We start from the raw sequence: 72,089 nt of genomic DNA, 5'->3' as shown, positions 1-72,089 counted from the left end.
TTATTTTGCATCTATATGAGCCCCAAAAGCTCTAATTTTATTGCCTCAGTTAAAACAGAGTAAATCCTTTCAAAACTGTTTAAGATGAGGAAGCATTATGGAATTTTTGCATACCAATGAGCACACCAACAACAGTTTAGGAGCAGAAAAAACCCACCATTTTTATTTCAAATATTATACAACATGAAACAATTGCCTGTGCATCTAATATCTTCACTATTTAGTATTTAGATTGATCTCTTCAGTCCACATCCTCTGTTGCATGCATCCGAGGAGTGCTCAGCACAGCTTGGGATGTGACGTTGTCCTGGAGCGCCCTGATCATGGGTGCAGAGATCAGAGCAGACTGCCACATGCTTTAACCTGTACCAGCAGCTAAGGCCCAGCCACAACTCCCAAGGAAGCATGACCTAGCCATGCCTCTTGCTCCCTGGCCACACTCACTGTGATGAGGTATATCTCCACCCTAGGATAGAAGGGATTAGGGAACAGTTCTAGTCCCAGATGGCTCCATCTCACTGCACCTGCAGAGCCTGCTCCAGCAGGAGGAGCTTAAAAGAGCCACTCAAAGGTGGGCAGGCAGGATCAGAAAGACTTAACTTGGGAGTGCCTGAGTAAGGGTGGTCCTGGAGTCCTAGCTGCAGGAGAGAGGTCTGCAAGTGGCAGTTACCACAGGCCTTAGAGGAGGGAGCAGTCTTTCCCTAGCCCTAAGGAGCCCTTCACCTCATTTTCTGGTGGATCATTTGTGAGGCTTTTGACCATGCCCTGGGCTGGGAGGGTGAGTGGTAGGAAGCGGCCCAGGGAGGCAGCCCCAAGGCACTCCTTGGGTATGTGATATTGCTGCCTCATGTAGGAGCCTGGGATGGATCCCAGTGAAAAAGGAGGGCCTGGGCTTCCCTACCACACCTGCTCTCATGAAAGGGCACAAACGCCCACTGGAGCTAAGCGGGGGAATGGAGATATTGTAAGCCTTAAGGCAAGGGTGTGCAGCCCACAGAGGCCTGGATGTGGGCTGAAGCTTCTCTTTTGTGGAGAACATTGGACTCAACCCTTCAGCAGGAGATGGATTCAACTAGTGACATCGCCAGGGGGCCAAGTCACCCTCTACCAGAAAGGAGACAGACACTGTGCTGGAATGACCACCTGCAAAGGTCAGAGATGGGAGAGAGTTGTGACTCAAGTACCTAACAGCTGTGTGTTACCACTGGTAAGTCCTGCCTGTCACAACTTCCTACTAAGGGAAAACTGCCTGAGGCTGGATCTGCTGGCTTTGTCTGCTTTGCACTCATCTCCCAGGATAAAGAGTAAAGTGCAGACCCAGAGCAGGGCCACCTTCACAAAAAGACTTCACAAGTCTTAATATGTTAATTCCATAACACCCCTGTGAGACAGATTATGAATTTTATAGATGAGGAAATAGAAGGACTGATTTTGATCACACTTACAATGGCTACTATATAGGGCTGTTGATTAATCACAGTTAACTCACATGATTAACTCAAAAATTAATCACGATTAAAAAATTTAATTGTGATTCATCGCAGTTTTAAGCACACTGTTAAACAATAGGATACCAATTGAAATGTATTAAATATTTTTGGATGTTTTTCTACATTTCCAAATATATTGATTTCAATTACAACACAGAATACACACTGTACAGTGCTCATTTTATTTTTTTATTACAAATATTTGCATGGTAAAAATGATAAACAAAAGAAAAAGTATTTTTCAATTTACCTCATACAAGTACTGGAGTGCAATCTCTATCGTGAAAGTGCAATTTACAAATTTAGATTTTTGTTACATAACTGCATGCAAAACCAAAACAATGTAAAACTTCAGAGCCTACAAGTCAAACCAGTCCTACTTCTTGTTTAGCCAGTCACTCAGACAAACAAATTTTGTTTATATTTACAGGAGACAATGCTGCCAGCTTCTTATTTACAAGGTCACCTGAACTTGGGAACAGGCGTTCACATGGCACTTTTGCAACCAGCATTGCAAGGTATTTCTGTGCCAGATATGCTAAAGATTCGTATGCCCCTTCATGCTTTGGCCACTATTCCAGAGGACATGCTTCCAAGCTTATGATGCTCTTTAAAAAAATAATGCATTGATTAAATTTTGACTGAACTCCTTGGGGGAGAATAGTATGTCTCCTGATCTGTTTTACCCACATTCTGCCATATATTTCATGTTATAGCATTTGTGGAGGATGACCCAGCACATGTTGTTTGGAAAAATACTTTCACTGCAGATTTGACAAAACGCAAAGAAGGTACCAATGTGAGATTTCTAAAGATAGGTACAGCACTGAACCCAAAGTTTAAGAATCTGAAGTGTCTTCCAAAATCTGAGAGGGGCGAGGTGTGGAGCATGCTTTCAGACGTTTTAAAAGACCAACACTCTGATGCCAAAACTACCGAACCACCAAAAAAGAAAATCAACCTTTTGCAGGTGGCATCTGACTCATGATGATGAAAGTGAATATGCGTTGGTCTGCACTGCTTTGGATCGTTATCGAACAGAATCCGTCATCAGCATGGATGCATGTCCTCTGGAAGGGTGGTTGAAGCATGAAGGGACATATGAATTTTAAGCGCATCTGGCATGTACACACCGTGCAATGCTGGCTGTAAAAGTGCCATGCAAATGCCTGTTCTTACTTTCAGGTGACCTTGTAAATAGGAAGCTGGCAGCATTATCTCCCATAAATTTAAATAAACTTGTTTGAGTGACTGGCTAAACAAGAAGTAGGACTGAGTGGACTTGTGGGCTCTGACGTTTTACATTGCATTCAAAAATAAAAGTTTTTTTGTACATAATTCTACATTTGTACGTTCAACTTTCATGATAAAGAGATTGCACTACAGTCCTTGTATGAGGTGAATTGAAAAATACTATTTCTTTTGTTTTTTACAGCACAAATATTTGTAATCAAAAATACAAAGTGAGCACTGTACACTTTACATTCTGTGTTGTAATTGAAATTAATATATTTGAAAACGTAGAAAACATCCAAAATATTTAAATAAATGGTATTCTGTTATTAACAGTGCGATTAATCACGTGATTAATTTTTTTAAATCACTTGACAGCCTTACTACTATCATCATGTAATTCCATTACCCACCATAGATTTTTCCTGATAGAACTACCTAGATATGTACTTGCGTGCTAAGATTTAGTCACTCACTTTGAAAATTTTAGCCATGCATCATTACATAAGGTATTCAGGTCACTTTTGATAACATGTAGAAAGTCTGCAGGAGGGGGAACCCATCAAATGCCCATTTAAACGTAATAAGCACAAGTTTTCATGGTCACAGCTGATTTAATATTGGCACCCCAGAAATAAGAACAAATATAACACCATTGATTGGCATTCAGGATGGTTTTAATACTATTTTTGATGTCTTGTCCTGAAAATTCTGTTCAATGAGAAATTCATAATCAGCAATAAAATTGACTTATTTGAAAATGAGTTGTTATATACACACACACACACACATAGCAATTACCAATTCATTTATTCATAAACACTGCTTTTTTTATGCATTAAATACTCATTTCTATTGAAATCTGTAAAGACTAATACAAGAATTTTAAGAAAGTTCTTTGCTGTTTGAGTTATTTATCTGTTACTAATTGTTTAAGAGAGCCAATTTAAAATTTTTACACGGTAAACACTATTCTTAAATTACAGTTACTGTACCTGACCATGCAGCACAGCTACATGGGGGATTTTATTTTCCTTTTCATAGGAGATTTTTTATTGATATCTTCTATATTAGTTTATTTGTATACTTATTTCTTGAGAATATTGCGGAGACTTTAAATTACTAAAAACTCAGACTCTTTTTGAAGTCAGAAATTTTAGGGAGCGACAAATGCTGCATCAGGCCTTCATATAGTATACAAATTTATACATTGCAATACATTTACAGCAATTATAAGCTACGTGCTAGAATAGACTAAATAAAGAAATAAAATAGGTAAATTGTAGCACTTACAGTATCCATTAGGGTAAGTTATGAAATTTGTTCTTTATAATTAATCAGTTAAAATTATTCAATTTAGAAAAAGACAAATTATACTTTTGATGAAAAGCCTTTCTTAGGTCAAGTCAGTGATTAAAAAATATTTGGTATGATTTTAATAGTCAGTTACTATCTTAAGTTACTTACTATCTTGATAACACTCCTGTGGAAGTCAATGGGAGATTTTCCATTTCCTAAAGGGAGCTGACTGGAGCCCTTATACAGTGACATGCTAAAAGTCTTTTTTAAAATAATCCTTCAAGAAATGCTGTGAAAATCTGCACAATGTCACTCTATATAATACTGCAAGGTGCGTTGGATCATGTGCATTTAGGACTCCACATAAAATTACGTGTTATATTGTTGTGGTAGCACCTGAATACAAGTGTTCAAAATAAAATCATGAGCATCTCTTTTATCAGCCTATTTTCACGAACAGTAAGGCTCAAAAGATGTCAGTTTAATGAAAAGCATTCATTTTATATATTGAAAATTAATTTTAAATACATAAGGAAATAATAGTATCCCTTTAGTCTTCAAAGCAATTGTAATGTTGAAAGGGTTTAGCAGTAAATATGTGAATGTGTTTTACAACAAGGTCATGGCTGAATTATTTTGACTAAGGAGTGAAGAGGCAGTAAGACTCAGTTTCCTATTTATATTATAATATTCCTATTTATATTAACTAACTTTATACATCAAAACACTGGTATTCAAAAATATTAAGCCCAATTCTGCTCCCATTGGAGGGAGTAACAAAACTCCCATTATCATTAATGGGACAACGGAAGTAGGATTGGGTCCATACTGCGTGGTACAGAATATGCATATGCATCATTATTTAGCATACATTATTAAGTAATTGTTGAAATATTTCTGGAGTCACTTTTCAGCTCATGTTTAAACAGACCATAGCTAATTCCTCATCAGCCTCAGTTTAACATTGTTTGAAACCCCAAATTTGGATGTAAATAGGCATTTCTTTGAAGAACACTGTTTGGAAACAACCCTGTTACTCTTCAAATAAGAATACCTTAGGCAAAAAGATGCTGGTGGCTAGGAAGGAAGGAATATGGTAATGCAGTACACATCATATTTCATATTCCAGATTTACAGAATATAAAATAGAAGTGCAATGGGGGTGAGGGGGACCAGAAGATTGCACTGTGGACCTGACCCTGCAGTTCTTGTTGAGGAAAGCCTCACATTGGTTCCAAAACCCACACTCGGTCCCTGTACAAAATTGAAATAGACTCATGTCTATAATAAAACACTGAAATTGAAACCACTAGTATTATCCTTTAAGAAACAGAAAGGTGACAGTTTAATATAGTGTTGGTGCTGTTTACTTCACCCAAGATTTATTTGGTCTTTCCCCTCCCTACCCAGTGCATGGATGGATTCTTTTTAAAAAAGAGTTCATTAAAAAGTGGGTGTTTAAAAAATAAGACTTGCAAAAATTTGCCACATTATTTAGCATGGAAAATATTTTAGCTGTATAAAGAAAGTTTCATTTAGTATCTCCTATCACTTCTTCTCACATACCGGAAGAGTCCTAAACTTGGGGGGGGGGGGGGGAAGGAGGGAAGAGAGGGATGAGCGGAACACCAATTTAAAATATACCATTAGCTATTTTCAGCATGTATGATATTCAATCTCTTCTTTCTGTGAATTTTAATTGAGTATGAAATTGTTACTTTTCTTCCTGCTTATATTCCTTCTGCAACCTATTTCTATCATGGACCGCATCCTGCAAAAATACGTGCATGTTTATGTTTAAGCATATGAACTGACCTATTAACGTCAATGGTTAACAGTGCTTGCCTGGGTAAGTGTTTGCACTACCAGGTTCTAAGTATTTTTTTAATTAGCATCTAATGTTCAATCAAACCTCTTTTATTTCACCCTCCATGGCCTACAATCTCCTATTCCTGAAATCCCTGGTAACTTTGATCTAGGAGATCAATTTATTAGATATATCTTCCTGTGAAACCAAAATATATTCTCAAATGGAACTCCTAACATTAATACAAAGGGTGGGGACTGCGCTAGAATTATTAGAATCTTCACTATTTGGGGACTTCTCTTAACTAGTTGTGTGAGTACTGTAAAAAAAAAATAATTGAATGTCTGTTCTAAATAGATAATACTGAAGACTTTAGTAATGGAGACCATCCAAACATAATCCAAAAAAAGAAAAGTGTAACAGCCCTGACACTGCACAACAGTCTTCATTACCACCAGAGCAAATGTGTTTGTGGTCCCATGACAGAGAAAGTCTTAGCTGAAGAGTTAACAAGTGGCAGGAACATATCAAAGTTTTAGTTCATATGAAATGGTTACAGTTTTCTCCTCTCACCCCAGGCGTAAAGTTCCAAGTCTTGCACAACAAATAGTTTGGATGGAGTGTCATAGTTGGGCCGGTTGCTGTGTTCGAGTGACTCCAAGTGGATTTGTGGCATTACTACAATGCCTAAATCTACCTTGAGCTTCCGAGACAGTTTCACTAATATTGAAAAAGACCCCATTCCTGTGTTTAAGCATGTAGCCAAGATTTTTTAGCTTTAATCACATGCTTAGATTGACTTTAAGACTATGCATATGTCTAAAGTTATTCATGTGCATGATTCCAGATCAAGGCCTAAATCCACAAGTACAGATTATATATATTAACATGAAGGTTTAGGATCCAATCCTGCAAACACCTAAGCACATACATAGTTTTGATCACAAAGTAGCCCCATTGGCTTCAGTGGCTACATGACTAAAGTTACACACGTGCATAAGTGGTTGCAGGATTGCAAGCTAAGGGCCTTAAACTCTACGCCCAAAATGCTCAGTGACTTCTCTACAGACAGAATTACCAGTGAATCTGCCTCTAAGTGTGATTATTTTCATTGCCTGGATTTTCCAAAAGGAATTTCTAGTCTACACTACCCCCAAAGTAAAAAGTTGTTGCAATATCTCATTTACTCTCCACAATTCTTTTTTTATTCCAGCATCTCCTATAGTCTGATACTGTACACATTACAGAACATACTCACAGGCCTCTTATACTGTGGCATGCAAGGGAATACCAGTCACGACTAACTCTAAAAACCCAACTCATTTATTCCTCCTTGTTGCGCTGTCTGGAGTGGCTCACGACTGAGTACCTGCCTCAGGACAGACTGTCAAAAATAGTGCACATCTCAAACTGGTGGTATGTTCCTTAATTCGATTTTACCAAAGCCAGTAACAAATACGAACTCCTGAATCTCTTGCAGTGTTATCATGGAGTCACAGACAGTCCCCTTAGACTCTCCAGTCTAGCTTGCCACCCAGACAAAAATTGGACTTAGTGATAAATAAGGCCAAGATTTTGTTATGGTTATTTTTTAGTAAAAGTCACAGACAGGTCACAGGCAATAATTCATGGAAGCCGTGACCTGTCTGAGTTTTGCTGCTGCGTCTCCATGGTTTCCCCTGCCACCGTGGTGGCTGGGAGCTGTGGGGTTCCCCCTCCGCCCACGAGCAGCTGGAAGCTGCAGGGTGACCATATATCCCAAAGAGAAAACAGGACATCCCCAGCCGCTCACCCAAGGCGTGTCTCTCCCCCTCCTCCCACCCAAGGCTGTCACACATCACTGGAACCCTGCGGAGGGCCCCCTCAGGAGTCTGTCACCTGTTGCTGAAACCTTGCAGGGGGGCCCCCGTCACCTGTTGCTGGAACCCTGCCAGGGCCCTGCTGGCTGCCAGCTCCAGAGTCCCACAGTCCCTGGGGCTGAAGAGAAGAATGTTACTGAGGTCTCTGGAAGTTTCTCTGACTTCCATGACCTCCATGGCAAATGTAGCCTTAGTAATAAATGATCACTTACTCCAAAACTCACACAATATTCAGGTTGCTTCCAGTCCCAGGTGACCAGTCACTTACCCCAGATCAATTGGTACCTTAGTTTCTTACACCAATCTAAAGGTTTATTAATTTGGGGGGGGGGGGGGAGGAAATGAGAGAGTTATTTACAGGTTAGAGCAAGCAAAACATACACACAAATGAATAGGCACCGACTCAGTGGGTGCTCAGCAGCCACCTGCCAATCAGTTGCTTGGCGGTAGGTGCTGTGGGGGAAGAGGGCTGAGCAGGGAAAGGAAGAGGTAGAGCAAGCTGGGGTGCACTCAGGGGAGGGAGCGGAACACCCAGCTGGAAAGAAGAAAGTTGGTGCCTGTGCAGAAATGAGTTACCACCTAATCCTAAAATTAACAGAGTTGTAGAGATCTTTCAGGGCAGACCCAGAAGATAACCCCTGAGGATCCCTGGCTTCAGTTTGGTTTCTCTGAAGTTTGAGACAAAAGAAATTTAAAAAGTCTTCATGTCAACTATTTTTATTTCTCTCTTCCAGCATTCAAAGCTATGGGATGAGGCCTTCTCCGTGGGTGGATGGGGCAATTAACAATATGCTCTAAAATATGGCGTCATCTGCACAGCATGACCTTGCACACCCCATACGTACGAGGCCATGCTGTGTGGAGAAAACCGCATCCTCTCCCCTTGTGGGGTCCCAGAGCTCAGGCTTCATTCTACAGGCCAAACATCTATGCTGCAATATTATAGCCCCACAGCCTGAGCCTTACAAGCCCAAATCAGCTGACATTGGCCAGAGACCGGAATTTTTATTACAGAGGAGACATACCTTCAGTGGCCAACTTGGTTGCAACTGGCCGGAAGTTGGTCAGCCATCTCAAATATCCTTCTGCTGTCTCCAAGCTACACAGAATATAAAGCAAATAAAGCCTGGTTGTTACCCAGATGATTCAAGATGTTGTACCAGACAAACTCTACTTACATGTGTAGATGACTGCTGGACAATAAACACGCTCTCACTGTCTCTTGCTCTGTGGATTTTAAGAGGGCACTAACAGGTTAAAAATATGTTATAGAGCCAGTTTCTTTGCCTGTGCTATTATTAACAAGATAGATGATTAGAACTGAAATAAGTTTAAACATCTTCTTTTCCCCTTCAATACTGACTGCTTACTTTTTGCATTTCACTCAGTTTGGACAAAGGAAACAGACTCAGCCACTTTTACGGTCTAGTTTTTATGCCCTAGCACAATGAATGGTTGCAAATGTAGGACTGTAGAAGACAGGACATATTTTTGGTATTGGTTTTTAGGTACCGTAGAGTAACATATGGGGGCATCCCTCCTGAGGGCGTGGAGTGATAAAGGACAAGCCAGAAGCAGAAGGGTGAGGACAGACCTCTTACTAGTTCTCTAGAGTCCCAGCTTTCCTTCTGGGATTCCCCAGTTTTGAATAATAAAGTCCTTCATCTTCAAAGTTTGAATCCAGTGTGACTCATTGCAGAAGCATCTGCCTGAGCCTGCAGAGAGGGAGAAGCTATAGCCTGGAAGAGTCAGCTTCATTCAAGGGATGTTAACACAGATTCTAATGATGATACATTTAAATGTAAATACTGTTAACCATTTCACTGCTCATAGCACAGGGTAAGACCCAAGGCAAGAAGATTTAACCCATGCCAGTCCCTGCTCAGCCAGAGCCACCTCCTACCTGTAGACAGGCTTCTTGAGACAATCCAGTGAGCAATGGAGGTGTGGGGGAAGAGGAGCAAGCAATGGGGATGGGGCCTTGGGGGAAGAGGAGCTGCCTCCGGGGTCTGGTTATCAGCAATGAGAAAGGTGGCAATCCCCCTGCCCTCCCAAAAAGGAAGGGTGAAAGATGCAGGGGGAAGGAAGGGATTTTAGATGAACTGTCCCTTCACCATGGCTGACAGCTATTTCCCTTTATTGGGCGAAATATTTGCAGTCTCAGAGAAATCCAATTCAAGTCAAAAGAACATTAAGGTAAATCAAATTTCAGTAGAGCTCCGTACAGAAAAGGAGAGCCCCACCCCAGGAAGACACCAGAAGACATTACTGTAAGTGACTGTCACAGTCTTATTTTCATAAAGGTCTGTTCAGTCCCTCAAGTAACCGTTTTAAGCCCATCCTCCTTTTCCATTCAGAGGGACAAAAGACTGGAATCACCACATTTGACTCTTCCTCCTATGGGAGATTTGGAAAGTACACAAACACAAGGCCAATAGCAGAGAAATCAAACACCTTTTTCTTGAATTTTGAGAGCTACCTTGATCAGCTTAAAATGGAAGGTTTACATGAAACAGCCAAGCAACTGGAATTAGTGTCAGGAAGAAAAAAAGTGTCATTTTGCTCTGATCAGATTGGTAGTTGGTCACTTTGGACTTACTCCAAAGTTCACTGTAGAAAATGGGAATCTTTCTATTGATTTCACTGGGCTTTGGATCAGGACCACTGGGCTGGAAGACATTTTGGAGCTCAAATGAGCAGCTATTATGTTCAACTGGAAGTGAGGCTTGTGGCTCCAGGAGAGGACTGTCAAGGTAGGACAAGGTCCCAGGTGTTACTCAATCCTAGTGGCATCTCATAGGTCTTCCTTCACATCAGCTGTGTTCCCTCAAGGCTAGTTGCTTGTTTCTGGAGGTCATGGATGGTGCCTGTTGACTCTTGCTCAGGGACTGCTTCTATGAATGTTTTCATTTGGCAGCTGCTTGTCTGGTTTATTTACACAGGGAAAATCCTCATATAGGTGAGTAAACTGGCTTAAGGAGCATTAAGAAGCTGATTTAACAGACCAGTGAACCTGACTCAAAATCCTTTGAATATTAAACAGGCTTAAACTATGATATTCTCACATTATTGCATTAAGTTACATATACTGTATTAAATGCCACTAGTTACTAACTGAAACTGTTGTAATAGTTTAGCACATCTAAATTAATACTGAGAAGAACTAAGATTGCAACAAAAATAGCATCAGCAAAACACAGGATTAGATTTCATTTTTCTAGATATTTGAACTGTCATCTGAAGATTACATACTATAGCCATATGAAATACAATATGAGAAAGCGATGCCTGATCTTGCATTTGAATAGCATAATAGTTTGTATTTTTAGGATTAGGAATAGTATGTTAAGAGAACTGGCATACGTATAGTAAAAGTACTGTTTAACTCTTCAGTGGTAGTTACAAATTAAATAATTTCAAAACATGAAGCCTACTACATTAAACACAAGTTAAACTTCCCATTTCTAGATGCAAGAAATAAAGCTACTACACTTTATGAAAACAGTGCACAGAAGGCAAGCAGGAAAGAGGTTTTTTTAAAATCCTTAGTTGGAGTTTTTGCTTGGTGGCTTTCAAGAGAGAAGTCTAGTATTAGCTTGTTTAGAACCTAAGGTTCTTTCGTTTTCTTAGTTCTGTGGTTAAGTTTATTTACAGAAATGATTTCAAAACTCTTTCGGGGAAGTGATAGTTACTGCCTTCCCGTATTACTTAACATTCTTGCACAAAGTGTGCAGTCTGAGCAATATGCAGTATCAGTCTGGGTATTCTTCATGATTATTTTGGAGACTCCATTTGTAGATTCATAGATTTTAAGGCTGGAAAGGACCATTGTGGTCATCTAGTCTATCTTTGGGCAAAACCACAGGCCATAAGAATCTCACCCAGTAATTTCTGCATCAACCCTATAATTTCTTTTGAGGTATAGCATCTCTTTTAGAAATATAGCCAGTTTTCATTTTAATAACGTGATAGAAAATCCAGCATGTTCCTAGGTTGGTTGTTCTGATGGTTAACTACCATAATTAAACTGTATGCCTTATTTCTAATCTGAATTTGCTAGTTTCATCTTCTAGCTATTGGATCTTGTTATGCCTTTTCCTGCTAGATCAAAGAACCATTTACTATCATAAATCTTTCTTGTGTAGGTACTCTTAGACCATGATGAGGTATCTCTTAGCCTTCTCTTGGTAAACTAAATAAACTGAACTTCTTAATTCTCATTATAAGGCAGGTTTTCCCAATCTCAAATCATTCTTGTAGTTCATTTCTGAACCTATTCCTAATTTTTCAACAGCCTATTTGAAATGTGGACACCAGAATTGGACATAGTATTCCAGTAATGTGTTCCGCTCTCACTAATGCATAGGGAAACTTCCTACCAATCCCTCCTGCCCACCCCCCCACCAAAAAACCCACAACATGTTCCAGACATCTCCCACCCATACCCAACAATCCTCCAAGTTTACACTCAGGCTCCTTCCTAGCAATTTACTTCCCCCTCCCTCAGCTCCTCCATTACCCCTAATTCCCCCAAGCCTTTGCACTGTTTCTTAAGGCTGTGGAAAATACAGAGCTCTGAGTAATAATTCATTTAAACTACACTACAGAACTGTATTAATATGCCTAATAAGGAATCTATTTTTCAAAAAACATTTCCTGAATCATTTTTGTGGTCTGTATTGTTACAAACATACTTGCTGGCAGGTATTTTGAAATAAATTACCAAAATAATTGAAACTGGTGTGATTATATAGTGTTATTCTGACAAATAAAATATGCAGAATTTTAAAATATTGGGCAGAATTTTTAATTTTTTGGTGCAGAATTCCCCCAGCTGTACATCTTGTAAGTGTAACCTGCATTCTTTGATCCTAAACGTATCTCCTTGCATTTGGCTGTATTCTAACATATGTTGTGCAAGTGAACGCATCTTAGCGAGTCACCCAGATCAGTCTGAATAATTAACCCAACCTCATCATTATTGACCACTCCACCAATTTTTCCCCCAGATTATAAATGCTTCATAAGACCACAGTAGCACATACATTAAGGTATTATTGGGAAGACAACTTCATTGTAAGCCTCGATTTTCAGGCACATATAGTTTACAGAAGAAGTTACCCTGTGGAATAGAATTTTTTGGGTTTATTCTGGGACTGAACTATTAATACAGTTCTGTATTTGATAAATAATATTAGTATTAATAATTCATTTAAACTACGCGTTCTGTATTTTCCACAGCCTTAAGAAACAGTGCAAAGGTTGGGGGGAGTCAGGGGTAATGGAGGAGCTGAAGGAGTGGGAAGTAAATTGCTGAGAAGGAGCATGGGTGCGAACTTGGAGGGTTGTTGGGTATGGGTGGGAGATGTATGGAACATGTTGTGGGTTTTTTTGGTGGGGGGGTGGGCAGGAGGGATTGGTAGGAAGTTTCCCCTATGCAGACCCTGGCCTCTCTCATTCAGTCAGATAGATCGGAACCGGAGCTGGGTTTCACAATGTTCAGAGGTGTCTAGATCTGGGATTCCAGTTAGGACCTCTCTCTACATCACTGGAAAGTTCGGTAAAAATCTATTTTGAGAAGAGATTAATATATTGCGAAAGATGGTAATAGATGTCCAAAGGATGGACAGGATTCTCCTTCATTAATGTAGTCATTTTATCCCAGTGCAAGGTGAGTGTAAAATGCTTCCAAATCAGAATGGTAGTATTTATCACCTGCTTTACATACATATAAGCGCAGTAGATGCAAAGCAACAAAGAATCAAAAGCATAGAATTCAACAAAAGAGGATGGTGGCCATGGGTGTTGTATATCTGTCCGAGTTTCTGTTTCAGAGTTATTTTCTCTTTCTTCTCCCCCCCCTCCCATGTGATTGTATTGGAACAGCAGGGCATGAAAAAAAAACCACCCCTAAATATCTGCAAAATATATTTTTCCTTTCTGACCTCCCATCAATTTCTTTATGATGTTCAGTTATGACTACTTAATTAGCATTTTCCCTTTAACAATATTTTTCAATTCATCTTGATTAAAAACTGATCAAATATTGGGTTTCATAAAACCAACCAAGCATTTTACTCTTTGGTTGCCATACTGTTTGATCTATTTAAAAATGCCAGGTTCTAAGGGATTTCTTTCTTGGTAAATAAAGAACTCAAGTTTTATGTTTTATTTTACCAAGTAATTCCTTCAAAGTGACATAGTGAGTGGGTGTATGCAATGGCTTTGTTATTATCTTGCTTAGTATTAATTATGGTGTTGGTGACTTGTTTCCTGTTCACAGCTTGGAGCTTTTGTATAAAACAGATTATTATCTTGAGCAGAATATGTTGTTTTTGACTGAGGAAATGGCTTTAGTGGTGAAACATAGCTATATCGTTTTGGTTAGCATGAATAGAATGAATACTTCTCTAGTACAATTCAATTATGTATTTTAAAATATCTGAAGTATTTTTCCCTTTTGTGCATTGGCTTCTGTCTTGTAACTTGTTGATGTGTAGCTCAACACAGAAGTATTTCATAGATATTAAAGGCCCAAAGGGACCATTAGATCATGCAACCTGACCTCTTGTATATCAGAGCATACAATTTCACCAGGTACCCCTACACTGAACAAAATTAACTTTTGTTTGTCTAATGGATATCTTCCAAAAAAGCAACCAGTCTTGATTTGAAGATATCAAGTGATAGAGAATCCACTACTTGGCTGTATATCTGGCAGCCATGTTGATGAAATCTTTTTCTATCAACATTTGATTATGCCTTGTATTTTATTTGGATTTCTATATGTAACAGTTACATTTGCAGTTGCTATGAATAATCAGATATGTACAGCCAGCAAGGCATAAGTCATTTTAATATTATACCTTGTTCTTCCACAACTTTTGTCTGTGAAGTGCTTTGAGGTAGTCAACAAATTTAACCCAAGAACAAGGAAGTAAGCATTGTTATACTCATTAGTAGATCGGGAAACTGAGAACCGAGAACATAAATTACTTGCTTGAGGTGACAAAGCCATAGGTCTCATGACTCCTGACACTTAGTCCTATGCTTTAGTGACTAGTCCATGTTCCCAATAGAAAGTAACAAAATAAATACTTAGTTCAATACTTATCTATTGCAAAACACCCCACATTAAGTACAAACAGATCTAATAAAATCCTCCCTATTAATAAGTGCTACACATCATTGTCTATGTGAGATACAACCATTGACTTCTCTATAATAGCAAACCTATTTTAAACTGAGGTCATCATTTTCTCTCTCATTATGAAATCTGTATGCCTAGCCTTTTAATTGGAGAACAGCAATTTCAACTGGAATGGATATCTAGAACAATTGCTTACGAGAGACATGAACCCTGCCCACTCCAAAACTGGGAGTAGGATTTAAATAAAGGTAAAAACCAGCATTTGCAGAAGTTTTCACTCATTGTGTATGCCTCCTGTGACAGAGGCCAATTGGTGCAAACTGGCAAACGGTTCATAACTGTGTGTTAGCAAATCCTATCAGGCCTGACAAACTTAACAACACAGCTTTCATACTCTTCATCCATAAATAGTGTCTTGTTAGGTATCAGATGAAAGCTGGCTTCACCTTGGTCATTAACATCATTGTGACATGTATGTACTGACAATATTTTCAAAGTTGTCTATATAGCAAAAATACATCCCGAGAGTCTGTATCAAGGTATGAGTCACCAGCTAAGACACGTTCTCTCAGATCAGGAGCATTTGTCCATCCATCTAGGTAACGATCAAGTAAATGAAGCGTTGTATTGTTTCACAATGGGCCTCCCATCTCCAGTTTGAACTGCATGCTAATAAAGAACAGACATGTGAAGTCAAAAGGCACCAGAAATTAAACATTAGGGAGTCATCCTGACTCTGGGCACAAAGAATGAACTTTGGAAAATATAAAGGAGAATAACAAAATGTCCATTTATTTCATTTCACTGAAGAAAACCTTGGTGAACCTTTTGGATCCTGGTTTCACTGAAAGCCAGCAAGCCTTGCAGAAAAGGCTTAGGCGACAGACTCTTTGAAACAAGGGATTGTAGCCTGTTCAAGTTAAGTTTTAGGTGAATAAAAGCAGGTTATATTTTTGTATTTGTAATCTATTGTTCTTATTACCCTTCCTCACCATCTCTTAAGATCTTAGCCTTCGTTAATAAACTTGTACTTGTTCTCACTATAAATAGATTACAGTGCTATTATTATTATACTGGAGCGGATAGTTAACTCAAACAAACTGGTGTGTGCATACTAATCCCTTGGGAGCATTGAATCTGGTAATTACTGCAAGGGTCCAAAACAGGGACTGGACATTGGAGGGGAATGCTTTCAGAGAGACTCCGAGGCTGGGGTGCACCTATTGGTAATCTGCAAGGCAAAGTAGGGGCTAGCAGAGGAAAATGCTCGAGTGGCTGAAGGCTGGCAGAGTCAGCGAGCTGACACCCAGCTATTACAAGAAAGAGTCCCTCATGCTGGAAGCAGGGCCATAACGGGATGACTCAGTCCTGGGCACCCTGAGAAAGCGGTCACACTTCCATTTTGGGGTTCAATGGGCACAGAAGGTCCTCAGAGCCTATGAAAATAAGGCACAAAGCATCTCAGGTTAAGATAATCCAAAACTTGAGGCACACAAGAGAGTGAGTACTTCTGAAAAATATGGGTGCATTATAAATATTGCTATAAAACAGGTGCAGTCTCCTCTCTGAACATCTATTCTTTAGCTATTCCCCATAGGGGAAAGGAGATAAACTTCCCCTGACCCCAGCAGGGTCTTTGTTGCCACAACTATAAAAAGAAAAGAGTGATTCTTCATTTGATACTATATCTAATTTATCTAACGCCACATCAGAATTTTTAATATATCACAAGTACATTCAATGAACTGTCCACATGCAATGTAATAACCACAGGCACTGTATTCCAATACTCTCCAGACAGTCCTCTGATACCTCTCACCTTAGGAACTCTGTAAATTAGTATGTCTGTACTGCCAAAAAAGAGGTGTGTACTTAATTTGGATTAGCTAACCTGCAGGTAAAAAAAAAAAAAAAAGCAGAGAAGACACAACAACTCACTTTTTAAACCTAGGGTTAAAGCTGAGCAGAGATCCTGGGTTGAATATGAATTGCTAACCTGAGTTAAAAGCCCAATTGCCATGTCTTCACTGCTAACCTCAGGTTAACTAAAGCAAGTTAAGAACTTCCTCCCCAGAAGCCTCCACATTGACCTATGAGCTCCACTAAGGGCCTTTCTTACATATTCCCTTGTTTACACAAAAAAACTACATACAACTTTGTATCAAAATCAATCAGCTGTCCTGGACTTGCAGCAAAAAGAAAATATGTGGGGATATTGTTTAAATGATACACTGTGCACCTTCCTTGCAAATGTGCTGTCCTTTGAGTTATGGTGTTGCAGGAGAGCAAGTCCATTTTTTAAGCTTGTTTTATAGCTTTGGAAAATGTTTTTGCCTATAATGTTAGCCACATAAGGGCACTCAGTTTCTATTCTGCTGGAAGGGTTATAAATGCCTAGATTAGATAATAAGACTAGTGAATGCCTGGAATATGAGACTAATCAGTACTTTTAGGTTTCTCAAATATCCGCCATGCAGATATTTATAAGCCGATTGATCTCATCTGCTCCTGTACTAAAGTTTGCTTTTGACTTTCAATAAGGCATATGCAAGTAAATTTGAAGGGAAATTGACAAATCTAGAAGTCAAACTACAAGGTTTATTTTGGTCTGTGGATGTTAATGTTCAGATAGGAAGAATCACCAAGTTACCCTGCCAATATAATTCTTATCTATTTCAAGACCATCCTAACATATACAAACAAGGACAAGACAATGAAAGATACTATATGCATGCCACAATCTCAGACAAATCTAGATTTGCGGTCAGAACATGACTAAGAAGTTGGGATTTTTGTGAGGGTTTAAGTCCTTGTTTTGAGGAACTGATACATTGTTCTCATTCGTGAGAACACTTATCCAGCCATTTACGCTGGTGAGACTTTGAGTCCGTCACCCTTTAAACTGTTGTACAACTGTATTGAGGTGTAACTGCACATATCACTGATCACATACAAGATATGGGTTATAAATGCAAATGACCACCACATCAGCAAAAATTCCTGCTTTGGTAAATGGTGTTTTACACTGCTGCGCCATCCTATTAGCATGCTACTTCAAAAGGTATTTCACATCACATTCAAATAGTTTGCAGGAAAGTCTTTACATTATGCAAACATTGCTTTATTTGTATAATTACTGTTCATCTGTATTACAATAGAGCCTAGAGACCTTATCGGAGGTCATAGGTCCATTCTGATGTACATGTAAATAGTAAAAAAGTAAGTAAGTACCGGTCTCAAAGAACTTAGCATATAAAGGTTAGCATAGTAGCCATTAAAGAGAGAAAAATTAAAACAGATACTGGTATCCAAAAATATGCACAATATTGTCTCCAAGGTTAGTTCTTCCCGCCTCCCCTGTATAACAAGTATTTGTTTCACCCAGATTGCGTACTTATATAGATAGGGCATGATTTGGTTTGCAAATCATGCCTTTAGTCATACATGTCATAACAGAAAAAGGAGATCCCTGTAGAATATATCTGTTTCTTCTCCTCCGTAAATTCTCAGACACTCTCCATACCATGTATGTGCTGAACATTTAATGACCATCTTGGAATATTACAACTGACCTCTCAGACTCGCAGTACCAGCCCCGTTCTTGCAATCTTTCATTTAACCCCAGGAGCTTTTTAAGATTATATCTAAAACACAGGGCAAGAGTGTTTTACACCAGGATGGCAATGAGCAAGTTCAATATCCAGAAGTGCCTTTTACAACAAGAAAAAGGAGTACTTGTGGCACCTTAGAGACTAAGGAATTTATTGGAGCATAAGCTTTCATGAGCGACAGCTCACTTCATTGGACGCAAGCAGTGGAAAATACAGTGGGGAGATTTTATATACACAGAGAACATGAAACAATGGGTGTTACCATACACACTGTAACAAGAGTGATCAGGTAAGCTGAGCTATTACCAGCAGGAGAGCTGGAGGGTGGGGCGGGGGGACCACCTTTTGTAGTGATAATCAAGGTGGGTCATTTCCAGCAGTCGACAAGAACCTGTGAGGAACAGTGAGAGGGTGGGGGAATAAACATGGGGAAATAGACTTGAATAAAGACTGGGAGTGGATGTGTCATTACACAAAGTAAAACTAAGTTAATTGTATTCAGTTTGCAAATTAATTCCAATTCAGCAGTCTCTGGTTGGAGTCTGTTTTTGAGGGGGTTTTTTGTTTGTTTGTTTTTTGAAGAATTGCCACTTTTAGGTCTGTAATCGAGTGACCAAAGAGATTGAAGTGTTCTCCGACTGGTTTTTGAATGTTATAATTCTTGACGTCTGATTTGTGTCCATTTATTCTTTTACGTAGAGACCGTCCAGTTTGATCAATGTACGTGGCAGAGGGGCATTGCTGGCACATGATGGCATATATCACATTGGTGGATGTGCAGGTGAACGAGCCTCTGATAATGTGGCCGATGTGATTAGGCCCTATGATGGTGTCCCCTGAATAGATATGTGGACACAGTTAGCAACGGGCTTTGTTGCAAGGATAGGTTCCTGGGTTAGTGGTTCTGTTGTGTGGTTGCTGGTGAGTATTTGCTTCAGGTTGGGGGGCTGTCTGTAAGCAAGGAGTGGCCTGTCTCCCAAGATCTGTGAGAATGATGGGTCGTCCTTCAGGATAGGTTGCAGATCCTTGATGATGCGTTGGAGAGGTTTTAGTTGGGGGCTGAAGGTGATGGCTAGTGGCGTTCTGTTATTTTCTTTGTTGGGCCTGTCCTGTAGTAGGTAACTTCTGGCTCTGTCAATCTGTTTCTTCATGTCAGCAGGTAGGTATTGTAGTTGTAAGAATGCTTGATAGAGATCTTGCAGGTGTTTGTCTCTGTCTGAGGGGTTGGAGCAAATGTAGTTGTATCGTAGAGCTTAGCTGTAGACAATGGATCATGTGGTGTGGTCTGGATGAAGGCTGGAGGCATGTAGGTAAGTATAGTGGTCAGTAGGTTTCTGGTATAGGATGGCGTTTATGTGACCATCGCTTATCAGCACTGTAGTGTCCAGGAAGTGGATCTCTTGTGTGGACTGGTCCAGGCTGAGGTTGATGGTAGGATGGAAATTGTTGAAATCATGGTGGAATTCCTCGAGGGCTTCTTTTCCATGGGTCCAGATGATGAAGATGTCATCAATATAGCATGAGTAGGGGCATTAGGGGACGAGAGCTGAGGAAGCGTTGTTCAAAGTCAGCCATAAAAATGTTGGCATACTGTGGGGCCACGCAGGTACCCATAGTAGTGCCGCTGATTTGAAGGTATACATTGTCCCCAAATGTGAAATAGTTGTGGGTGAGGACAAGGTTCAGCCACCAGGTTTGCCATGACATTAATCAGGGATACTGTTCTTGACGGCTTGTAGTCCATCTGTGTGTGGAATGTTGGTGTAGAGGGCTTCTACATCCATTAGTGGCTAGGATGGTGTTTTCAGGAAGATCACCGATGGATTGTACTTTCCTCAGGAAGTCAGTGGTGTCTCAAAAGATAGCTGGGAGTGCTGGTAGCGTAGGGTCTAAGGAGGGAGTCTACATAGCCAGACAATCCTGCTGTCAGGGTGCCAATGCCTGAGATGATGGGGCATCCAGGATTTCCAGGTTTATGGATCTTGGATAGCAAATAGAATACCCCTGGTTGGGGCTCTAGGGGCGTGTCTGTGCGAATTTGTTCTTGTGCTTTTTCAGGGAGTTTGAGCAGATGGTGTAGTTTCTTTTGGTAACCCTCAGTGGGATCAGAGGGTAATGGCTTGTAGAAAGTGGTGTTGGAGAGCTGCCTAGCAGCCTCTTGTTCATATTCTGACCTATTTATGATGACGACAGCACCTCCTTTGTCAGCCTTTTTGATTATGATGTCAGAGTTGTTTCTGAGGCTATGGATGGCATTGTGTTCTGCACGGCTGAGGTTATGGGGCAAGTGATGCTGCTTTTCCACAATTTCAGCCCGTGCATGTCGGTGGAAGCACTCTATGTAGAAGTCCTGTCTGTTTCGACCTTCAGGAGGAGTCCACCCAGAATCCTTCTTTTTGTAGTGTTGGTAGGAAGGTCTCTGTGGGTTAGTATGTTGGAAATATGCCTTGGGTCGGAGATGTCAAAAATAGGACTCTAGGTCACCACAGAACTATATCATGTTTGTGGGTGTGGAGGAGCAGAAGGAGAGGCCCCAAGATAGGACAGATTCTTCTGCTGGGCTAAGAGTATAGTTGGATAGATTAACAATATTGCTGGGTGGGTTAAGGAAACCACTATTGAGGCCCCTTGTGACACGTAGTAGTTTAGATAGTTTAGAGTCCTTTTTCTGTTGTAGAGAAGCAAAGTGTGTGTTGTAAATGGCTTGTCTAGTTTTTGTAAAGTCCAGCCACGAGGAAGTTTGTGTGGAAGGTTGTTTTTTATGGGAGTATCCAGTTTTGAGAGCTCATACTTAATCTTTCCCTGTTTGCTGTATAGGATGTTGATCAGGTGGTTCCGCAGTTTCTTTGAGAGTGTGTGGCACAAGCTGTCAGCCTAGTCTGTGTGATATGTAGATTGTAATGGATTTTTTACCTTCAGTCCTTTTGGTATGATGTCCATCTGTTTGCATTTAGAAAGGAAGATGATGTCTGTCTGTATCTGTACAAGTTTTTTCATGAAGTTGATAGATTGCCACTCCATACGGCTAAATTCAGTGCCTTGCATAATGACAAGTTTCAGAGTAGCAGCCGTGTTAGTCTGTATCCGCAAAAAGAAAAGGAGTACTTGTGGCACCTTAGAGACTAACCAATTTATTTGAGCATAAGCTTTCGTGAGCTACAGCTCACTTCATTGGATGCATTCAGTGGAAAATACAGTGGGGAGATTTATATACATAGAGAACATGAAACAATGGGTGTTACCATACACAGTGTAAGGAGAGTGATCAGGTAAGGTGAGCCATTACCAGCAGGAGGGGGGTGGAACCTTCAACAAAATTCAACAAAAAAAACTTTATAGAACAGACTCCAACAAGATACTGCTGAATTGGAATTAATTTGCAAATTGGATACAATTAACTTAGGCTTGAAGAAAGACTGGGAGTGGATGGGTCATTACACAAAGTAAAACTCCCCTCCCCCCCGTTCCTCAGACGTTCTTGTCAACTGCTGGAAATGGCCCACCTTGATCATCACTACAAAAGGTTCCCCTCCAGCCCCCTCCTCCCCCCGCTCTCCTGCTGGTAATAGCTCAGCTTACTTGATCACCCTTGTTACAGTGTGTATGGTAACACCCATTGTTTCATGTTCTCTGTGTATATAAATCTCCCCACTGTATTTTCCACTGCTTGCATCCGATGAATGAGCTGTAACTCACGAAAGCTCATGCTCAAATAAATTCCTTAGTCTCTAAAGTGCCACAAGTAATCCTTTTCTTTTTGCAGATACAGACTAACACAGCTGCTACTCTGAAACCTAATTTTACAACAAGCCCATTCTTCAAATAATAAAAGCCTGGACTCAACTCTCAAAGTCACTGGCCCTATTTTGGCAGACTCTCTCACTTAGCTTTCAGAACAACAGCAAACTTGTTGTCATAGCTTAAGCAAGAAATTTCCCTGTCCATCATTTCTGTTTCTATAATTTTCTTCTTGGGGGAAAAAAAGTTTCTACTTTGTCAACTCTGCTCAGACTTTTGCAACAAGTTCCATCTTTTGGGAATCAAGTCCATGCTTTTAAACATAATGAGAGAGATTCTGTCCCCCGTTCAGACCCCTATGCACTGCTGTGTATGGCTTATAAGGACTGGTAATGTACCATAACTGACCCCCTAGTGAAAGCACAACATAAGGACACTATAAGAGGCCCTGTGCTACCCCTTCACAGCCCTAGGATAGATGGCATGCTGACAGCAGGCTGGGGCAGGGAAGCATGGAAGTTGTGTGATTGAGGGGGCAAAGAACATTACTGAGTTCAGCAGGGGTTGGGGGACATGGCTCCAGGCAGGGAAGAGATATCCCAGCAGTTATCCCATGGTGCCCCATGCCCTGTGCTGCCCTTCCTGCAGTCTGGGTGTCTTCACCAGGACCCACAGTGGCTGGAAGGTGGTATTGAGCTGGGCTGGCTGGGGGGCATACACTGTCACCCTACATGGTGCCTACACACTAGCCCTGGCCAGCATGACCCCTATGACTGGCTAAGTAAAAAAAGACAGGGAAAGGAGAGGAGTTCCTTCCTGCTCCCTGGTGGCCAGTCCAATCCCATGCATCACTGAAACATGCGGGGTCCCTCTCCCACCTCCATGAGATATTGGAGGGCTGGAAAACATCGGGGGGGAGAGAGGGGAAAGAGGGCAAAAACATACATCAGCACCTGCAACATTTCCACTGTGATGGCACTAACCCTCACCACCTCCCTGGATAGAGGGCAGGCTACATCACATGGTTCTGCATGAGTTTTGGACTGCAACTCAGCTCAGCAGAAGCCATAAGGCAGAAAAGCCAGAGGCTGTTTTGGGCTCTCAAGTAGCCCAGAATCTGGAGGGCACAAGGTTGGCATAAAGCTACCTGGGCTGCACCTGTTGTACTATGCTTCCTGAAGATGAAGCACAGACCTCTAAACATTAGGTCCAGTTCTAGGAGTCCTGCTTCCTCACCTATGACCACTGATAAATTTGCAGCTTGGAGCTCCTGCCGCGGCCAGATGTGTTTTCACTGGCAAAGAGGGATCCCTTTATGAGAGGAAGTTTATTTCTGGTCATTTTTAGGTCAGGAGGTTTCCCCTGACATTCAGCTCAACTTTTTATTCAGCCTTGCTGCATTAAAAGAGGAAAAATGGAGCATTTAGTCTTCCTTCCTATCCTTCCTACTATACCACTGAACTTTGAAAAGAGAGAAAATAGGATCTATACTTGGCAATCTCATAAGTTATCAATTTGTGTCTGTTGAAGTTTGGTATGTTTGTGAAAGGTGCTTGATTGATACTCTTCTCTAAACCCACAAAAACAAGATAGCAGTAGTACAAGATTTCAGGTTCCAGATTCCATGTCCCAGAAGAGACATGAATCTAGGGTTGAGCATCTCAATTGTTTCCATGCCTATTCCACCTTTGGGTTCTCTTTTGGGAATGCCATTGAGGATACCAATTCTGAAAGACTTGGTGCTCATTAGGAACTGGAAAGAAGACCACTAACTATTTATGTAGAAAGACTTATCCAATAGGAACAAGTTTTGGTTACTAAGGGAGGCTGGATTTAAAACAAATTTTACTGTAACAGACAGTGAACTTGTAGGCAAGACACCCATGCCAAAGATGAAGTGTGTCCGCTGGTTTGAGTGCCTATTTTTTTTAGGCATTGCAAGGGTTCAGCATCTCTGAAATTCAGTTTCAGACTGGGACCCAAAACCTGAGGCAACCAAAATTAGTAAATACTTGAAAGTTTTCCCTTTATTGACTTAAGTAATGTGAATCCTGTCTTTCATTGGACTAGTCACACTGAAAAAGACTTGTTAAAAAAAAAATAAAAAAATCTTCAACTACCAAAAAGCCCTGAAACCCTGGCTTGTTTATAGAAGTGTAGTGAACTGGAATGTGGCAAATGCATTAAGGCCAACATTGTACATGCCACTGCTATTCTGCAATACAAGACCACTATTGAAAGAAAAAACAGAACATCTAATTAGACGTTCCCCCCATCCCCCAAACTGGACTTGATGCTTTTTAGGCCTTTGAGACTTAGCAGTTCTTCAGTCTAGACAAATAATTTTGGCAGTTTAATGCTTAGTTTGGAAACAGGAAACTTACTTACTTGCTGCCTACTGGAAAAATTGACAAAGTGCACTTAAAACTCCTGTCTCACTTTCCTTTATAAACACCACTGAACAGCAGAAGAACTGAAGGATTTGTGCATCAGGCTTGATACTTAGCTACCTGCTCTGGCTCTGTTCAACCATGGAATCTCATACTACATAAAGCAAATTAGAAACATGTGGTACGTACTCCAAAATGCAATATGGGAGGAAGCAATATGACAATGGTAAAGGAGCACTGACCTGATTTCTTCTAGCACTGAAGAAAAAAAAAAAATTGTTAGAGTAAGTTCCCATTATCCCTGAAGCTCTTTCCCCTCTCTGGACACCACCACTCCCTATTTCCCAAATGTGTCTTGTTTATTTAGATAAGCTTTTCAGGGAATGGAATGTCACTATGTATGAAGTCCTGATTTTGGCTGAGGCCTCCAGTGCTACTGTAATAAAACTATACCTTTTGCTAGATGAGGGAAGGATAGCAGCTTGTGGGTAGGATTTTTCAAAAGGGTCATAACTGACCTAATCTTGTTGCTACTGAAGTGAACAATAAAACTAATTTGTTTCAGTGGTGACAGAATTAGGCAACCACTAAGGGTGCTGAGAAATCTCACCCTACATACTTTATTTCTTCTACTTGTATAGCATTGCAGCTTCCTCCCCTCACTTCCCCCCAGGGTGTTTTTCTTTCTAAAATTGGCGCTACCTGGCGCCTGTCTAGGATCCACAATGCCAGGCCTTGGCTACACTAGTGCCATCTCAGTGAAAACAAAAGACATAAGCCACATCCCTTATCAATAGGGCTATGGTGGTAAAACATCTAAGTTTAGACCAGGCCTAGAAGAAAAACCTCTCATGAAACTGTAGAAATATAGCAAAGGAAGGGTTATTAAATTAAGGGAACAGTTTTCCCCATGACATTTCTATCAGTTCCTCATTTCTGCAACTGAACAACCACCACCACTTTTATTTCTGCTGAAACAAAGGAGTCCAGTGTAACAGAGTGACCTCTCTCTTTAAGGGCCTGGGGGATAAAGCCAGTCAACACAGTTTGATTATCAGAAGGGCTCAGATGTTTCTATGAAGGGCTGAGAGAGCTCAGCTAGAGAGCCATTGCCAAAGGGTGAAAGGCCTCTGCAGCGGTTGTTGGTCAGTGTTTGGTGTTGCTTTGCAAGTTGGAGTTAATAAACCATGTCCCGGGGAAGGGCCTGAAAGAAACATGGATGTGGTGCTAGTTTTTCCTGGGCTGGTGAGGGAGTCGACCAGCCTGCATCTGGTAGAGACTGCAGGCAGGTGGTCAGCCCCTCAGAGGAAACTGAGGAAGCAAAAGAGACAACAAAAACAGCTACAGAAGAGATGGAAAGGATAGTGGGCATGGTTTGTCAGATGCCTCCCCTGGTATGGGTGTTTGTTTTAGGGGAAGAGATGGTGGACATTCTATGCTTGGTGGCAGTGGCCCAGCAGCAATAAGAGGAACAGCAGATGCAGATCCTGGCTGTCCTCTTGCAACTACTGGAGAGCCAAAGCCAGCAACAGGAGAAGGGGTTTGCTGTGCAACAGCAGTGACAGGAGGCCCAACATCAGCAACAGGAGCTGTTCCTGAAGTAACTTGCTATAGGGAGTCTTGCTGGTCCTGGGGAGGATAGTTCAGGAAGGTCTGGCCGGGGTTGGTGAAGTTAGAGCTTTCCTCCACACTTCCGAGGGATTGTCTACACTGCGACGTTGTCAACAAAACTTGTGTCTTTCATGGGTACTTAAAGCCCCCCCACGAAAGACAAAAGTTTTGCCAACGCAAGTGGCAGTGTGAATGCGGCTTTAGCGGCAGGAGCACTCTCCTGCTCAAAAAGCTACTGCCGCTCACAGGGCTGGAAGTATAAATACCGATCAAGAGCATTCACACACACTGACTTTTAGCAATAAGGCTGTGTCAACATAGCCTTGTCGCTAAAAGCTGCATAGTGTAGATAAGCCCTGAGTGCCCAGTGCTGCCAGCTGATCCTGGTGTGGCACCATGTCTGATGGAAGAGGCCCAGGAGCACACCAAGCCTTGAGCAATGAGCAGCCTGGCTCATATCCTGAAGTAAAAGCTGCCACTTAGCCAAATAGGATGGACTCTAGAGGCATATTGTCACTGATTCTGGGTCGAGCCATTTCCACTCAGAGCATTCCGGTGTGTATAAGCTGGGCCAGTTGTTGCAGGGTAACTGAGTCATGGGCCTGGTGGCTCTGAAACAATTACTGTAGATCCTGCCTCTGGGAGCCCAAAGCTGGGGAAGGCATTTTCAGCCATCTTCCGTGTACGAGGTGCAAGAGAGAATGGAGGTCTACTTGGAGGTCAAGGGAATTGAACAGTATGCCAGACCAAGAGTGTCCTACTTGGAAAGGCAAGAGGAGAAGATGCCCTGACCTGGGGAAATTGGGGGAAAGACTCAAGGGGACAGAATCCTGGGAAGCCCTAGATGGAGTGTTTCAGAAGAACTACCAGTCCCGAAACCTAGGGAATTTCCCCTAGGGAATAGCGAGAAAGTCCTGGTAGTAGGTTACCAATGCAAAAAACCTGGTCACATCAAGATAATGCCCATTAACTGAGTGCAGCTACATGGGGAACTATTTTAGCCAAGGGGGAAAGACTGGGATCCCCTCCTACGAGTTAATCCCACAAACAGTATGAGTGGTGTATCAGCTAACCATGGACAAAGGACTACTCTGAGGTTTGCTTTGGATGTGGGATGGTGGGACACATAGTAAAGGGGTGCCCTTTGAAGTTAGAGAGGAGGGAAGTGTTTCATTCTGGCCCAGGGAGAGGGACTGGACTCAAAGACCAGTACACCCAGGTAGGTTGAGTGCAGGGCTGACAAGACCAGAGTAGAGGTTGTAATCCAACCTTGCAACCTATAGACTGGTATTGCAAAATACTTGCAGGAGCAGAATTGGCTCTTCCGCCCGCAGATATGAGTGCTAAGGAACAGAAGTTCAGATCTGAGACTGATCAGTGTATGGTGGGAACCCAGATGTTGTCTCAAGGGAAATGGAATATTTTGGGGACACATCAGTATACCTGGGAACAAGTGGTAGAAGAGCATCAGCAAACACTGAAGGAGAGGTGCTGCCTACTCTTGATGGTCTGTGAGCTTGAAGGGGAGCTGGAGCACATATATGCACAGATCCTGCAGCTGTGGACGGTTCTGGGAGGAGGAGTGTAACAGCACGGGTAACCAAGAAGTCCAGTGTAAGAGTATGCAGTCTACCCCTTTAAGGGCCTGGGGCCAGCCAACTCTGTTCGCTTATCAGACATAGAAGGGGTCAGGTGTTCCCTAAAGGGCTGAACTTTCAGCCAAGGGAGAGCCGCAGGAGGGAAGTTGGCTCCTCTGACTGGCCACAGACTGAGGTGGAAAGTAAAAGGCCTCTAGGCCCTTACAGCCTGGGTTGGCATGGGGAAGAGTTTTGTTGTGTATTTACTCTGAGAGGGCCCAGCCAGCCCACAGATATGTCAAGTCACATTCATTGGGAGTGAGAGTCATGCACTAGCATGCTAAGCTTATCTCATGCTTATGTCTACATTGCAGCTGGGAGCAGGGAGCCTCCCAGCCCAGATAGACAGATTCACACTTGCTGGGCTCAAGCTAGCATGCTAAAAATAGCTGTGTGGATGTTGAAGTTTGGACTGCAGCTGGGGCTCTGAAGCCCACCCCCAATCCCTTAGGCGTGAGAGCCTGAGCTGCAATATCAATACTGCTACTTTTAGCACCTAGCCAAAGAGACTTGGGCATAGGACTAAGTTTTTCCTAGGTTGGAGTTGTTCAATCATATTGTGTCAGGTCCTTGAGCCAGTTAGTCCACATAGTATACGTGGGCACTTTCTTAACTTCGTGCATGTATAAGGGCCTCAACCGAAGCCCAGTGTTAATGACACCCTTTGTCAATGAAACTTGGATTAGGCCCTCTGTGCATGTCTGTACATTTAGGAAGTTTTCTGTTGTGTGTGCTCACTATAAAATTGGTCTCATTTGTTAATTCTTGTTTTTACCCAATCAAGTAAATACACAACTATATTCGTACCAAGTGTCAAATGTCAGACACTGATCAATAGCCTAACTTAAAAATAGCGTAGGCAGAATTTTTCACTTAGGGGAAAAATGTATTTTTCTTCACCTTACCATAACTCAAAAACAGATGAAGGGTTATTGATGATGATTTGCTCTGCAAAGAAAAATACTTCCAAAGAAAATATTCTTAGCAGGAAGTTATTTTAAAAAAAAAAAAAGCCTTTTATCTTATTAGTAATCAAGTTATGTTTTACCAGACTTGCAGAACAGATACCTTTAAGCAATAGCCTCAGGGCCGGCTCTAGGTTTTTTTTGCCACCCCAAGCAAAAAATTTGCCGCCCCAAGCTCAGGTGGGGCTGGGGCTCGCAGGTGGCGCTGGAAGCGGAGGGAGTGACATCACCTTCTCCCAGCGCCTGCAGGGGCTTTCCCCCCGCCCGGCCACGCAGAGAAGCCCCGATATAAGGAGTGGCACAAGGCAGCGCAGCAGCCAGTGCGCAGATGAGGTGGTGCAGCCCCGGCTCGACTCGCCCTCTCCTCCCCAGGTAGCAGCTGGGCCCTAGCAGCTCAGCATCCCAGGGCTGGGGCTTCCCCTTCCCGCAGTGGCCGGGGGCACGGCACCCTCACCCCATCTAAGTGGTGCAGCTCTGAGAGCGCAACTACACCCCCCCAAAAAAGGGGTAGCCAGAATGCCACCCCTGGAAATGTGCCACCCCAAGCACGTGCTTGCTTCGCTGGTGCCTAGAGCTGATTCTGAATAGCCTTAAACATTTTTCATTCTCTTCTATACCCTTCCTCTTTTGTGATTTAGCACACAGTTGGGTGAAATATTTTCCCAGCTCAGTGGAATGACTCTATTGGAACCAGGGTATTATTCTGGTTTTAATGAGTCTACCAACAGAGCTACCAACTTCATCTCACAGACCCTTGCCACCTCTACATAATTTAGGATCTAAAGTCCCTGAGCTATGCAGCTTATTTTCCTTTCTCATTCAAATGTGTATGCTATAGCACACAATGCATCATATGACATTGTTTGGAATTCTCCAAATGGTACTCTGAAGCACACACAACTGAATCAAGTAGGAAACAGGCAGTGCAATTCAATCTCTAGGTTATGTTAAGATAGGAAAACATGTGCCACTGATCCAGGCTGAAGACCTCCATATTCAAGAGTACACACCAGCAGTGTTGCTAGACTCAAACATCCAAAAATCATGAGTTAGCTTATACAGAAATCATAAACTTTGAAAAAAAAATAATGAATGTTAGGTTCTTGCTATTTGTTTTCTGGGTTTTAGCTTTTCAGGTTGTCCTTTTTAAAGCTTTTCTGTGCAGCCACAAGGGCTAGAAAGTTTTTTGGTTGTTTGTTTTAATTAAAACCTGAAATTCTTGCAATCACTTGAATCCAGGAAGTGAATCTTGGGTTTAAGCAAATCACCAAATATTGTGAAACTCATGGTAAAATCCCAAGTTGTCAACACTGCATTTTGAGTGAGCTCTCTGTGGAACACTAGGACCATGTCACTAGACATAATACTAAATAAATAATAATGCAGTTACACCTTAACTACAGTCAACTAACATGGTTTTAAACGCCACTCTTGCTAGTGCTATTATTGCCCAATATAGCTCAGGGAATCCAACCAAGCCACTTTCAGGTATGGCATTTTCCTTTTAGTTGAGCCTTCTTAACAAGAGAAGACCTTACAAACTCTTACCTCAAAGTCTGAAGAAGCACAGTAATTGTATCCCCAAGTCAATCTCTCTCTTCAAAAATAACCTCAAGATTTCCTGGCTCTTACCTAACAACCTCAACAAGAAAGAGCTCTCACACAGTCTCTCCTCTTATCTATTTGGCTTTCTAGAACAGTTCCTCTCAGCATGGATGATCTCAACCACTAACAATAACCACTAACAATCTATTAAGAGAACCACCTCAGGTCCCCTTAACTGCCTGCTACCCTTTTTTATAATTAATTAAGATCCACCCCTTTCTCAGGTGCAGAGGGTGGGGCTACTTAGACAGCCAGGCCAGCATTGGCAGCAGGTATAAGAGGCCAGGGAAGGCTAAGTGTTCCTAAACAGGATATGGTACCCCCTCTATTTGGAGGTGTGTTGCTCTGCTGCCTTTAGAGTGCTACTACATTAGAGCTATGGCCCTACCTGAGCTTCAGCCAGAGGCCTTGATCCCACTCATCCTCTCCGACCATGGCCCTGCCCGTGCTGCTCCTCTTCTTGCCCCTGCTCTGCCTTTTCTCTAGAGGCCCTGCCCTCACTCCACCTGTTCCTGTCCCCACTCTGTATCTTCTCTAGAGGCACTCCTGTTCAGGCCTCTCTAGCCCCTCCCCTGAGGGCCTCTTGCCCACTGGGGGTGGAGAGACACAAGCAGTGGGTGGGGGAGTCTCAGGGGAGGGGGCAGACAGGTATGAGCAGTGGGTGGGACCCTTGGGGGGAGGGAACAGAGAGGCAGGAGTATGGTTGGGGGGCCTCAGGTAAGTGGGAACGGGCCTTGAGGCAGAGCAGGGAGGCATAGCCATGGTCCAGGCTCTGGTGGTCCCCGCACTTCCAGGGAGCTTCATAAAATAGTGCAAACTTTATGGAACACAATAGTTCAGATATGATATACACTCAGAACTTTTAGGCAGGTGTATGTTTGTGCTGTACTGGTCACAAACATTGCTGCATGTTGTCCTTAGCATGGTATGTAGAATGGAGAGGAAAGAAACCATCAACTGTGGCTGCAGGAGTCAAGCTGTGGTTCCAGTATTCACTCTTCTTATTGTCTTGGGTTCTGGAAAGGTGAAGGAAGTGCCTGTGGCTGGCACTTGGAGAAGGTTACTGCTACTCCCACTGTGCATTGTTCTCCATGGGCTGAAGGATGGCTGGGTTAGGGCTGTGGTGCTATGTGGGAACTTTGCCTCAAAATGTTCTCCAGCAAGACTGTCTGCTTCTGTATCAACTCCATAAGCTGTTTCTGCATATCTCTGTCTTTCTCAATGCTATCATTCATCAATTCTCTGTCCTTGATCCTCTCTGCAAGGAGATCTTGCCTCCAATCCTCTGCCTTCTTATCCCTATTTTTGGCTGCATTCACAAGTTCCTGAGATATTTCATCTCTTGTCTTCCTTTTCTTGACCTGGAGATTTAGCAGGTATGCTAAGACTGATAACATTCAGGTCTGTGGGGATTGCAGCACATCATGTGTAGGAGCTGGGGGAACTGAGAAAAAGAACAAGTAGTTTTTGTACTAATTCCAGTCTCCATGACAACAATGATAAATGTTTTTTCCCCTCAATTTTGGAGACGGGAGTGGATAGGTCATTACACAAAGTAAAACTATTTCCCTATGTTTATCCCTCCCTCCCCCCCCCCCCCCCCACTGCTCCTCAGATGTTCTTGTCAACTGCTGGAAATGGCCCACCTTGATTATCACTACAAAAGTTCCCCCCACACTCCCGCCGCTCTCCTGCTGGTAAGAGCTCACCTTAAGTGATCACTCTGGTTACAGTGTGTATGGTAACACCCATTGTTTCATGTTCTCTATTTATATAAATCTCCCCACTGTATTTTCCACTGAATGCATCCGATGAAGTGAGCTGTAGCTCACGAAAGCTTATGCTCAGATAAATTCGTTAGTCTCTAAGGTGCCACAAGTACTCCTTTTCTTTTTGCAAATACAGACTAACACGGCTGCTACTCTGAAACCTGTCATTTAGTGACAGGATCTAGGATTTCATGGGGTTGAATAAGTTAGAGGAGTATTTTTTACCTTACCTTGAAGAAGTTTCTGATGTTGACACAACTCTTACGTGGCGTGTGGTATATGACTGAGTGAATGTGATATGAATGGAATATCAGAGATTCTTGTCTTTTTTTCCTTTGCTTTATTTGTTTATGCTGCAGCAGTTTTCTGTTCTATTTCCTGTTTCTCTTTCTTTAGGAATTAAATGAGTTCTGGACTCTCAGAGTGCTGATATCTGGTAATTAGTGGGGTGAGCTTGAAAATGGCAATATGCTTTCCACCTTACTTTTCCTTTGCATAGAAAGCCTGTTCGAGTCCCAGAATGGTGGTGTACTGGATGGATGGGTGGGCAGCAGTGGTCAGGTTAGTAATTATGTGTGCTGGTAATGTGGGGGATCTGCATAGGCAGGTGGGCTAGCGGTTTGCATGGGCTGGAAGGTGGGAGCTGCAAGGTATAGGTTAGTTATTGTGCACTTCTGTATGCAGTCCTTATGTTGGAGAACGTTACCCTGATACTTGTCACCCACCAAAAGGCAGAGAAGGGCCTTGTTCAAAAAGGCAACGGGCAGAACAGCAAGATATGCTATTCACCAGAATGTTCCCTGCCCCCCAGCTGCTGCAGGACTGGAAGGGTAATGCTACTTATATAAGCAGCCCTGAGAGGACACTGCATATTCTATGCCAAAATAGAGTATTATTTTTGCTTTAAATTCTGTTTTATATCACCTGCAGCTATGCACAAAATATACTGCAAAATAATAACTTTTTGCAGTAATTCTTCTGAAAAAAAAAACAGTGCTGACAGTCTATTAAAACTAGCGGAGTGCCTTAAAATAACTATACTTTTTTAAATATACCTCATGAATTAGTGAGGTAGCTGAAAGCTCAGGCCATTGCTCAAACTGTGAAGCAAAGTACTTTTTATATTGCCTTTTCTTCTGTATCAAATATTTCGATAAACATCCCTGTATTACAATGTGTTGTGTCTTTTAAACCCCTGCAGTGCCATGAGCTTGACTGGGGGGGCATGTCAACTGGAAGGGAGAGGGAATATGAAGTGGGATGTGAAAGGATGGCTGGGAAGGAAAAAGGAGTGAGGAAAGAGGAGAAATAAGATGGGAAAGGAACACACAAGGGGGGGGAGGGAAGTCTGACACACTCTCATCTCAGGTGGTATTTGGGATTCAGCCAGAACAGGTAAAAGTGCTGATGTTATCTGTGTTTCTCTCTGGCCCCAATATGATCGGAACATTTCTCAGGACCAGGATGATAAAGGCCTGGAGTTCTAGGAGACAGTGGGGGTGACAGCCATAGCAGTGAAGCTTGCTTCAGTAGCCAATTTTTCTCCCCAAAGTCTTTCTTAAGGACCCCAAAATGGAGTGATGGATCCATTAGTTTGTTCACCAGTTAGGCCTAATATTTGATATATTGAACATTTGGTTCATTGTTTTCCGGGCTCACTCTGGTAGACTACAAGAGCTGTTGAATACAAGGGCTTGGAGAAAGAAGTGTGATAAGACTCAGGATTCTAGTTATAGAAATAAGTGTGTTGGATTATACTGATTGTCTTACTTCTCCTGTATATTTATTTTTAAAGTGTTGTTCCTTTGTCATATGCCAGTAATTCTTTTTGAAAGCCTGATTCATTTTTACTTCTTTAAATGTCAACATTTAGCCCATACATTTGTTAGACTTGTAAGTAAAATTATATATATTTATTCTCCCCAAACTGTATGACTGCTATTTTTAATTTCCACTTTCCCAATTACGAGTAAGGAGAGAATATAAATGCAATATGACAACCTCTGAAACATTTTACTGAACACTTCAGGTGAAATTCTGGCCCTGTTGAAGTCCATTGACTTCAATAGGGCCAGGATTTTACCCCTTAGATTATAGTTCTCAAACTGTGGGTCGGGACTCCAAAGTGGGTCGGGACCCCGTTTTAATGGGGTCACCAGCACTGGTGTTACACTTGCTGGGGCCCAGGGTCAAAGCCAAAGCCCGAGCCCCAATGCCTGGGGCCAAAGTTTGAGGGCTTCAGCCCTGAGTGGCAGGGCTCAGGTTGAAGGACCCCTGCCTGGGGCTGAAGCCCTTGGCCTTTGGATTTAGCTCCCCCCCTCCCCCCACCCAAGGCAGCAGGGCTCAGGCGGGCTCAGGCTTCAGTCCCCCCTCCTGGGGTCACGTACTAATTTTTGTTATCAGAATGGGGTCGCAGTGCAATGAAGTTTGAGTGTTATCTCAATTTCCCTAGAAACCAACCCAGGGTTACACTTACATTGGTTTTATTAAATGCTGCTATTGGATCAAACAGAAAAGGGATGGAGCTTATTCATGCAGTCACACATTCATACCCTCATGCACCCACAAATTCACGCAGGCAGAGAGTTACTGGAGACAGCAGAGGAAGCCGAGAAGCCAAAGCATAGTAGATCTGGTGTGTCCGCCTGCGGTCATGGATCTGGGCTGGCGAGCAGGTCAAGAAGCAGGAGGCTTGTGTGTGTGCCTTCTTTTTTTTACTGGAATTGAGAGGCTCCTGTCACGTACACTGAGTTCTCCTTCTGTGTCTGTTACTGAGAAGCATTCCCAGACCTCGTTCTTTTCATGCATACCAGGTTCTTCTTTTCTTTACAGCTCCCTGTGATTGCCTTCTCAGGGCAGATTACATCAGACACAACTGGCTCCTCCCTTTGGGTTCTTTTCGCCTTGAAGTTCCTCTCTGCCCAGTCCCGCAAACACTCCCTTGTTCTCACTGCCTTATCTCCCACACACACTCCCTTGTTCACAGGCTCCCTGATCATGTGATGGAATGTTACAAAGCTCTGAGGTTATACACATGGTAACTGAAAAGGTTACAAAGCCCTGGCTGGGATGATTTAGTTGGAGTTGAGCAGGGGGGTTGGACTAGATTGGGCTGGGCAATAATTTTCGCAGGGGTGGCCACTCCACGAACTTTGGTAAGTCGTCACAGGCCACACATTTCTACTATATTAATGGAAAGGGTGCAGGGCCTGGGAGGGAGTTTGGTGCCGGAGGGAGCTCCAGGCTGAGTCCGAGGATTGGGGTGCAGGAGCGGGGTGTGGGGTCTGGGAGGGAGTTTGGGTGCAGGAGTGGGGTCTGAGCTGGGGCAGGGTGTTGGGAAGGGGGTGCGAGGTGCAGGCTCTGGCTGGGAGGTGCTTATCACAGGTGGCTCCCAGCGGGCGGCGCAGCGCAGCAGCGCTCAGGCAGGCTGCCTGCATGCCATGGCCCCATGCCACTCCCGGAAGCAGCTGTGGCTGGCAAGTCTCTTGTGTGTCCCGGGGGGCGCATCGGGTCTCCGTGCGCTGCCTATGCCTGCAAGCACCGCCCCAGAAACTGGCCAGTGGGAGCTGTGAAGACGGTGCTGAGGGTGAGGGCAGCACCTGAAGCTGCACCCTCTCCCCCGGCACGCAGAGACGTGTTAGCAGCAGCCGGGGTCTCTGCCAACCCTCCCCTGCTCTGGTTCTGTGGCTGGGTGGGTGAGACAGACGCACGCATGTTGCACGTCCGGGGCTGCCGGGCTGTTTGCGTCGAAGGAGAGCACCCGTGACACGCGCTGGGCTGCGGGCAGCTGAGGGTTAACCGGGCGGGAGGGCGGGGTGTTGTTTTCCAGCGTGTACTGGGGGGCCGGGCCGGGCCGGCGCAGAGCCCTCCCCGCACTGCGGCAACGCGGCGCGCGGAGACGGGCCCGGCAGCGCAGAGTCAGTCCGGCCGCCCAGCCCCGTCCAGTCACGTGACTAGAACCGGGCGCGGCGGTCGCCCCCTTCCTCGCGACTCGGAGGCTGGCGCCTGAGCTGCGCTCGAGCCCGTCTCCCGCTCGCGCCTTCGGCCGGTGCGGCCCGCGCGCCCCGAACCAGGATGCGGCCGGCGGCCCCGCTTCTCTTCCTGCTCCTCATGCTGCTGCCCCGGAGCGGGGCCAGCTCCGGGGAGCTCCCGGAAACAGGTACCGACGGGGCGAGGAGGGGCGGCGGCGGCGGCAAAGGGGAGGGGCGGCAGTAACTCGCCGGCCCTGAGAGTTCAAATATCACATCAGACTCTTTTCTTCTCCCCTTCCCCCAATAAGATGGGTAGGAAACCATGGTATTTAAAAAATTCTGCCTCTGCTCCCCGGATTCGGAGCCTGAAGAGGGCACTGGGCTCTGATTTCAATCTTTTTCCCTAGCCACAAGCAGCTAGAAATGCACCCTTTGCTCTGTAAAGGGGTAATGGGATTCTCATGTAATCCCTGGACTCCGGCGTCTGGGGCTTTAAACAACCGCAGTGCCCTGGTGTGAGGGAGGGTTGTTGACATGAGGAGGGGAAAGGGGAAATAGTAGCAAGGAAATAGTGGAAGGCTGCTATGCTGGGGGAGGTGGTTGGGCCGGAGAGGGATATTTTTTGGCAATAGGGTTGTGGAGTGATGGGATGGGGGCTGAGGTTGAGGTGGAATCTGGGGTAAGAGAGGGGTCTCTGAGTGGTCATGGTGGGTTTTAGGACAGGATGAGAGGCTCTGTATTGCAGATGTAATGAAGACAAGGTTTTGGCCCTGTTGGGTTTGTTAGGTCGCAGAAGGTGTGTTGGGGTGTGTGTGTGTGTCTGAGTTTGAGGATGTGGAGGGTATAGCATGTTTATTTCCTGCTTTTGTTCCAACCTCTTTATCCCTATTCCTCATCTCCCACGTGATTGTTTTGGTTTTGTTTACATTTCCTGCCTACAAAGAATGCCTTGGATAGCATCATAGCACTAAGCTTTAGGATTTTTTTTAAAATAACTTGTCTCCAGATGGCTTCCTTTTTAGGAACAATATCTGGCTGCAGTATGATCGGGAACAGCAGCAACTGTGGGCAGAGCCGTCCCGTCCATAGGCCAGACGAGGGCAAGCGCCCCAGGCCCCGCGCTTCAGGATGCGGGGTCCAGGGTGGCCTGGGAGGTTAGCGGGGGTCTGGTGCCGGCAGCAGCGAGCAACCTGGACCCGCTCTGCCGCGCTGGCTCCTGGCATCGCTCGGGGAGGGGGCGGAAGCCAGAAAGAGGCAGGGCAGAGGCTTGGGGGGGAAGGGGGGCCAGGGCCGGGGGGGGGGTTGTCCCAGGTCTCACATTCCCCTGCAGACGGCCCTAACTGTGAGTGTTGCCAGAAGCCAAAAAAAAAATGTCCTGGTTGAGACTTGTCTACTTGAGAACATTGTATAATTTACATTTTAACAGGTTTTAAGAATAATTATTATGTGCTAGTAGAGATCAGAAAACACTTTTCTTTAAAAATGATTCATGTAAGTGTGGTTCAGATCTGGCAGAAAATCTTGAAGTGGTTTTGAAACCTGTCTAGTTTTAACTGCTTAAATTATGTTTAAATCATTGCAGTTGCACCTAGTATTAAAGAATAGTTAGATCAGGCCTTGTATATTATCCTTCCCATGAAAGGGTCTAAACATTGTGGCATATATGCAGGGATGAGATTTGGAGGGGGGAAAGGTAGTGATACTCTTCCAGACTCTGCCCACCTACCTGACACACTATTAATAGTCGATTGTGTAGATGTTGATCACACATGCTCTCTGGGTTCCGCTTCCCCAAAGCGTGGTCTGAAAACATACACTGACTCTGCTGATCTCAATATATTTTTGCAATAACATATCAGCTGTGCATAGGTATGACATCAAAGGCCTAAGTTATCAGTGCCAACAACCAAACTAATTTCCAGTTAGCACAGAATGAGTTGTAATGGGCTTCAGTTGCAAGAAGTTTAGGGACATATAAATCAAACTTGCCATGATGCTGGACTGGAGTAGGTGACCCACTAGAATTGCCTTCCAAAACAAATGATTCCAAAATGTAATCTAGTTACTATTTTTGTGTGCCCTCAATGCCAAATTCGTGTTTCTCAGTTGTCAATCAATTTAGAATCCCCTTAATGTGACTTATGCCGTACATACAATAAAAATGCTGAATTGAGAAGGTGAAATTCTAGAAAATATTGAGCATACATTTCATGCATCCAATGAAGTGAGCTGTAGTTCATGAAAGCTTACGCTCAAATAAATTTGTTAATCTCTAAGGTGCCACAAGTACTCCTTTTCTTTTTGAGCATACACTATAATCCTATAAAAGGACATGCACTACATTATCTTAATTTCCTTTTATTTCTGATGTTTAATATGAAAGTTAAACCATATTTTAAAAATAAAGAAGTTAATCATCCTTTTTAAGGTTCCTGCACTAATTTTCTTAAATGTCTCATTTTGGATCAGTGCATCAACACTTATTTTGCTGAGCTCTTGATCACTCAGATCTAGAGAGCATTAATTAAATACTCTCAGCTGCACTTGGTTAAATATTTGCATTGGATTTAGAAAGGGTAGTGAGTAGAAAAAGTGTACTTTTTCATGGTTCTCCTGAAAGAGGGAAAGGTGACATTTAAAATTCCATTGGATTTTCAGCATCATTTGGAAAGTTTGATTTAGACTCATTGCTATTGGTTACAGCATGTGTTGGGGAAGCACTATATTTGGAATATATATGGAATATTAAGGTATACTAGGTTACTTCTGAGTACTCCAAGAACACACTTCATTGACAAATTATCCTTTCCACTCAAAAATTGGTCAAAAGCAGAGCAAAGTAACCTTACCTGTACAGTATTCTGTGTATATAAAGTACACTGTAAACAATAAAACCCAGCTCCATTTGGAATAGGAATATCTTTCTGTACACTTTTAAGTTTGAAGGATAAAGTTTTGTAGTATTTGAGAACATGTCACATAGTCAAATCTAATTTGCATTTGTCCTTAACATACATGGAAAAGAATTCTTTGAAACAGAGATGCACTGCTTACACAGCCACAGAATCAGTGCGGGGAGTTGTCTGTCTTCCTCCCCCCAGTCTTTCATAATGGTTGCAGTTCAGACACAAACTTCATTGGAGCAACCTATACATCCCTGGAGGGCAGGGATAGGATACAGAGGGACCTAGACAAATTGGAGGATTGGGCCAAAAGAAATCTGATGAGGTTCAATAAGGATAAATGCAGGGTCCTGCACTTAGGACAGAAGAACCCAATGCACAGCTACAGACTAGGGACCGAATGGCTAGGCAGCAGTTCTGCGGAAAAGGACCTAGGGGTGACAGTGGACGAGAAGCTGGATATGAGTCAGCAGTGTGCCCTTGTTGCCAAGAAGGCCAATGGCATTTTGGGATGTATAAGTAGGGGCATAGCGAGCAGATCGAGGGACATGATTGTTCCCCTCTATTCGACATTGGTGAGGCCTCATCTGGAGTACTGTGTCCAGTTTTGGGCCCCACACTACAAGAAGGATGTGGATAAATTGGAGAGAGTCCAGCGAAGGGCAATAAAAATGATTAGGGGTCTGGAACACATGACTTATGAGGAGAGGCTGAGGGAACTGGGATTGTTTAGTCTGCAGAAGAGAAGAATGAGGGGGGATTTGATAGCTGCTTTCAACTACCTGAGAGGTGGTTCCAGAGAGGATGGTTCTAGACTATTCTCAGTGGTAGAAGAGGACAGGACAAGGAGCAATGGTCTCAAGTTGCAGTGGGGGAGGTTTAGGTTGGATATTAGGAAAAACTTTTTCACTAGGAGGGTGGTGAAACACTGGAATGTGTTACCTAGGGAGGTGGTAGAATCTCCTTCCTTAGAAGTTTTTAAGGTCAGGCTTGACAAAGCCCTGGCTGGGATGATTTAATTGGGGATTGGTCCTGCTTTGAGCAGGGGGTTGGACTAGATGACCTCCTGAGGTCCCTTCCAACCCTGATATTCTATGATTCTATGATCTGCTACTATGTAAATAAAGCCAAAGAACAAATGACAGTAATGAAACAATAGTTTCAGAGTGGCATCCAGGTTTTACCCCTGAAATATTCCTGCTTATTTTCATTTTGTTCCTTTCTGCTTGTAAATGTTTGTGTGTGTAAAAACAGGTTCTTCCAGTCTTCTCAATATTAATACTTCAATTAAACGTATTATTTAAGATGATTTAATAACATCTTAATGGGTACGTATGTATGCTAAATGGCAGCTTTTTCAAGGCTGGTTCAGAAAGGCAAGATGGGATTTATATAATTCCAAGTGATAGAAGCATTTAATCAATTGCATTTAACTGTCACATACTTCACCTGCCCTCAGCCTGCTAATCTGTTTCCTAAACTGCTTCTAACGTTCCAAACTTCTGAGCTTCTTAAAAGGCATGTTTAATGTGACATACAGACGAATGCAGATAAAATTTTTATACTATATCTTTTATTCTGTTTGTATCTTACATGTATATTTATGGGGATTGAAAATGTACCTGACTACTAGCCCCAGGACTATCACTAGCCAGTATGACAAATACAGTACTTGTACAACAGTGGTCACCTACCTGTAGATCACAATCAACTGGTCGATCGCGGAGCCTCTGCCAGTCGATCGCAATCTCCATCCGCTAAAAGTCCGGCGGCTCAGCCTGCCCTGGCCCTGCATCGCTCCCAGAAGCAGCTGGCACGTCCCGGTGTGGGGTGGGGAAGAGAGTCTCTGCATGCCACTCCTGCCTGCAGGCACTGCCCCTGTAGTTCCCATTGGCCGGGAATGGGGAACTGTGGCCAGTGGGAGCTGTGGGGGCGGTGCCTGCAGGGAGGGACAGCGCGAGGAGCCATATGAGGCACTCACCCTCAGGGGCCACAGGAAGTCCTTGCTGGCAGCTTCTGGGAGCAGCGCTGGGCCATGAGCGGGGCGGGGAGCTTGGCTGCCGGTGGGTGCAGAGCACCCACTAATTTTTCCCTGTGGATGCTCCAGCCCCGGAGCACCCACAGAGTCGGTGCCTATGCGCAGGGCTGAGGCAGGCAGGGAGCCTGCCTTAACCCCACTGCGCCACTGCCTGGGAGCCACCCAAGGTAAACACTGCCCAGTGGGAGCCTGCACCCCTCCTGCACCCCAGCCCTGAGCCCCCTCCTGGAGACAGCTCCCTGAACCCCCACCCAGAGCCAGTGCCACTGACCCCCTTCTGCACCCCAACCCCATTTGTAAATGTTTATGGCCTGTCGTGACCCAGTAAAGGGTATGGGGGTGGACACCTTGGGGTGGGTTTGGTTGAATCCTGTCCTCTGGGGGGGGTTGGGTCCTGCCCAGCACTGACCCCACAGTTGCAGCTCCTGTGCTGTGGGACAGGCTGGGCTTGGCTCTCCTGGCCAGTGGTATAGCCAGCTGGAGAAAACAGTGGGAGCAGAGATAAAAAAAGGCGCCACCCACTAGTACTCACCCGGCGGCGCTCCGGGTCTTCGGCGGTGAGTCAGGTGGTGCTCCGGGACTTCAGCAGCACTTCGGCGTTGGGTCCTTCACTCGCTACGGTCTTTGGCAGCATTGCAGTGGTGTGGGGGTGTCCTTCAGTGCCGTTGAAGACCGGAGTGAGTGAAGGACCCGATGCCGAAGTGCTACTGAAGACCCGGAGCGCTGCCTGATCCACCACCGAAGACCCGGAGCGCCGCCGGGTGAGTAAAAATTAAAAAGGTGCCAAAGAATTTAAAAGGCGCCACTTCTGCTCGGTGGGGGAGCGGCTGCTGCCCCGCTCCACGCCTAGCTACGCTACTGCTCCTGGCGTTGGAACCTCCGGGGTTGCAGCACTGCTCAGCTTTGGCCCCGTCCCTTTGCCTGAATTAAATTTGTGAGTGGAGTTCTGACCTGGCTCATAGGGTTGCCGTGCCATTCACTCAAATTTGGCCTACCCAGACTCCTGTCATGATGATGGCTGGGCCAAACTGGAGTGGCATTGGGACTCCATAAGTTGCAGTGCCTAGAGCAGAGAGGTGAGCCCTATTGGACAGTAGCCACAGGAGCTGCCACATAACCCTTTGAAGCATTCTGGCGACCCAATTTTGGGCCCCGACCCACAGGTTGAAAAACACTGCTCTACCTGTTTCGATAGGATAAGAAGCAGGAGAGAGAACAAATCTCTTCCATTCACCCATCAGATGTACAGGCTGAAGAAACAAGACACCTAGTAGCACGGGGACTACGCTAACTTAGTGTTTTTTAAACACAATTGAGTATTCATTATGTAGATTTGAACACTTAACTGAACTGTGTTTAAACTAAGTTAGTTTCATCCTCTTGCTACTGGTGTCTTATTCCACTTTGTCTTCAAACAAAATTCTTAAAATTATGGTGGCATCCAAAAAGATCATAGTGGCTTGTTACAGGCAGACAATTTTAGCTGTTGCTTTGCCTCTAAGGATGTCTGGGACAGAAAACTTGAATTCCTAGCTTTGGATGTTTTTGACGTATCCTTCAAAACATTTTCTCTCTTAACAGTGTTAGAGATAAGGGACAGATCCCCTAGCTTCTCCTTTCCTTCATTCATCAAAGACCGCCCTCACCCATATTTCAGTCTGGTTTTGAATGTCTCATAGACTAATAGATATTAAGGTCAGAAGGGACCATTATGATCATCTAGTCTGACCTCCTGCACAATGCAGGCCACAGAATCTCACCCATCCGCTCCTGCAATAAACCTCTCACCTATGTCTGAGCTATTGAAGTCCTCAAATCATGGTTTAAAGACTTCAAGGTGCAGAGAATCCTCCAGCAAGTGACCTGTGCCCCATGCTACAGAGGAAGGCGAAAAACTCCCAGGGCTTCTTCCAATCTGCCCTGGAGGAAAATTCCTTCCCGACCCCAAATATGGCGATCAGCTGAACCCTGAGCATGTGGGCAAGATTCACCAGCTAGATACCCAGGAAAGAATTCTCTGTAGTAACTCAGATCCCACCCCATCTAACATCCCATCACAGGCCATTGGGCCTATTTACCATGAATAGTTAGAGATCAATTAATTGCCAAAATCATGTTATCCCATCATACCATCTCCTCCATAAACTTATCAAGTTTAATCTTGAAGCCAGATAGGTCTTTTGCCCCCACTGCTTCCCTTGGAAGGCTATTCCAGAACTTCACACCTCTGCTGGTTAGAAACCTTCGTCTAATTTCAAGTCTAAACTTCCCGATGGCCAGTTTATATCCGTTTGTTCTTGTGTCCACATTGGTACTGAGCTTAAATAATTCCTCTCCCTCTCTGGTATTTGTCCTTCTAATATATTTATAGAGAGCAATCATATCTCCCCTCAGCCTTCTTTTGCTTAGACTAAACAAGCCAAGCTCCTTGAGTTGCCTTTCATAAGACAGGATTCCATTCCTCGGATCATCCTAGTAGCCCTTCTCTGTACCTGTTCCAGTTTGAATTCATCCTTCTTAAACATGGGAGACCAGAACTGCACACAGTATTTGAGGTGAGGTCTCACCAGTGCCTTGTATAACGGTACTAAGACCTCCTTATCTCTACTGGAAATACCTCGCCTGATGCATCCCAAGACCGCATTAGTTTTTTTCACGGCCACATCACATTTGGTCGCTCATAGGCATCCTGTGGTCAACCAATACTCCAAGGTCCTTCTCCTCCGCTGTTACTTCTAATTGATGTGTCCCCAGCTTATAACTAAAATTCTTGTTATTAATCCCTAAATGCATGACCTTACACTTCTCACTATTAAATTTCATCCTATTACTATTACTCCAATTTACAAGGTCATCCAGATCCTCCTGTATGGTATCCTGGTCCTTCTCTAAATTGGCAATACCTCCCAGCTTTGTGTCATCCGCAAACTTTATCAGCACACTCCCACTTTTTATGCCAAGGTCAGTAATAAAAAGTTTAAATAAAATTGGTCCCAAAACCGATCCCTGAGGAACTCCACTGGTAACCTCCCTCCAGCTTGACAGTTCGCCGCTGTAGTCTCCCCTTTAACCAATTCCTTATCCACCTTTCAATTTTCATATTGATCCCCATCTTTTCCAATTTAACTAATAATTCCCCAGGTGGCACCGTATCAAACGCCTTACTGAAATCTAGGTAAATTAGATCCACTACGTTTCCTTTGTCTAAAAAAAATCTGTTACTTTCTCAAAGAAGGAGATCAGGTTGGTTTGGCACGATCTGCCTTTTGTAAAACCATGAGGTATTTTCTCCCATTTACCATTGACCTCAATGTCCTTAACGACTTTCTCCTTCAAAATTTTTTCCAAGACCTTGTATACTACAGATGTCAAACTAACAGGCCTCTAATTACCCGGATCACTTTTTTTCCCTTTCTTAAAAATAGGAACTATGTTAGCAATTCTCCAGTCATACGGTACAACCCCTGAGTTTACAGGTTCATTAAAAATTCTTGCTAATGGGCGTGCAATTTCGTGTGCCAATTCCTTTAATATTCGTGGATGAAGATTATCTGGGCCCCCCGATTTAGTCTCATTAAGCTGTTCGAGTTTCTTTGTTTTCTTCTTATTTATATGGCTATAGAACCTTTTACTATTGGTTTTAATTTGCAAGGTCCAACTCTACTTGACTTTTAGCCTCTCTCACTTTATCCCTACATGTTCTGACCTCAATAAGGTAGCTTTCCTTGCTGATCCGTCCCATCTTCCACTCCCTGTGTGCTTTCTGCTTTTTCTTAATCACCTCTCTGAGATGCTTGCTCATCCAGCGTGGTCTACAACTCCTGCCTATGAATTTTTTCCCCTTTCTAGGGATGCAGGCTTCCAAAAGCTTCTGCAGCTTTGACTTGAAGTAATCCCAGGCCTCCTCTGCCTTTAGATCCATAAGTTCTTCAGTCCAATCCACTTCTAACTAATTTCCTTAATTTTTGAAAGTCAGCCCTTTTGAAATCAAAAACCCTAGTCGCAGATTTATTTTTGTTTATCCTTCTGTTCAGTTTGAACTGAATTAGCTCATGATCACTTGAATCAAGGTTGTCCCCTACAACCATTTCTTCTATGAGGTCCTCACTATTCACCAAAAGCAAATCTAAAATGACATCCCCTCTTGTCAGTTCAGCAACTACTTGGTGAAGGAATCCATCAGCTATCACATCTAGGAAAATCTGAGCCCTATTATTATTACTAGCACTTGTCCTCCAGTCTATATCTGGGAAGTTAGTCTCCCGTGATCACGCAGTTTCCATTAGTATTTACCTCATTAAAAATATTAAAGAGGGCTCTATCCATATCAGACCCCGGTGGTCTATAGCACACCCCAAGCACTATCACAGAGGAGGCTCTAGCAGTTTTCTTCCCCAATATGATTTTTGCCCAGACAGACTCTGTCTTATCCATTCCATCGCTTCTTATTTCTTTACATTCTACCTCATCATTGAGATACAATGCTACTCCACCACCTTTACCTTTATTTCTGTCTTTCCTAAACAGCACTTACCCTTCAATACCTGTAGTCCAGTCATGACTACTATTCCACCATGTTTCTGTTATCCCTGTAACACCAGGTTTCACTTCCTGCACCAGTAGCTCTAGTTCCTCCATTTTGTTACCTAGGCTTCTCACACTGGTGTACAAACATCTTAATTTTTGCTGTTTGCCTCTCTCACTTTCTTTACCCGATTAGGCCTGGACATTCTACAATCAGTATGACCTATTAGACTGGTATCCACACTGCCCTTCCTCCTTATGTCCATTCTCCTACCCACGGCTGTATCCTTTCTTACTTTGTTTTCTTCCCTCTCAGTGCTAAAGTCTGGCATGGAGATTACCTGGACATTTTCCCCAAATTCCTAGTTTAAAGCTCTCTTAATCAGTTGTGCCAGCCTCCATCCTAGAAGTCTATTTCCTTGCCTTCTCAGATGAAGTCCATCCCGAGAGAACAGTCCTCTGTCCATGAATGCCTCTCAGTGGCCATACATCCCAAAGCCCTCCTTATAGCACCACTACCTGAGCCATCTGTTGATAGTCATAATCTTGTCACACCTTTGTTGCCCTTCTCTCGGAACAGGCAGAATCCCACTGAAGATCACTTGAGCCTTGATTTCCTTAAGTGTCTTCCCCAGCCTGGCATAGTCTCCCTTGATACGTTCCAATGAGAATCTACCAGTATCGTTTATTCCCACATGAAGGATGATCAGTGGATTCTTTCCTGCTCCCTTTAGATCCTCTTCAACCTCAGCTCCACATCCTATATCTTAGCACCTGGAAGACAGCACACCCTTCTATCCTCTGGATCAGCTCTGGTTACAGGCCTGTCCCTCCTTCTCAGTAAGGAGTCCCCCATCACGTAGACTTGCCTTTTCCTGGTGACGATGCGATTCTCTGGTCTATCCCCTGTTCCCTCTGGCTGCAGGTTCTTTCTGTTCCTATTCTCCCTTGTTGTCCTCTTCAACCCATCCTGTATCCTCCTGGGGTTCATATTTGGTGTAGTGTCCATTGACTCTTCCCTGTTTCCTATAGGACTAGCCACTCTTCTCTTCTTCCTTGCCCTTCCACCTTCAGTGACCACCTGCTGAGTCCCTCCTTCATTTTCCAACTCTGCAAACCTGTTCTTGAGCTCTATTTCTCCTTCACTAGCCTGTCTTTTTCTCTGCTTGGTTCTCTTAGTCACATGCTTCCACTGTCCATGTTCTTCACCCAGCAGTCTCCCCTCAGAGTTCTTCAGTCCTGCTTCCTTCTGCAAGTCTGAGCTTTTCCCTTCAGCCGCCTCATGTGTTTGCTCCATAATCCGCTCGAACCCCCTTCTAAACTCAACCAGACTTTCCATCTCCAATCCTCGGATCTTTTCTTCCACCAGCTCTATCAGACGGCATGTCATGCAAACGAAACTCTTTCCAGGTCCCCCCCTCCAGGATCATGTACATACTGCAGCTTCCACATCCAGTCATCTTCATTGTGTCTTCCGCTACATGGGTCACTCCCACTGCTGCCTCTGTATCTGTCATAGCCTTCCCACCTAAATCCTGTTAATCTGGGAAACACAAACCACACCAAAACACCAGCACCCACAGCAAAAACAAACCCCAAACAAGCGCCGCAATACAAACTCCCGTTTCAAACTCCCTGTTTACAGCTCCGTTTGCTGGCTCCTGTGCCGCTGCAGCTGTCTGCATGTCTCATGTTAGCCTCTTTTTTTAAACTGTTCTCATCTTAAAAGGTACCATTCCTAGATGCAGTCATATCAGCTAGGAGAGAGAGGACAATTGGTTGCCCATTCGTTCCACTTTTTCAGTCTCAGCATTTGGGGCTAAAAGGGAGACTTCTTAGCAAAGGATCTGTGCAGAGCTCTCATCTGGGGTTTGCTTCAAGTGTTATCAAAACTATACTGATACTTGGGCTTCTGCAGATACAGCTTTTGGGTATTAGACCAGGGCCTCATGTAAACTTGCCACAGAATTTGCATGAGAGATAATCAACAGATTCTAAGTTACTATTTAAAAAAAAAAAGTACATTTCTAGGTTTTATAACTTCAACCTATATCATTGGGGCATTAGCTCTGAAATTTCATGAGAACCTGAATGCCAAAATTAACTACTTCACTGCTAGTAATCTAAGCAGAAATATCCAGTTTATCCATCATTTACTAGATGTAGTTATGACTATTGGATTGAAGAACAGGTGACTTTTAACAGTTGCTGAGGTTGGAGTCTGAAGGGTGAAATCATGGCTCCATTAAAGACAATGGCAAAACTTCTTCCTTTGACTCCACTGGGACAGGCTTTTAAACCAACTTCAGGACCCCAGTTCATTGCCTCTAATCCCACCAATATAGGGTGGGAAGAAATGCATCGCCTCCCTGTTCCCTCACCCCTTAAACGCCTACCTGAGGCCAAAGTCCCAAACTATCTCCCATACTTTCCCTAGTCCCAAAAGTTCCCTACCTAGCTGCCATAATCTCCTGTTTCCTCCTGACAACTTTTACAATGCAGTTATATGTTGTCAATATAAAAGTCTCCAGAAGGTTATACATTAGATCCAATTCATTTTATGCTGTACTAAAGTTTTAATGTCAATACAGAACAGTGTATTGATTGCATTCATTTTTGTATTAAAATATCTTCCCTATCATTTTTTAATTACTTGAAACTGCCACAGAATTTCCAGTGACATAAACCAGGGATTTTGCTGCAGAATTTAGGTTGCTTGCTACACAGTTAAATAGCCTTTGTTTCTTGTCTCTGGAGTCACGGAAACTTAATAGATTTGTCTGCTCGTCACGCCACATATTTTTTCTTTTTTTATTGGGACAAATGCTGTTTTGTCTACTTTCAGGGAATCTGAGTAGGTCTGCCTTGCTGTTGACTTCTGTGGCCTAATTCATATGTGCCTTAATTAGACTAGTACAGCAGGGTGGATTTGAGTAAAATCAAATTGATTTAAATCACTAGTCAGGTAGACTCTATTTAATCATGGATTGCTACATAAAAGTGCATTCTTGTTGGTTGTTATGACCGTAATACGTATTTTTTCACAAATCACAGATAGATGTAGGTTTCGTTTTTAGAAGGTACACATTATACGTTTTTTAAGTGATTTATTTTGAAACCTTTTCAGATTAGTTTTACAGCTATATCAGAAAATGAATGATTGTTTGGTTATTTCATTTACCAAAGGTAATTGAAGCAGATATTTATGAAGTCATTGGGAGGTGAACTATCTGCAATTCAACAAGTTAATCATTAATATTTGGAGGATTTTCTTGCCATGCTGTATTAGGAGGAGACCATCACCAGACAGACATTTAAATTGTTTTATTTAACTAAAACAACAACGTTATGTATTCTGGATTTTTTTCTTCAACAGCAAACACATAATATTTTAACAAAACAGGCATGTGAATTTTTGAATTTAGTAAAACGTTCAAGTTCTTTAAAAACAGGTTTGTTTTTGTTTTGTTTTTAACTAAAATAGTTAAATGAATTTTTAAAAAAAAAAAAATTAAATTGACTATCTCAGCCAGATCAATATGAGAAACTTAAAATATTGGCTTCTGCAGTTAACTCAGTCGTCTTCACCTTCATTTTCCTGTTTGTTCATAATCTGGAAAAGAAAAACATGCTTTCCTGCTTTTTCAGGTCTCAAACTATTTCTCAGCTTGGAATGAATTAGTCCAAAGGAAGAGAATATTCTTTCTACACAAGCAGAAGAAACTACTGCTGTTAAAAGTGAGATGATCACTTCACCTCTGAATCCAAGTGCTTAAGTGACTTCCACCAGTTCACTGGTGTGACTTTCTTTAAAACATCATCAGCAAACATATATTTCTTGAATGGCTCACCCTTAGCTCTGCAGTTTATTATAGTTGGCATTATGGAGTGGTGATTGCTGGAGGTCCATGTCATAGCCAACTCCTCTTCTTCAGCAGTTAAAGTTTGACACTGGTACCAAGTATTGAGAATATTTGCAAGAAAATGAGCTGTAGATAGTGCTTGTCCCATTTGTTTTATTAATGCTTGTAATTTAACTGTGTTGTTGCATATTTCTCTTTTTAAGATCTCACTAAGTTCCTTCCAAATTTCAACAGCATCAGCAATAAAACAGCTATTTCCCAGCATTTTGTTCAAGCCTACAGAAATAGACTTCAGGGTACTCAGCATGTCTTCAACATTTCTCTTAAGCCCAGTGTTGAGAACTTTGGCTGTGACAGTGCCATCTATTTTTTTTTATGATTTTGTTCACAAACTGTCATCCAATTAAGCCAGTTCTTGATACAGTGCTTAAAACAGTCCATTACTGGGTTCTATTGCACGTCTTGTGGAAGAGTTAGCTTGGTTCCTCCCACCTTTTTCAGAGCAGCTGCTGCAAAGTGGTTGTTACAGAAGTATTTTGCAATTTCAACAACATTAGCCTTTATTTCTGGAACACTGAAGTCTTTGGCTAGGAGGTGCAGCAAATGAGCACTTCAACCGTATGTTAGCTTGGGACTCTCCAGTTTCTTCTAAATAATTTCTTCTCATCTTGGATACATTTGCAGCATTGTCTGTGACTAAGCTGCATACTAGACATTTGAATTTTTTTTCAGTATGTTATAGCTCTTACTTATAGCTACTTCTTGTAAGTATTCTGCTGTGTGTGCATTTCGGATATATCAATTGTTTCTGTAAGGAAGACACTCCCTTCTTCTGTTGTCACATAAGCACATACAACAGGATTATTTTACATTGCTCCACCCATCAAGACTCAGACTTAACAATTTCACCCTCTGGACCTCTTGCACACTGCTCAATTTCTCTTTCATACACTTTATCCAGCAATTTACCTGCAACATCTGCTCTGTTGGGGGGACTGTATCCTGGTTTTAATGACTGAACCATGTTAATGAAATTTGGGTTCTCAATCATATGGAAAAGAGAGTTTGTTGCATAAGCAAACCGGGCAATTTTTTCATCAATTACCCTTTTTTGTAATCTGCTGGTTCTTATCACAAATTTATCTGTGGTTGTTTCTGGATGATGGAGGTTTTTTTTTTCTTTTTGCTACAGGTGATATACTGTGGCTATGGTGACATACATGATGTGACTGAAACACTATCATTGGCAGATAACTGAAACTATAGAAAATGATGGTGATCTTGAAGGTGGATAGTCTTCAGAATCCTGTATGTTGAGGATGGATTCTCCTAAACAAAATAAGTCAGTGCAGTTATTTAATTATTATTATCATACTGCTCATTTAGTATTACTCATTGCATTCACTGATACTCAGTACTACGTTAAAGGTGAAATTGTAAAAGGAAGATCTGCCTATTTCAGCTATTTATTTTTTTATCACAACTGCATCTAAAACGATAGTACCATAGAGTAACAGCTATATTTTTTGCTTAAATATGAGAATTCAAGTATAGTCCAGAAGGAAGACAGGCAGTCCTTAAGAAAGAAGTATGAAATAAAAAAAGTTTACCAACCTGAAGATCCTGCATGTTCAGACATGTTCCTTTCATGGTCTTCAACGCAGCTTTCTCCTGAGAAGGAACACTTCTCCTGATGTTTCATTCGGGCAAGTAGCCCTTGCATTTCTTTGTTGCACTGTTTGCATTTTGCATGCATGCCTGTCTTACCCATAGGTAGAGGAACTTCATTAAAATATTCCCAAACTGGGTCTCTCTTACTGCCTGCTGCCATTATAGGTTTTCCCTTCTAGTGGAAGAATGGTATGGTAGATCTCAAATCAATGAAGGCTACACTCAGAAAGACCTCAAGACTTCTGGAATATGAACAGTTTCACTTTTGTTTCTGTTGCCTGTCCCTCCCTTCTCACATTTATTTCCAGACTTCTTTTCCTTGTCCAGATCTATTCCGCCCCCAACAATCTTCTATTCATTGAACTTTCTGAAACTTTGCACTTTCAGAGAGAGGTAAGGATTGACTCTGTGTACACAAATTTGCAGAGGGACAATAGGGTTGAGGTCTGTTATTTCTCACCTCTGTATATTATTTATTTTAAAACATTTTTGCTGTTAACAAGTATGTTATCTCTGGAGACACACCTCCACATTTTTGAGAACTGCAAAACTAAGCATCTCTGATGGTATCTTCTAGACTGATCACTGAGTCCCATTGGGTAGATAGATTATTTAGATTAATCTTTCTATACAGAAGCCCCTTGAACCCCAGAAGATTGGGTCCCTAATCCATGAACTATTGCAGGGGTCCCCAAAGCGGTGCCTGCGGACACAGTTGTGCCTGCCGGGGTAGTTGTGTGCGCCCGCAGGACACCGCACTGCCGAAACGCCGCTGCCAAGTGCGGACACCGTAGAACCGCCCGCCGAAATGCCGTCGAAAAGCGTTGCCATTTTTCAGCGGCATTTCAGCAGGAGCGCTTCTTGTCGCTTCCGCATTTCGGCGGCACCCACCACAGTCTTCTGGGAGTAGGAGTATGCTATTCCCACAGAAAGGTTGGGGACCAGTGAACTATTGGAACTCATTTAGAAAACTTTTCTTAAACATTACATGAATATATTGTCTCATAGTATAGAATTAGAATTTATAATCCCTATTCCATAATGAGATATCTTTGAGTTTTAATTAAAATACATTGTAGCTATCTTTAGATAGGTTTTTCCCCCTCAAAAAGCATTTTATCAAAAAATCCTATTTAAATTAAAAATTTAAAAAAAAATTAAAAATTGATTTTTATCCACCCTGTAGTACGGACACCTGTCCTTCAGTTAGATAAGTTTTAGTTTTACTTGTACTTAACATTGTAAAGATGGGAGTCTGGAAGGAGGAGAGAATTGGACAGGAATGAGATAGGATTTTAGACCTGTGGAAGTGCCTGTTTGTAAGCATTTGAATTGTTAACGTTAAGGCTAAGAAAATAGTTCTGAGAAGTCAAGAAATTCCATGGTAAATTGGATCATGTTGTATATTTACACGGGGTATGTTGTACGCCCCAGTTTACTGCTGAATTTCCTGACTTCTTTATGCTTGACTTCTCACGGTTAAATATGATTTTGCATCACAAATGTTGTTGTACTTTGTGTGCATTTTATTTAGATTTAAGGTATTAATTGGAGACTTATGTTTTGAGCAACCACTGTGTCTGTAACCAATATTGATTGGTGTCCCAGAATTGTGGCTAGACCAGCAGAGCAGGATGGGATATTGTAGAATGGAGAGATGTTTAATTATGTATTTTGTTTGTTTTTATATACCCCCAATGTACTAGTCCAAGACCATGATACATTCTCTGTAATGTGTAGCAATAATATTCTTGAAGAATGTGACTAATGATCATTTGGAAACTGCTACTTTTTAAGTATCATGATAGCTGGCATGCATGGTGAAACTTACTGTTAAAATTGTATGTGTTCTAATTGAGAAGGCCTTTGTTATAGTCCCTTTGGTTTTGTAGTCTTTGTTGGGCTGGGGGGATCCCAAATATCATCTTGAAGTGTTACCTTCAGATGAGATGGATAATGTGGGTGCGAGGGGTGGCTGGAGGTGGGAGGAGAGACAGAATCAATGAGGAGTTGAGCTGGTGAACTGGAACTGGCTGGGCAAGGAGACAGGCTGGGATAATGAGCTGAATGAATAGACTGGGACGGGTCAAGTGAGGAAAATGGGACTGGGATGAAGAACTAGGGGTGAGGAAGATGCACGACTATGCAAGTTGGAGGGGTCAAAGTTGAGGGAAATTCACAGATGAGTCTGTCAGGGTGGGCAAACTTCTTGGCCCAAGAGCTACATTTGGGTATGGAAATTGTATGACGGGCCATGAATACTCATGAAATTGGGGGTTGGGGTGTGGGCTGCGGCTGGGGGTGTGGCTGTGGAGTGGGGCCAGAAATGAGGAGTTCAGGGTGCGGGAGGGGGCTCTGGGCTGGGGCAGGGGGGTTGGGATGTGTGGGGGAGTGAGGGCTCCAGGCTGGGGGTGTGGGCTCTGGAGTGGGGATGGGGATGAGGGGTTGGGGTGCAGGAGGGTTCTCTGGGCTGGGACCAAGGGGTTTGGAGGGCGGGAGGGGGATCTGGGCTGGGGTAGGGGGTTGGGGCATGGCGGGGGGAGGCAGGCTCCTGGTGGCGCTTATCTCAAGCAGTTCCCGGAAGCTGCGGCATGTCCCCCCTCCGGCTCCTACGTGGCAACGTGGCCAGGCAGCTCATACACTGCCCCGTCCGCAGGCATTGTACCTGCAGCTCCTGTTGACCACAGTTCCCGGCCAATGGGAGCTGCGTGGGCCGCACTTGGGGCGGGGGCAGCGTGCAGAGCCCCTTTGCTGCCCTTAAGCATAGGAGCCAGACGGGGGACATGCTGTTGCTTCCAGGAGCTGCGCGGAGTCACGGCACGCACAGAGGGGGGCAAGCCCCGCACCCCACTCCACGGCTGGAGCAATGAAGGGGGGCCAAACCCTGGACTCCACGCCCTGGTGGGAGCTCGAGGCCAGATTAAAATGTCTGAAGGACCGGATGTGGCCCCTGGGCCGAAGTTTGTCCACCTCTGGTCTATGCCCACTACAATACACTCTCCTTGAGAGCCTGGAATGGAATCCATGATCCCTGAGTCTCACTATTCCTCTGCAGTTGTCAGCAAATAGCAGGTTTCACAGATAGTAAAGTGTCTCATTCCCTTCTAGTGCTGGTCCCCATAGAAGAGGACAGCCTAGTACTGCTATTAGGTACTCCATTAGTTCAGGTGGCAGAAGTCTCTACAATGGACCTATATGTTCTACCCATGCTGATGTCTCCCATGCAGGTGTCAGTGTAAAGTCTGCACTCCAATGTTAGGAAATGCCAGAATTAAAGATTACTTGCACAATCTTAATTCACCCTCCCTTGTGCATATAATAATATGTGATGATATAATTGAAGACTCATTTTTTCCCACAAGAGCCCTGCCTCGTTCAATGCACAAGATAGACACACTCTGGAGTGAACGTGTTCTTTAGTGAAAGTGACTGTAGGACCCCTTCTTCATTTGTTTCAGAAGTTGGAAGGTGGTGTGTAGTTAATGAGGTAGGGAACTGCAGGTAGAGAAAGGATGGTCTCATGGTTAAGCCAATTGAATGCTACCCTGAAGAATTGGATTCTATCCCTGCCTCAGAATTCTTGTATGATGCTGGGCAAGTCACCTAAACCAAACTTTGCACAGGCGGTCATTAATTGTGTGTACCTCATTTTCTGGATGCCTGACGTTAGGCCCTGGGGTCTAATGTGCGGAGCATTCAGTAGCTGCAGTTGTAGCTAATCTGAGTAGTGCTGTGAACATATAAAATGCTATATAATCCTAAGCATTCAGAAAATCTGTTTCTAGGTGTCTTAACTTGGACACCTAAAATTAATGGATACTTTTGATCTTAATCTTTCCGTGTCTCAATTCCCTATCTGCAAAATAGGAATAACACCTCTTCATTTCACAGGGGTGTCTAAATTAATTCATGAATGTTTATGAAACAACCAGATACCATAGTGACAAGCACCATAGAAAGCCTATGAGGGAACTAAAAATTCTGCGTTCAGAACAGAGTTCAAACAATGGATGTGAACAAGGGGGGGAACACATTGAAGAATATGGAGAAACAACACATTGAATAGTTGCTCATTAAGTGAGCACAATCCCTCCTGTGCACTTAGTGAGGCAGGGGGGTTGTGGAAAAAATAGTATATGATCATGTAATTAAAGACTATACATGTGCAAGGGGGCTGAATTAAGGTTCCACAGGCAGCCATAATTCTGGCATTGCCTAACTTTTCAGTGCTTGATTTTGCAACCTTAATATTTGTATGTAGTTTTATTTGTGTAATAGTATGTTAATGTGCATTTATATTCTGCATGGCTTATTGCACCAAGTATTGTATTTAGTGTTAGACATTTTAGAATAGATAAATACTTTGACACTTTTTTTTCTTGTGGTTGAGAATCTGCTGCTCTTTCCAATAACTGAAATGTCACATTGCATGTGTTAGAGAATGTCTAAACCACTTTCAAACCTTGCATATTGCACATATTAAATCTTTGTGGTCTCATTCTTAAGATGAGGGAAATGTTTTTTTACTTTCCCTTATTAGTATAATACGAAGCAAAGTCTAGACTCTCTTAATGTACAGCCTCAAGTCTATCTGCTATGTTCTGTAAACAAAAATATAATCTGGCAAAGGTCAGGTTTGAGTTATGATCTATTACCTACATTAAAATAAGATTGCAAATTCAAACATTTAAAAGGTAGGAAATGCCAGAAGTAAAATTTCGTATTCAAACTTAATTTGGCGCCCTTGTGTACATGTATTATGATGATCTCTAACTACATGATCACAAACAGGTTTTTACCACGTGACCCTTGCCTTAATCAGTGCACAGGATGGGTGGTGGTTAGTTAGAGGAAACTATCCAGTGTTCTTCTTAGGCTTAAGGTTTGGCCTCATGCTCTATTTATTGAAAAGCATCCAAGTGCTATGCTGGATACAGAATTATTAATTTCTAATGCCTAATTATTAATTAGCTTTCTATGGTATTAATTATAATAGTAGGAAGGTCTTATGAAAGTATCTTCACAACTCCTCTAAGATAAGAATCATAGAATATCAGGGTTGGAAGGGACCTCAGGAGGTCATCTAGTCCAACCCTCTGCTCAAAGCAGGACCAATCCCCAACTAAATCATCCCAACCAGGGCTTTGTCAAGCCTGACCTTAAAAACCTCTAAGGAAGGAGATTCCACCACCTCCCTAGGTAACCCATTCCAGTGCTTCACCACCCTCCTAGTGAAAAAGTTTTTCCTAATATCCAACCTAAACCTCCCCCACTTCAACTTGAGACCATTACTCCTCGTTCTGTCATCTGGTACTACTGAGAACAGTCGAAATCCATCCTCTTTGAAACCCCCTTTCTGGTAGTTGAAAGCAGCTATCAAATCCCCCCTCATTCTTCTCTTCTGCAGACTAAATAATCCCAGTTCCCTCAGCCTCTCCTCATAAGTCATGTGCTCCAGCCCCCTAATCATTTTTGTTGCCCTTCGCTGGACTCTTTCCAATTTTTCCATATCCTTGTATTGTGGGGCCCAAAACTGGACACAGTACTCCAGATGAAGCCTCACCAATGCTGAATAGAGGGGAATGATCACATCCCTTGGTCTGCTGGCAATGCTCCTACTTATACAGCTCAAAATGCCGTTAGCCTTCATGGCAACAAGGGCACACTGTTGACTCATATCCAGCTTCTCGTTCACTGTAACCCCTAGGTCCTTTTCTGCATAACTGTTGCCTAGCCACTTGGTCCCTAGTCTGTAGCAGTGCATGGGATTCTTCCGTCCTAAGTGCAGCACTCTGCACTTGTCCTTGTTGAACCTCATCAGATTTCTTTTGGCCCAATCCTCTTATTTGTCTAGGTCCCTCTGTATCCTGTTCCTACCTTCCAGCATATCTACCACTCCTCCCAGTTTAGTGTCATCTGCAAACTTCTGAGGGTGTGATCCACACCATCCTCCAGATCGTTAATGAAGATATTGAACAAACCTGGCCCCAGGACTGACCCTTGGAGCACTCTGCTTGATACCAGCTTCCAGCTAGACATGGAACCATTGATCACTACCAATTGAGCCTGATGGTTTAGCCAGCTTTCTATCCACCTATAGTCCATTCATCCAGCCCATACTTCTTTAACTCGCTGGCAAGAATACTGTGGGAGACCGTATCAAAAGCTTTGCTAAAGTCCAGAAATAAATGAGTTCTCCTCATTTTACAGATAAGGAACCTTGGCTATAATTTGAAGTATTCACTAATTATGGTTGCTTCCATGTTTGGATACCTAACTTGAGAACTAAGGATCCATTTTTAGAGTATTCTGCATTTTTAATAATTGTATATGTTCAAAGCAATGTACAGACACTAACCAACTGCTGCCAATACCCCTGTGAAATAGATGGGTAAATATTATACCCATTTTTAAACACAAGGAGACTAAAACAGATAATGACTCGTGCAAAGCCACAGAGTGAGTCAATGGTATAACCAGGAAGCCCAGGACTTCCCAACTCCACATCTTGCTCCTAGAGGTGCTTAGCAGCTGCAGTTCCCATTGACTTTACTTGTAGTTGAGTGCTCAGCAACTCTGAAAACAAGGTCTCATGTCTCAAGTTGGGTACCCAGAAAATGAGGAATACAATGTGAAAATCTTCATTTAAGTGACTTACCCACCATCACATATGCAGTCTATAGCAGATATATGAATGGAACCCAGTTCTCCTGGGTGGCATTCAGTTGCCTTTGAAGGCAGTCCTTTCTCTTTCTGCAGTCCCCTAACTCCTCCTCACTCTCTCAACACCTTGTAGTTCTACAATGGATGAATCGGATGTCCTACAGACAGCTGCATTCACTACACAAGCCTGATTCACTTGCTGAACGCTTTCCAGGCCTTCTAGGTATCTAGCATGGACACCTACCTCTTGAGCTAAAGCGACACGTGGTATCAGTAGTATGCTGTCATCTTATATGAACCAGCTACTAGAGGGTGATGGTACACATAGTTTGTCAGAGCTTACATGACTACTTGCCAGATTGCAGAAATACGTTGGAAATGAGAAATCCTGGGTTGTACTCTTAACTCGGGTGGAGGGGGGGTATATAGGCTTGTGATGATAGACAGCACAGCCAGCTACATAGTTTGCATATTCTGAAAAGCAGTGTGACTAAGTGGAAATGCTATGAGACACGCATTCTGGTCCTAGTTCTGCCTTTAATACCTTTAATAATAAAATGTGTGAAAAGCAAGGCTCCCTTAATTTAGGATTTATCACCCTATTCAGGGAGCATGTCCAATGCTTTTGCTGTGATGTAGGGATCCCTATAGGCTGGACTATGTTGGAGATTAAACTTTGGAGATTTTAGGAGGAAGTAAACCTCTAACAAGCTCCACTGAGTATGTGCAAATAGCATTTTTCAAAGACTTATAACTCTGCTGAAGCTGGGTAGATTTTCATGATTAATGTAAACAAACTGAAGGAGAGGCACTCTTTAACAGTTTTTGAGTTGTAGTAATGATAGATGTTACTTCTCAACCAACAGAGGCTATAAACACTTCAAATAGATGTGATTTTTTTTCCCCCCAAGTTGGTGTCCCTCTTTAAAGGTAAGGGAGGAGGACATCAAAAAGCATATAATTTTTTGATCACTTGGGGCCAATATGCTTTTGGACAGGTCAGTGCCTTTCTTTCTTTGCTTATGTTCTGGCTATCTGTTTCAGGTGAACAGCGATACTTCTAAGAGAAACTCTTTACATCCTCTATCTTGTAATCGTTTAAGTGTCTAAGCATGGACAGAGCCTGAAAATCCATTTCCCTGGGCAAGTAGGAAGTTTTCCTAAACAGGTGTCATCAGCTTATGCAAAATTTAAGTTTTGTGGTTTGGTTTTTTTTCCTTTAAAAAAGGTAACCTCTCAAACATGAACTCTGTGGAAAACAATGCAGTGTAACCTTTCTGTAGGCTTGTCTATGTGAGGAAAGTTGCACTATTTAAATTAAGGTGTGATTTTTATGGATTTATTTTTTTTAACCCATTTATGCCTGGTCTAAGCAGGCCTTGCACTGTTTTATCTAATAGTCTGGTGTTTGGGTTTTTTTTTTTGTTTGTTTGTTTTTGGTTTTGTTTGTTTTAAATGCTGATGTAGTTAAACCAGTGCAACTTTGTGTGGACACTTAAATCAATTTTAAATCTGTCTTCTACTGATAACTTGTTAGCATATTTACAGGGGCAAGTTAAGTCAATTTAAACTTGCTAATATTGGGTTTTGTACAAACAGTTGTACTGAATTATTTTAAAACTCTGTTAAATTGGTGTAACTTCTGGGTGTAAACAAGACCTAGTCTGCTTAGGACTCCAGTGTTGCTGCTGCTCAAAGCTGTTAAAAGCTATAGCAGACTAACAACAAAAGTCTTGTCAGTTTTTTCACTGCTACTGTTCAGAACCCTGTAGACAGTAGTAGCATTGAAAAGAATCGTGTTAGTTTCACTGCTTTTAGGAATTACGAGCTCAGAGCTAGAAACTGAAGCCATTCACTTAACTGGGGACCCAAAAATGGAGACCAGAAGATAGAATAGTGAGGACACAAACCCCTTGCAGCAGCCAAGAGGCTGAAAGGAGTAGAATAGTGGGGATTCGACAACCATCACAGGAGCTGACATCTATGATTAGAGAAAGAAACAGTAAATGCTCCTCTTCACGTCCCACAGGCAGCCTTTGAAGGTGGGTCCCGTAACAGCATCATCCCCTTACCCAGCAGCTGGAGGAATAAGAGATAGTGTATCCCCAGGGCCATTACCCCAGCCAGTGAGGGATGGGGCTTCATCTTTCATATTTGCCTTTAGTTATTAGGCTTAATTCTTCTTGGGATTCAGGAGCTTGATATTTCCAAACCCTCTGTGTGAGTGGGATGATTGGCAGCAGAGTTTGTGTGTGGTGTCCGGTTAATGAAATCCTGTAAGGAGAGCGAGAGAGAGACCGCCCCTTGAGTGGAGGCAGTGGAAGAAGAGACAGAATATATACTGGAGGTGGGAGAATGTAATATAGGAAAAGAGAGAGAAGAAAGAGAAACTCTGAGGCATTCAGCGCAATCTTGGACAAAAAGATTTTCTTGTAAGAAGAACAGCAAATCAATCTGACAGACTCTGCCCTATTCGTGTAGGCAACAAGTAGAGTCTTATCTCTAATGACTTCTGAAGTAACTTCCAGTAAATGCATTGTCTTCTGAATACTTCAGGAATATTGATTGCTGTTCTCGTACATCACACAAAGCTATTCCGTCAAGGTACTGATTGTTCTGTTTGATTTCTTTTTTTAGTGCCTCTGCCAACAAAGGTTGAAATAGAATCCTTGAACTTCCATACTGTATTGCACTGGGATTACATGAGAGTGCCTACAACCCCCCGCTTTACTGTGGAAATCAAACCTTATGAGTAAGTGTCTGTCTTGCATTATATCTTAACCTTATTTTCTTTAAAAGGTATTCATGTAGTGATTCCTTTGATTTTGCCATATCTCCAGGAAAGTTTTATTTCTACACAGTGAAATCATGCAGTCCCTATGAAATTCAGTATGAGTGTAAATGAAGACGGAATTTGTCTCCATTCTAACACCTGTATTGTGTAATACATTGACTGTAAAAATTACATTAATTACTCTTTAATCTATTTTACAGGCTAGGGAAATATAAGCCAGTCAGCACCTGCATGAACACAACAAAACATTATTGTGACCTCTCTAATGAAATAGAAGAACTGAGTCAATCTTACTGGGCAAAAGTTAAAGCTTTCATTGAGTTAGAAGAGTCTGAGTATGTTGAGACCAAAGAATTTGTTCTGCGACGGGATGGTAAGTTTAAATGTAAACATAAACTTTACATCTAGAAAAGTGATTTGAGATCACTTCAGATGAATTAATAGTACTTCTATTAAATTTAAAGATTAATATAAATATATTTAATAGCTATATTAAATAGCAATATTGTACGTTTGGTTAGGAATATCATAGCAGTAACTTGGGGTTTAGGATGAAAAACGAGCATAACAGTTACTTAGGAGCACTCTTTATAGGTAGTTACTTGTATGGTCCCCTCACTAATGTCTGAGCACCTTTCCAAATATTTTAAAAAGAGAAGTGGTGCTGGTGATGCACTCAGCAGCATGCTTTCCTTATTTTGCTACTGTCCCAATGCCCCAATATGGGGTAGGGAGACCACTGTTGTGCTTGGAAAGTACTGCCTTCTTACACATCCCAGACGTTGCTGTATTACAATGCTGGGTGAAATGATCCCTATTCAATGTGGCTTCAGTTATCCATCTTCTGATCAACCAAAACTGTTACCTTGAAGCGGAAGTCCCCTGTCGTATGACTGCAGAGCATAATGTCCTGTGTTGAAAGTTATGCATTGCAGTCCTTATGCATATAACAACCTCTTTTTGGATTATCCAGATACATTTAATGTACTTTTTGTAGTTGGATAACTAAGACTGTACTGCATATATATTTTATAATTGAAAACTGTTTTGGGCGTGTTCAGAATCAATAGCATTTCATTTAGATTTACACCAAAAAAAAAAAAAAAAAGGGTGCCACATGCAAGGCCCTTGGCTTATATAAATTTTAAACTTTTGTATAAACCTTTCCCTAAATCCTTTAAGTGCCCAATCCTTGCCTTAAACTTAGGTGTCTTGAGTTCTTAAAGCTGTTGCCGATTAGGGTAGTCTCATCACATCCATTTCCAATGCCTAATCTTACATAAATCGATGCTACCTTTTTATGAGCAACTTTCTAGCCTGTTGTTCTGATAATTCCTGAGATTGTTTTTCATATTTAATAATCTTTGTTTTAATGTCGTGGTCTTAGATTCTGCATGTACTTGAGTGAAATCTCATCAGTCAATAGTACCTTATTTTGTGCTTTAGTCTCATGTATACATGACTTGTTTTGCTTTTCTAATTGCTGTCAAAGAGCTGAATTTTAAGTCCTTATATGTGGGGAAAGTTACACTGGTTTAATTAAAATCAGGGATGGGCAACTGGCAGCCCTGGGCCACATCTGGCCCTCTGATTCATTTTTATTTGGCCTGCTAACCAGGGGCGTAACCATGGGAAGGCCAGGGTCAGCTGTGTTAGTACCCAGGCCCACCTAAATCTGAGCCTGAGGAGGCAGCTCTTCCAGTGTCCAGAGTGAGGAAAGGGGCAAGAGGCTCTGCCAACATGGAGCAAGAGGATGGCCAAAGGGGCGAGGCTCTTTCCACCTCCTGGAGGAGGTTGTTCCCTGGCACCTAGTGGAGGCAGCAGGTTTCCAGTTTTAGTAGTCTTGCTGCCTTCCTGGAGATCATGGAGCTGTATGTGGGCAGGCAGATGTATTTCACATAGCCCAGCATGGCAGTATCAGTGGAGGATTTGCTGCTCTGGCACACTTTCTCAGAGCAGCAGCCAGGCGAGCTGCCCCAGGACAGCAAGGACTGCTTCTTCCTCGACCACAACAGCTTTATCTTCTGCTATATCCTGAAGCCTCTTTGACAGGTCATTTTAATTTTTTTTAAAAGAGTTTGTGGATTTTGTGGCCCCTGGCTACATTCAAATTACCCATCCCAGTCATTTTTGTACCAGTGAAAACTCTTGTGTGAAGAATTTTTGTTTATTTGGTTTGGTTTAAAAGTGGCTTGTTACAGTTTAGCTTACATCTGTTCCTAGTTAATGTAGCTACACTGTGGGGTGTGGGGGGCGAGCCACCCTTTAACCAAAATAACGATGTGTAAGCACTTGTAAACAAGCATCGCATCTGTCCAGTTGCCATATCCTTTTTCTTGTTCAGTGCCTTAACCTTTGCCCATTTAGACCATTTGACACTTTTTTAAAACCTCATCCATATGTTTACATTTTTCTATGTTAAGTTTTATAAGTCATCTGGGAGACATTTCTGCCCAGTGTCCTCACTGGTACTGCCCATTCATGCTAGATTTGTGCCCATCCAAAAGCATATATTCCCTTAACAAGGACTCAACTCCTCAGCATCCCTCCCATCGAGGTGTGTAATCACTCTCAATATTCTGGCATGTCTTTGGAAACAATTTTTTCCTCTTGAAAATGAACGATAAATGCCATATCTGTTAGCCCTACATTTGTCTTTGAATTCTGTATCAAATCCTTCAACCTAATAGTGAACCTTTGTTTCAGGAAAAATAGGACCACCTACTCTGAATGTCTCAATTGAGAGAGACCAAATCAGGGTTGAGATTCGCCACCCATATCGGAAACTTCCATCTGCTGTTAGAAAATATAAGGACTTCACGTACAAGGTGTTTTTTTGGTCCAGTGGAGAACTGGTATGTTTTAAATTGAAAGTTTCAGATTGTATTTTGGCCTTTTTTACAAAGATACATAGTTTTAGAAAAGGCATATATTAATAAATAATAGGTTTTTATTACCTTAAATTACACACACAGCCAAGAGAAATTTCTTTAAACAATTTTAAAACTACTAATGATGCAAAAGTGAATCCCTGAAATGTTGAATGTGGAACCTTAACCATAGCCCTGTCCTTTGAGTATCCACTGCAGTAATCTTTAATCATGTGGTCACATGCCATTATTTCTGTTGGACCCCTGCTTTATTAAGTGTGCCTTTTGGACACCTAATCCATTTAGGTTTTTCTTTCATGTCCCTCATTGTGATGATTGAGAACCTTATATTGAATGGAGGGAGCTGTTCAGTATTTGCTTTTATCTTCATAGATAAATGTGTTTGTCCACTAACTCGTTCACTTATCCTGTCCAAATAATCAGTCACCACTGTGGATTCAGAGTACCTCCATTAACTTGTATGAATTTACTGCATGATAATGACACACAGAATTTGTCTCCATATAAGGCAAGACTCAGATTTTCTTCAGTGCGTTGAGCTACCTCATTCACTGAACACCACCCAGTCTGCTCTGCACGCTGAATGAAGCAGCGGCCCTGAGGGGAAATGTTTTAGTATGATCCAAAAATTGGTGCCAATGCAAAATTGGGAGATTGGGGTTTTTTAAGTGATCTAAAAATTACTGTACTCTATGTACACATCTACATCCTTGATTTTGAAATCAATGCAGATTTTCACCAGATGGTTTAAAGGCACATATCCAGTCTAGGGACCACCTCTGTGGAAGATTTAAAATTTATATCCCTATCAACTAAGCCACTAAAGCAATACAAAAAAGCTTGCAACACTTTTTTTAACAGTAAATGAGAGCTTTGCTCTCAAAAAATGTTAAGCCATTTATGCTCAAACTTCCATTTAAAAAAAAGAAAAAGAAAAAACCTGTCTTTAGGTGGAAACCAGTTCAGTCTGACGGGAAAGTTTCTCAGTTATAAGCAACTGAAAGAGCCTCAGAATGGAAATGTTTGAACATCAATGGGATTTAAGAGCCTAAGTCATTTAGATGCTCTTGAAAATTTTACCAATGGGCACAATGGTCTAATATGAGTTCTTAATAATGCTAGAAGTTAGAGCTGTTGCCTTGCAAATAGCTGTTAGTTGAGATGTACAGCTTTTGCAATGCACAAAGATGCAGGAGCCACAGGTCTGATACTCAGCACTTTAAAAGTTATCACACTCTAAGGTGACAATACTGTCTTTACATATTGAGTCAATATTGTAAGTTCAAAGTGATTAAGGGTCTGAATCTAACTTTACTTTTCTTTCAGCCCCAAGAGCTTGAAGCAGAGGAATGTAAGAAGCATACATGTAGCATATACATTCCAGTGTTTTCTACCGGTTCCACCTACTGTGTTTCAGCTCGAGGACGTTCATCGATTGTTTCAGATCGAGGATTTTCCAAATCAAATGAAAGTTGCATTCATGTTCCTTCAAAACAGCCACTAGGTAAAATAATTTATAAAAATCTGATCCATATTTCTGAAGATTTGTAACTGGTATTGTATTAACGTTGTCCAGCAGTTGTATGGCTGTCATTTTCTACTTGATTTGTACCATAATTTGTTTCAGTTGCAGTTAGACAGTTGTGTAATTTATTGAATAAAAAATGGATCATTAAATTAGTTTTTGGAAGACAGACTTTGGAATTGCACAAGTGACATTCAGTTGGAAATTTATAACCAGTTAAAATGTGTAGGCTTTCCTGGGTTTAAGGTAACCATAAGCTTGTGATACAAATATAAAGCAAGTGTCTCCCCCCTCCCCCCCCAACTTAAAAATGAGTGAGGATGGCTAATCTTCCTTACTATGTGTATTCTCAACACTGGGTTTTGAATTCTCCTGCCTTTGGGATTCTCTCATTCATAACTCCTGGGACAGCCCCATCCTCCTCCTTACAGCAAACTTGGGCACACAGGAGAGCTGAGCCCAATTCTGTTTAAGAGACCAACTCCACTATTACCCCTATGTCTGTAATCAGTAGTTCTACAATTCTTGTGTTTTGGAGCACTTTGTTTTTTAAAAATATCAAGTTATTTATCCACATTGAATCTCTCTAAAGAGCAGAAAAAGCTACAATTTGCTCATGCATTCCTTGTCCTCTTCATAATTAAAGAAAACATCAATAAAAAGAAACCCTAAAGCTGTTTTTTAAAGAATTCTCTTGGACCAAATCATACATTTAATTCCAAAATATACACTCAATTGTGAAAACCCTAGTTTGTGGATTTAGTTGCGCTAAAGGTTGTGTGCCATTTCTATTTTATGATTTTTGTGAAAGAGCAACATCCTGTTTTCCAAACCTCTCACTATATTTTGCTTTAACTTTCTAGACTTAAAAAGTATTATTATTGGTGTTACCGTTGTCTTTGGCGCTGGACTGATTTTTGCAGTGTATTGTCTTTGCAAGCAACTAAAGAAGAGAAAAATTGAACTACCCAAGTCTTTGGTAAGTTTACAGTACTGTTCAGTAGCACATTTGGTGTCAGTCTGTTATTGTGTAGCACATTTTAATATCTAACAAGCTTAGTCTTACAGCTGATATTTGTATTGAAATAACTAGTGGGCAACATGTAGGAGAAAACAAACATCAGTAAACAAAACTGCATACTGTATAGCCACAATATTAACTAACTAAATAGCCTTTATTTGTCACAATATCTGTATGGGTTCTTAAATTAAATTCTTTGCACTTGTCTTATCCTTCCACCATGATGTTATATGTGCTCTGAATTTATACACCAGTAAGCTTTTTACTCCAACTAGATGCTTTGTATTTCCTTTAATACTAGACTTTCTCCTTACTAATGAGTTTACTCCAGTAGACCAGGTTTAAGTACTCAGGGCATGGCTACACTCGCAGCTGAAGAGCGCTGGGAGTTAAACCCGCCTTCGGAGACCACAGCAGGGAAAATGCTGCCGAGTGTTTACACACTTAGCTGGAGGCACACTGGCGTGGCCACATTAGCAGCTCTTGCAATGCCACAAAGAGCAGTTCATTGTGGTAGCTATCCCAGCATGCAATTGACTGCAGTGTGCTTTTCAAATGAGGGGGTGGGAGTGGGGTGGAGTGGAGTGTGACAGAGAGTGTGTTGTGTGTATGTGGAGGGGGTGAGAGTGGGGTTTTGGGGTGCTGAGTGTGTCAGCATGATGTCTTGTAAGTGCAGACCTTCACACCTCCCCCCCTGCCGCCACCTCTCTCTCACACACTTACAGCAAGCAATATTCCACACTAATGGCTTGCTTTGTCCCGGAGCAGATAAGCATGCCGGTTGTCAGAAACAAACGGAGCTTTGAAAGGGCATATCCGCATTCCTACAGCCAATTCCAAAACAATGACAAGAGTGGCCACTTGACTTAAGGGGATTATGGGACTTTTCCGGAGGCCGATCAAAGCGCAGTAATGCAACACCTCATTCACACTGACACTGGGGCGTTTCAGCCGAGGCGCAACAAGCGTTATGCTTCTCGTGGAGGTGGATTACCAGGAGCGCTTCAGCTGCAGAGTCAAGGCGCTCTAAGTGCCTTGCCGGTGTGGACGGGTTGGAAGTTAGGGCGCCTGGGGCTGCTTTAATAAGCTCTAACTTGCAAGTGTAGGCAAGCCCTTAGTATCCATTCTTAAAACATTTAACTTATATCTTAATTGCACTTATTCTTATGTTACTGGAAGTGCATTTGTGGTGGGAGGAGTGGTGCTTAAGTATGTCATGGGAGCTGGACTCCTTGAATTGCTAAATTCTTTTGAAGTCAGAGTCATATTTTATAAGGAACCTTTTAGACCTAGCTTCAGTAAATCTATCGGGTGATAGGAAACATCTGCTTAGGGGAGGTTTTTTCCCCTTCTAATTACTGCCTTGTTTTATGGCAAGAGAAATAGGTATGTCTATGGGTATGTCTACGCTGCAGTTAGACACCTGTGGTTGGCCCATGCCAGGTGACCTGGGTTAAGGGGCTGTTTAACTGTGGTGTAGATATTCAAGTTCAGGGAGGAGCCTGGGCTCTAGCACCATGTGAGTGGGGGAGAGTCCTAGAGCTCGGTCTGCACCCCAAGCCCCACGAGTCCAAGTTACCTGGCCAGCCACCGGTATCTGATTGCGGTATAGACATACCATGTGTGTACCAGGGCTTGCTTTGTTCAAAAACTAACTGCAGAGAAGTTTATTCTACTGTCCGTTACAAAAGCCTTAGCTGCAAGTACCTCTCAGCATTTATAAAGAAAGCCTCTGTCACCATAGTATCCATTGCTAACATGACTGTGTAATGTAGAGGCAGTATAAAGAGCTATATTATAACACAACACTGCAAACTCAAAGGAAGTCAAGACTAGATGATGATAATGGTCCCTTCTGAACATCTGTTAAGAACAACATCAAGATTAAGGCTCCCTTCCTCACTCATAGGCATAGTCTACTGTTAGAAAAAATTTAGAGATCTTTGACGCTGGTGCTAAAATGTTGGAAGCTGTAATATAGCCATCATGCAGATGTTTTACCCATTATCGCAGATGCACATTTTGTTCTCTTGTTGCTAATAGCTTTTACAGAATTTCATTTCAGTTTAATTCCCGTGGTTCATATTCAGGCTTAAATGTGGAATTCTCTCTCTTTACCCTCCAATTATAAGAGATATTGGAGTTGGATTTGTAGCTGCTCCAAGGAACTAAATGAATTTCAGAGCATAACATTATTTTAAGAGTGAAGGGAGGAGCTTTGTGTTTACACAGATCTCAATTCCTATTTCTATCTAGTGTATATCTAGATCTTAACATCCAGTTTCTTAGTACCTGAGAGGGAGTTAATTCTGATTTGGTTCAGAATGTAGAGACTTGAGCCTTGTGTTCACTCCAGGACCAGGATACTTTTAACATGTTGGACTTTTAACTATTTTGTGTCCTCTTAGAAGTAGCAATGTAAGATTCTCTTCCCCACCCCAGTACAAAAAGTTAGGGATTAACTACAGCAGTTCATAACTACTTTGAGATACATGAATACTCCTGACCCCTGGTCTCTCTCCCTATATTTTCCGTGACTGTTCTTTAGCAGCTTTAGACCTTGAATACTTGTCTCCATTATAACAGAAAGAAGTGACACATATTTAGAGAGTTAAAATCAGTTAAGGCAATTTAAAATCAGCCAAAGCATATAAGGTGCTCTTCTTGTGGATTAATTTTCAAGGAGAAATATCACTTTTAACATACCTAAAGATTATAAAAGGGATGTTTTAGGGCTCTAATGTTGTTGTAAGACTGAGATTATGTCTACATTACGGACCTTACAGCAGCACAGCTGTACCGCTGTGAGGTCTACCATGTAGCCACTCTTTGCCTGCAGAAGAGAGCTCTCCTGCTGGCATAATTAAACCACCCCAAAGAGCGTTGTTATCAACGGGAGAGGCATAGCTGTCCACACCAGCACTTTTGCCAGTGAAACTTACGTTGGTCAGGGGGATGTTTTTTTCACACCCCGACCAATAAAAGTTTTACTGACAAAAGTGGTGGTGTAGACAAAGCCTAAATAACCTAAAAAGCCCAGCTTTCTGCAAGTGAAGTAGCTGGGCTGGAAGTTGGTGAAAAAAATGGCTAGTTTCTGGATTTGACTTCCTTTGTAGCTGAAGCTTGTAAGATTGCTTAAATAACAGGAGTAAGAGGAATATTCCCTGCTTTTTCCTCCTCCTTCCTTCTCATTTACATACCACTACTTCTTCTAGTCTAATGGGTGATGAAACTTTTTTTAGGTCCCTGCTAGATGGTTGTGGAATTTGTGATATCTCACCTAAAAAGTCCAGCAGGTCTGTTGGTATCAAAGCCATACGCTGATGTCAGTTGCTGATTTCCACTTAACTCCTGTTTGAATTCAGATTTTCTGAAAGGAAAATGTAGTTAAATTATCACATGTATCCCTTTTAAAGCATTATTTTGTCTTGCCTCTAAACTTTAATTTATAGAGTAAACTAGATTATCATCAGAACACGTAATTTATGTATAACTAAAGTACCTCCTCTTTACTTTTAAGGTCACTGTGGTACGAAATTTGAACTCGCGCAACGTTTTAGAAACGAAACCAGAAGCAAAATATATCTCAGTCATAACCTCATCATCATCCAAGCCAGTGTTTTTGGTGAGTGATGAGATAAACGTGATAGAACAAGTAGACCAAGTTAAAGAAATAGGGACCCCTAATTCTGAAGACTGCAGTGAAGAATCAGATACTATCAGCTCCCAGGAGATATCAAACAAAACAGAAGAGATGGCTATCCAAGAAAGCATTGCTGAAATGACCCCTGATGATGAACAAAGCCCGAGAGTGAAAGAGAATTATTTTCATTCTAATAGTAGCCAAACGGAGTTAAATAGTATTCCTTCAAACCCAGAGCCTTCCGACACTGAGGTGCAAGAGTCCCTTGTCCTAAAGAGCTGCAACAAGTTTTCTGGTTATGACAAACCTCATGTACCAGTGGATCTCCTGATAGATGTTGGGGAAGAAGAGTCCGTGATTGCATATAGGCATACTGATGAAGTGCGTGAGTCATGAAGAGAATCATTGAAGACTACAGGGAGTCCCTTTTGGCGTCCACAACATAGAGATTTAGAAGTTTATGAACATCTTAGTCCTAATGGGATTATCAATGTGATTTCTTAGAGCAGACTCTTAAAATTGAAGGGGACTCAAATGGAAACTGCAACTAGTGTTGTGTCTGATGATAGTGCAGAAAAAGGGGAAGTGGCTCTATGTCTCACGTTAAGCTACTTGGTGGTTTTGCCCTTGAGCTTTTCCTTTAGGCTATTAAAGAACTATCTTTATACAAAGGAAAGATTCTGCAGTATCTTCTAAATAAAGTGCATTGAAGAATCGTCTATATACCATATCAGTATGGGAATTCCCAACTCCATGGCTGAGAACAGATTATATTGGAGCCTGTTTTGTAACTAGAAGTGCTTCTGCATGGTGGGTCATAAATTTGTACATCTGCACTAATTGCAAGACAGTATGCCACCCCTTCAGAATGCCCACATTCTACATTTGCACTTATTGAAATAGCTATCTCTTGTGCTTATAGCTTTATCCATGTTTTGTATACAGAAACCATATTGTGCAATCATGTCTTATGCTCTGAGAAATCTGTATGTTAGCATGCTACCTGACCCTCATTGAAAAAGACTATTTTTGAACTCTTATCTGCACTATTTCTTGAAGAAGCAATACGGTTAAGGCAGTTATTAAAAATGTTTAGCACTTTTCCTCTAAAGCATTTTTATCCTAATTCTTAAAAGAAATATGTGGTTTGCTAATAATTCCATTGAACTTTGTGGAAATAATAACTGTTTTCTTATCAAATTAAAAATGCCCATTTAATAGCATTTTTTCATCATCTTGAGACAATGGAATATTTTTTGGTAATTTGATGTAGTTAATTAGATCCCTTGATGGAACTCTGAAGCATGAAGCTATCAAACTGAAGATAGAAAGTTTGGATTTTATATTTCAATTCTTTATTACTATTTAAAGGCCTCTAAGGCTAGATGCTTGCACTCTAAATATAGTTCCTCCTGTAGACACGATCTTACTGTGTTGCCAGAAGTGTTTTGAAATGGATCCAAATGAAGCTAGGAAACAATACAGGAAAAAGGCTGGAAATACATAATTTTGCAGGTATATACTATATTCATAGTAACATTCATCTTTATTGAATGGGTGCATTGTGTAGAGGTATTTTGTGTGTTTTGAAAATGCTTAATTCTTGCCAAAATATTTGCACTTTGGCGCAAACTGAATGTTTTAATGGGGAACCATTAGTGAACTTCACCAAAGAACAATAAATGTAAAGACAGATCTTTCACTGACATGAACACTCACAAGCAAGGAAATCCAGAGTTAATTTCCACAGCAATCACTGGATTAACAAACTCCCGGCCCAATCTCCCCAAGGGAAAAAGGGTACAGTAACTCCTCACTTAACGTTGTACTTATGTCCCTGAAAAATGCAACTTTAAGTGAAATGATGTTAAACCAATCCAATTTTCCCATACATTTTAATGTAAATGCGGGGGGTTAGGTTCCAAGGAAATTTGGGCGGGGGGGTAGACAAAAGGCATTCTATACTGTACTGTACTGTGGTTGGGAAGTGCCCCTGGCTTATCCCACACAGGCACAGCTCGCTGCAGGCAAGGATGCTAGGAAGCATCTTCACAGCAGCAGTGGCAGCTTACCCAGAGGAGAACAGGCGCTGACTTTGCCGGGGGATGCTCCAGGCCCGCCTCTTTCCATCCCCGCTCTACTCCAGACCCACCTCTTTCCACCCCCACTCCTCCTCCTCCTCTCCAGAGCACGCTGCATCCCTGCTCCTTCCCCACCCCCAGAAAGTCCTAAGCGCCACCAAACAGTTGTTTGGTGGGCTTCGGACTTTCTGAGAGGGAGGAGTGGAGACGTGGTGCTTCCCCGCTCTTCCCCCTCCCTCCCAGAAAGTCCTAAGCGCCTGGAGAAGCGCTGGGAGGGATGGGGAGGAGGCGGAGAAAAGGAACTTGTGCACTGCTACCTTGTAAAGTCGCTGCTCTT

At 42.4% G+C, this 72,089-nt stretch overlaps 1 protein-coding gene across 3 annotated transcripts; it reads left to right on the top strand.

Moving 5' to 3' along the window:
* Positions 1–35,243: 35,243 nt before the first annotated feature.
* On the top strand, positions 35,244–70,894 carry IFNGR1 (interferon gamma receptor 1). 3 transcript variants are annotated; one of them, XM_048844427.2, is made up of 7 exons: positions 35,244–35,319; positions 60,435–60,549; positions 60,792–60,964; positions 63,298–63,446; positions 64,809–64,986; positions 65,871–65,986; positions 69,549–70,894. In XM_048844427.2, exons 2-7 carry the CDS (start codon positions 60,500–60,502, stop codon positions 70,065–70,067), a joined length of 1,185 nt encoding a protein of 394 aa, XP_048700384.1. In that variant the 5' UTR covers positions 35,244–35,319; positions 60,435–60,499; the 3' UTR covers positions 70,068–70,894. The 3 variants fall into 3 exon arrangements, with proteins under 3 accessions (XP_048700384.1, XP_048700381.2, XP_048700383.1); XM_048844424.2 differs by lacking the exon at positions 35,244–35,319 and adding an exon at positions 36,030–36,323; XM_048844426.2 differs by lacking the exon at positions 35,244–35,319 and adding an exon at positions 50,787–50,805.
* The last annotated feature ends 1,195 nt before the right edge of the window (positions 70,895–72,089 follow it).

The sequence above is a fragment of the Caretta caretta genome, chromosome 3 (genome assembly GCF_965140235.1).
Source record: "Caretta caretta isolate rCarCar2 chromosome 3, rCarCar1.hap1, whole genome shotgun sequence".
Lineage (NCBI taxonomy): Eukaryota > Metazoa > Chordata > Testudines > Cheloniidae > Caretta > Caretta caretta.
This window is presented reverse-complemented; position numbering and strand designations above follow the sequence as displayed.

Excerpts from the sequence above, each read along its gene's own strand:
- IFNGR1 (XM_048844424.2), top strand. The coding sequence starts at position 36,239 with ATGCGGCCGGCGGCCCCGCTTCTCTTCCTGCTCCTCATGCTGCTGCCC. Across the intron at positions 60,550-60,791 it reads GTGGAAATCAAACCTTATGA|GCTAGGGAAATATAAGCCAG; the intron begins GTAAGTGTCTGT and ends TCTATTTTACAG. Across the intron at positions 65,987-69,548 it reads TTGAACTACCCAAGTCTTTG|GTCACTGTGGTACGAAATTT; the intron begins GTAAGTTTACAG and ends TTTACTTTTAAG.